At 42.2% G+C, this 72,089-nt stretch overlaps 1 protein-coding gene across 5 annotated transcripts; it reads left to right on the top strand.

Moving 5' to 3' along the window:
• Positions 1-41,175: 41,175 nt before the first annotated feature.
• On the top strand, positions 41,176-51,681 carry LOC124702901. 5 transcript variants are annotated; one of them, XM_047235082.1, is made up of 18 exons: positions 41,176-41,496; positions 43,396-43,441; positions 43,519-43,649; positions 43,945-44,162; positions 44,241-44,408; positions 44,800-45,055; positions 45,109-45,279; positions 45,599-45,751; positions 45,815-45,925; positions 46,015-46,236; positions 46,317-47,213; positions 47,295-47,413; positions 47,486-47,723; positions 48,520-48,952; positions 49,033-49,160; positions 50,737-50,801; positions 50,937-51,014; positions 51,375-51,681. In XM_047235082.1, exons 2-17 carry the CDS (start codon positions 43,411-43,413, stop codon positions 51,004-51,006), a joined length of 3,411 nt encoding a protein of 1,136 aa, XP_047091038.1. In that variant the 5' UTR covers positions 41,176-41,496; positions 43,396-43,410; the 3' UTR covers positions 51,007-51,014; positions 51,375-51,681. The 5 variants fall into 5 exon arrangements, with proteins under 5 accessions (XP_047091038.1, XP_047091036.1, XP_047091037.1 ...); XM_047235080.1 differs by lacking the exon at positions 51,375-51,681 and adding an exon at positions 42,406-42,440 and having other exon boundaries at positions 50,937-51,219; XM_047235081.1 differs by lacking the exon at positions 51,375-51,681 and having other exon boundaries at positions 41,176-41,492; positions 50,937-51,219.
• The last annotated feature ends 20,408 nt before the right edge of the window (positions 51,682-72,089 follow it).

The following is a 72,089-nucleotide window of genomic DNA, read 5'->3' as shown; positions in this document are numbered from 1 at the left end:
ATGCAATGGACACACCCCAATTAAGCGTAGCATAAGATCACGTCATTGAGTTATTTGCTATAAACTTTGATACACCAGATTCACCTAGTCCTTATGACCATGAGATCATGTAAATCACTTATCTGCAGAAAGAATCATGATTACAAAAGCCATAAATAAATGGGTAGATTATAAGGTGGGATTAAGTATGTCAGGAAAGTATGATTAGAGCACTGTATGGATCATGATGGGATTTGCTGTCCATCAGATGTGAGATAGATATACTCACAGGCCCTGGAATTGGAATGTCGTCTAATGTCTTGCAAGCATATGAATGAGTTCATAAGAGACCACATCCACCACGATGCAGTAAAGAGTACTTGTCGGGAAATGAGGTTGAACAAGGTATGAGGTGATAGATAGTCAGCCCTGGTTCAAGTAAAATAGCGTGACAAAGGGAATTGGTATGCAGATAGTTTCATTCAGTCTAAAGTCATGCGTTGGTGCTCAGGGCTTCACTGGATCTCGGATCCACTATTGATTTATTGGTGGGTGAGTACTCAACTAACTATATCCCAACATTGAACCGTAGGGTGACACATAAGACTGGATGTTGAAATGAGTAGAGACTTGAATATGGAATGGGGTTAAATCTTGTTCAAAGTCCGGGATGAGATCCAGTTTGCTCGAGGGAGTTTAAGATGATGAGAGAATAAGATTCATATATAGGAAATGCATTTATGAGATTTAAATGATCGGAAGGTTCTATGGAAGGTTCTGAGGACCAGAAAGTGGAAGAAACCACCAGGCTGAGTCCGAGAAGGGCCCTCACACTATAATGGCAGTAACCCTAGAGGGGAGGAGTCCCAAGTGGACTCCCCTGTCAAGCCGACCACCCACACATGGAAGGGGAGATCCACCATGGGATTCCACCTTGGGTAAGTTCCCTATCCATGTATGGAAGGTTTGGGTTCAGGTCTTATTCGGAGACTTGTAGTCCCAACACTTGGGAGCTTCTATATAATGAGGCCAAGGAGGCGAGGCCACCAAGAACCACCAGGTGGCACTGTCGTCGGCGCCCCCTCCCTCCCAAGCCCTGCGAGCCCTCTCCTCACCCATCCCGCCGCTTACGAAAGCTCATGGATTCTCTCCACCACCACCAGCCTGCCGTCCGTCTTGTCCGGATTCAAAGAAGGAGCTACTACCACCCATTTCTTGGAGCAGGGAGGTGAATAAGATATTATCAACAACCCGGCGTGTGACCGGAAATGCGGAAGTGCTGCCGGATTATTAGTAGCAAGTGATCAAAATTCAAAAACTTTCGGCGGCAAGTATGAGGCGATCTACCGCGCTCAATGAAACTACTATCTTGGCTTTGGAATCTCTTCAGTCGAGACTCGATAATCCCCTCGTAAATCTGCTTCGGTGCATCTTGGCTTGGATTGCGTGTTAAATGGTAGGAAATTTTTTGTTTTCTATACAACGTTGTCCTAATTTGAATATGCCCAAGTGTGAGTTTATAAAGTAAAAATCTTATTAAAAATGGATGTCAGAAGGGAAGGAAAATGATATTTCAAAAACTTTGAACAGCCAAGTATTCAGCGTGTTAACCACCGTCGATGGGAACCCCAAGAGGAAGGTGTGATGCGTGCTGGCGGCAAGTTTTCCCCTCGGTAAAAAACCCGGGTTTATCGAGACCAGTGGGAGCCAAGAAGCACGTTGAAAGGTTGATGGCGGCGAAGTGTGGTGGCACGCGCAACACCGAGGATTCGGCGCCAGCGTGGAACTTGCACAACACAACCAAATTACTTTAGCCCCAACGTGACGGTGGGGTTGTCAATCTCTGCCGGCTTGCTGTAACAAAGGATTAGATGTATAGTGTGGATGATGATATTTGCGAAAAGCAGTGAAGCGAGTATTGCGATGGGTGTATTCGATGTAAAAGAATGGACCATGGTCCATAGTTCACTAGTGGTGTCTCTCCCATAGAAATAGCATGTTGGGTGAACAGAATTACAGTTGGGCAATTGACAAATAATGAGGGCATGACCATGCACATACATGTTATGATGAGTAGTGTGAGATTTAATTGGGCATTATGACAAAGTACATAGACATCATCGGCATGCATCTATGCACGAAGTCACCTTCGGGTTTATCATCAGAACCCTCAGGTATTAAGGTTTGCAAACAACGGACCAATTGCATTAAGTATGAGTGCATGTCTAATCAACAAATACATCCTTAGACATAACATTGATGTTTTATCCCTAGTGGCAACTGACACATCCACGACCTTAGAACTTTATGTCCTTGTCTGGATTTAATGGAGGCATGAACCCACTATCAAGCTATAAATACTCCCTGGCTTGGAGTTACAAGTAACGACTTGGCGAGCCTCTGCTAGTAACGGAGAGCATGCAAGATCATAGACAACACATAGATGATAGATAGATAAATTCAACATAACATATCATTCATTATCCATGGATCCCAACAAACGCAACATGTAGCATTACAAATAGATGATCTTGATCATGTTAGGCAGCTCACAGAGTCGAACAATGATAGCACAATTAGGAGAGAAGACGACCATCTAGCTATTGCTATGGACCCACTAGTCCGGGGGTGAACTACTCACACTCACTCCGGAGGCTTGACCATGGCGGTGAAGAGTCCTCAGGAGATGATTCCCCTCTCCCAGGCAGGAGTGCTTGGGGAAGCGATCTCACGAATCCCCAGAGATGGGATTGGCTGGCGGCGGCGTCTGCGGAAGGTTTTCCGTGTCGTGGCTCTCGGTCCTGGGGTATTCGCGACGAAGACTTTAAGTAGGCGGAAGGGCGGAGTTGGAGGGTCGACGAGGGCCCACTGCGCCTAGGGCCGCGGGCCCGCTGGCGCGCGTCGACCTAGTGTGGCGGCGCCTCGTCGCCCCCTTCGTTTCCCATGTCATCGGTCGTTACGGAAGCTTCGTGGAAAAATAAGCCCCTGGGCGTTGATTTACGTCCAATTAGAGAATATTTCCTTTACTAGGATTTACTGAAACCAAAAACAGCTGAAAACGACAGCTGGCTCTTCGGCATCTCGTTAATAGGTTAGTGTCGGAAAATGCATAATATATGACATAAAGTATGTATAAAACATGTAGAGTATCATCATAAAATGTAGCATGGAACATAAGAAATTATCGATACGTTTGGAGACGTATCAGGCATCCCCAAGCTTAGTTCCTACTCGCCTCAGGTAGGTAAGCGATAACAAAGATAATTTGAAGTGACATGCCATCATAATCTTGATCATACTATTGCTTAAGCATATGTAATGAATACGAGCGATCAAAACAATGGTAAAGACATTGAGTAAACAACTGAATCATATAGCAAAGACTTTTCCATGAATAGTACTTTCAAGACAAGCATCAATAAGTCTTGCATAAGAGTTAACTCATAAAGCAATAAATTCAAAGTAAAGGTATTGAAGCAACACAAAGGAAGATTAAGTTTCAGCGGTTGCTTTCAACTTGTAACATGTATATCTCATGGATAATTGTCAACATAAAGTAATATAACAAGTGCAATATGCAAGTATGTAAGAATCAATGCACAGTTCACACAAGTGTTTGCTTCTTGAGGTGGAGAAAAGATAGGTGAAGCTGACTCAACATAAAAGTAAAAGAATGGCCCTTCGAAGAGGAAGCATTGATTGCTATATTTGTGCTAGAGCTTTTGTTTTGAAAACAAGAAACAATTTTGTCAACGGTAGTAATAAAGCATATGTATTATGTAAATTATATCTTACAAGTTGCAAGCCTCATGCATAGTATACTAATAGTGCTCGCACCTTGTCCTAATTAGCTTGGATTACATGGATTATCATCTGCAATACATATGTTTTAACCAAGTGTCACAAAGGGGTACCTCTATGCCGCTTTGTACAAAGGTCTAAGGAGAAAGCTCGCATTGGATTTCTCGCTTTTGATTATTCTCAACTTAGACATCCATGCGGGACAACATAGACAACGAGATAATGGACTCCTCTTTAATGCATAAGCATGTCAGCAACAATTAATATTCTCATATGAGATTGAGGATTGTTGTCCAAAGCTGAAACTTCCACCATGGATTCATGGCTTTAGTTAGCGGCCCAATGTTCTTCTCTAACAATATGCATGCTCAAACCATTCAATCAGTGGTAAATCTCCCTTACTTCGAGACAAGACGGACATGCATAGCAACTCACATGATATTCAACAAAGAGTAGTTGATGGCGTCCCCGGGGAACATGGTTATCGCACAACAAGCAACTTAATAAGAGATAAGATACATAAGTACATATTCAATACCAAAATAGTTTTAGGCTATTTGTCCCACATGAAACATATATTGCAAAGACAAAGAATGGAAATTTAAAAGGTAGCACAGATGTCTCTACGCCCTCATTTTCTCGTAGGCGAGTGTTGGGCCTCCAAGAGCAGAGAGGTTTGTAGAACGGTGACAAGTTTTCCCTTAAGTGGATCACCCAAGGTTTATCGAACTCGGGGAGGAAGAGGTCAAGATATCCCTCTCATGCAACCCTGCAACCACAAAGCAAGAAGTCTCTTGTGTCCCCAACACACCTAATAGGTGCACTAGTTCGAGCGAAGAGATAGTGAAATACGAATTGGTATGAATAAGTAGTAGCATTGCTACCAGAAAAGTGCTTTGCCCGAGGACAGTAAACAAGCAGTAGTAACTGCAGCGGTAGTAACGCAGGTAAAACAGTAAACAAGCAGCGATAGCGAGTATTTAGGAACAAGGCCTAGGGATTACGACTTTCACTAGTGGACACTCTCAACATTGATCACATAACAGAATAGATAAATGCATACTCTACACTCTTGTTGGATGATGAACACATTGCGTAGGATTACACGAACCCTCAATGCCGGAGTTAACAAGCTCCACAATTCAATGTTCATATTTAAATAACCTTGTAGTGTATGAAAGATCAATTCGACTAAACCAAGTACTAACATAGCATACACTTTGTCACCTTCATGCATATGTAGGAGGAATAATACACATCAATACTATCATAGCAATAGATTAACTTCACAATCTACAGAGATCATACAATCATAGCACTAAAGCCAAGTACTAACACGGATGCACACCTTGTCACCATTACACACGTGCAGGGAGGAATAAAACTACTTTAATAACATTGCTAGAGTAGCACATAGATAAATTGTGATACAAAACACATTGCAATCATAAAAGAGATATAAATAAGCACTTCACTATGCACATTCATGCAGATGAATAAGTATTACGTGAAATATAGCCTAAGAGACCCACACGGTGCACACATCGGTCACCTTTACACACGTGGGACAAGGAGTCTCGCAGGAGATCACATGAGTAAAATTCACTTGACTAGCATAATGACATCTGATTACAAGCATCGTCTTATGAATCTCAATCATGTAAGGCAGCTCATGAGATTGTTGTGTTGAGCTTCATAGGGAGAGATGGAGCCACATAGCTACCCGGGAGTGGCCCGAGCCTTGATGGAGAACTACTTCCTCCTCATGGGAGCAACAGCAGAGTGAGGCAGAGATGGCGGTGGAGATGGCAGACGGTGTCGATGGAGAAGCCTGCAGGGGCACTTCCCCGCCGTTCAGGCGCGTGCGGGCGGGAACAGACTCCTGTCCCCGGATCTTGGCTTCGCGATGGCGGTCGGCTGCGGAAGGTTTCCATTGGGTTTAAACTGGCCGCAATGGGGTTTTCACGACGGAGGCTTTAAGCATGGCGGAAGGAGCCATGTCCTCGGAAGGGCACAGGCCACCACACCCGCAGGGCGGCGCGGCCCCCTCTGGCCGCGCCAGGGTGTTGTGTGGGGCCCCGAGGCTTCCCTGCCGGCGGCTCTGCGGGTGTCTCCGGATGCTTCCGGGCAAAAGTAGGAACTCCGGGCGTTGATTTCGTCCGATTTCGAGAATATTTCGTTACTGGATTTCAAACAAAAAATAACGAGAAAACAGAGGCCGCACTTCGGCATCTTGTTAATAGGTTAGTTCGAAAATGCACGAATATGACATAAAGTGTGCATAAAACATGTAGATAACATCAATAATGTGGCATGGAACATAAGAAATTATCGATACGTCGGAGAGCGTTGTCAGTCATCTAAGCTTGTATTAGCTCGTCCAGGCCGAGCAGTAAGCGATAACAAAGATAATTTCTGGAGTGACATGCCATCATAACCTTGATCATACTATTTGTAAACATATGTAGTGAATGCAGCGTATCAAAACAATGTATATGACATGAGTAAACAAGTGAATCATATAGCAAAGACTTTTCATGAATAGCACTTCAAGACAAGCATCAATGAAGTCTTGTATAGGAGTTAACTCATAAAGCAATAATTCAAAGTAGAGGCATTGAAAGCAACTTCAAAGGAAGATTAAGTTTCAGCGGTTGCTTCCAAACTTGTAACATGTATATCTCATGGATGTAAATGAAATGTCATGACAGTAATATAATAAGTGCAATATGCAAGTATGTAGGAATCAATGCATGAGTTCACACAAGTGTTTGCTTCTTGGAGGTGGAGAGAAATAGGTGAACCTGACTCAACAATGAAAGTAAAAGAATGGTCCTCCATAGAGGAAAAGCATCGATTGCTATGTTTGTGCTAGAGCTTTAATTTTGAAAACTATGAAACAATTTTTGTCAACGTGGTAATAAAGCATATGTATCATGTTAAATTATATCTTGCAAGTTGCCAAGCCTCATGCATAGTATACTAATAGTGCCCGCACCTTGTCCTAATTAGACTTGGACTATAGGATCATCGCAATACACATGTTTTAACCAAGTGTCACAATGGGGTACCTCCATGCCACTTTGCACAAGGTCTAAAGGAGAAAGCTCGCATTTTGGATTTCTACTTTTGATTATTCTCAACTTTAGACATCCATACCCGGACAACATGGACAGTGAGATAATGGACTCCTCTTTAATGCATAAGCATGTGGCAACAATTATTATTCTCATATGAGATTGAGGATATATGTTCAATGCTCGAAACTTCCATGCATGGATCATGGCTTTAGTTAGCGGCCCAATGTTCTTCTCAGCAATATGCATGCTTAACCATAAGGTGGTAGATCTCTCTTGCTCAGTACAGATAGAACAATGATAGCACAATTAGGAAGGCGACCATCTAGCTGCTGCTATGGACCCATAGATCCGGGGAGTGAACTACTCACACATCACTCCGGAGGCGACCATGGCGGTGAAGAGTCCCTCCGGGGAGATGATTCCCTCTCTGCCACGGCAGTGGGGCGATCTCCTGAATCCCCCGAGATGGGATTGGCCGGCGACGGCGTCTGTCCAGAAGATTTTCCGTGTCGTGGCTCTCGGATGGCGGGTATTCGCCGGCGAGACTTTAAGTAGGCGGAAGGGCTGAGGCTGGAGAACGGCCGAGGGGCCCACACGCTAGGGCCGCGCCGCCCTAGTGTGCGGCGCCTCGTCGCCCCCACTTCGTTTCCTACGGTGTTCCGGAAGCTTCAGTGGAAAAATAAGCCCTGGGCGTTGATTTCATCCAATTCGAGAATATTATCCTTACTGTAAGTTTCTGAAACCAAAACTAGCAGAAAACAACGATCCGGCTCTTCGACATCTCGTGTCAATAGGTTAGTGCCGAGAAAATGCATAAATATGACATAAAGTATGTATAAAACATGTAGGTATTGTCATAAAACAAGCATGGAACATAAGAAATTATCGATACGATTGGAGACGTATCCAGCATCCCCAAGCTTAGTTCCTACTCGTCCCGAGTAGGTAAACGATAACAAAGATAATTTCTGAAGTGACATGCCATCATAATCTTGATCAATACTATTGTAAGCACATGTAATGAATGCAGAGATTCGAAGCAATGGTAAAGACATTGAGTAAACTATCGAATCTTATAGCAAAGACTTTTCATGAATAGTACATTCAAGACAAGCATCGATAAGTCTTGCATAAGAGTTAACTTATAAAGCAATAAATTCAAAGTAAAGGCATTGAAGCAACACAAGGAAGATTAAGTTTCAGCGGTTGCTTTCAACTTGTAACATGTATATCTCATGGATATTGTCAACATAAAGTAATATAATAAGTGCAATATGCAAGTATGTAAGAATCAATGCACAGTTAACACAAGTGTTTGCTTCTAAGATGGAAGGAAATAGGTAAGCCGACTCAACATGAAAGTAGAAGAAAGGCCCTTCGCAGAGGAAGCATTGATTGCTATATTTGTGCTAGAGCTTTTGTTTTGAAAACAAGAAACAATTTTGTCAACGGTAGTAATAAAGCATATGTATTATGTAAATTATATCCTACAAGTTGCAAGCCTCATGCATAGTATACCAATAGTGCCCGCACCTTGTCCTAATTAGCTCGGATTTACATGGATTATCATCGCAATACATATGTTTTAACCAAGTATCACAAAGGGTACCTCTATGCACTTTAGTACAAAGGTCTAAGGAGAAAGCTCGCATTGGATTTCTCGCTTTTGATTATTCTCAACTTAGACATCCATACAGGGACAACATAGACAACAGTATAATGGACTCCTCTTTAATGCATAAAGCATTCAACAACAAATAATATTCTCATAAGAGATTGAGGATTGTTGTCCAAAATTGAAACTTCCACCATGGATCATGGCTTTGAGTTAGCGGCCCAATGTTCTTCATCTAACAATATGCATACTCAAACTACATTCAACTCATGATCAATCACCTCACTTCGCAGAACATCTGAGACATGCATAGCCCAACTCACAGATATTCAACAAAGGGTAGTTGATGGCGTCCCCAGGAATATGGTTATCGCTCAACAAGCAACTTAATAAGAAATAAGATACATTGGTACATAATTCAATACCAAATAGTTTTAGGCTATTTGTCCCATGAGCTATATATTGCAAAGACAAAGAATGGAGATTTAAAGGTAGCACTCAAGCAATTTACTTTGGAATGTGGAGAAATACCATGTGGCCAGAGGTAGGTATATGGTGGACCATGAGTTGGCATAGTTTTTGGCTCAGGATTTGGATCGCGGAGAAGTAAACCCTCTCAATACAAGGCTGAAGGCTAGCAAGGTTGTTTGGAAGCAAGCGCACAATGATATAGACTAGTTACATGAACTCACATAAGAACATATTACAAGCAATTATAAGACTCTGCATCTGCTCATCATAATACGTTCAACACCCTCACTCAGAAAAATGTCTAGACTTAGAGGAGTAATCATTACTAATCTAGATTTGTATAAGCTCTGTCATGTTTCTTCTTTAATAGTGCAAGTCTGTGATGCAAAAACAAACATGTTCTATGAGCACAACAAATTTGCCAGTATCAGCTTCTTCAAGACATTCCTACCCGATTACCATGTAGCATTTCAGTTTAACAATATAACAATTAGCAGAAGCGCGATTCAGCTCTTATGCATGAACAGTATGGGTAAGCCTAGGACATGTTGTCCATAGCTATTACAGCACAATGGACGATATTCTCTCTCCACACACACAATGAATGTAGGATCAACTTTGTTAGACAAAACAAAATAAGAAACAGGCAACTCCAAGCAAAGCACATAGATGTGATGGAATAAAAAATATAGTTTCACTAGAGGAACCACGATAATGTTGTTGACTGAAAGGGGATGTAGACATCTCAAGCTTAGATGCTTGAGTCTTCTTGAAGCTACGTAGGGATGAACCTTTTGGGGCATCCCCAAGCTTAAATCTCTCCTTGATCATATTGTATCTCCTCATATCTTGATCACGAAAACTTCTCCACCAAACTCAAACTAACTAATTAGAGTTTAGTGCATAATCAAAATTCACATGTTCAGAGGTGACATAATCATTCTTACACTTCTGGACATTGCACAAAGCTACTGAAAGTTAATGGAATAAAGGAAATCCATCAAGCATAACACAAACATTGCTCATCAAGAAATAAAAGCAGAAATCCTGTGAGAACAATCAGTAAGGCCAATTTTTAGAGGTGCACCAGGCTTATCAAAACAGAAAATGCTCAAATTGAATGAAAGTTGCGTACATATAGAGGATCACGCACGTAAATTGGCAGATTTTCACAGGACTACCTCACAGGCTAATGCTTAAGTGTGATGACAAGAAAATCTGTTTCTGCATAGTCAATCAAATATCTAATGTGAGCACTTACTATCAAAGACTTTACTTACACGGCACAACAATGCAAAAAAAAAAGCTAAAGATGAGAGGGGTTAGCTCTGATGGTAACAACTTTCAGACTCATCATGCCAAAAAGTGCTATGACTAAAATCATGGGTTGTCTCCCATAGTAGCTTTTCTTTAACTTCTTCAGTTAATGCGAAGGTAATATCATTATATCAAGAGATGATGCATCAACAGCGAAAAAGGGGTTTGAGTTTCTCCTTCCATGCATTATCTTATCTATATAAGTTTCTGAAACCCTTTTAGTTGTCTTTTTTTTGAAACATCTTGTGTTGCTTCAGCTTCCACCTTTTATTATAAACTTTTTTTTTTCGTTAGTCTGACTTCCACTATTCTCATCAATAAATTTTCAGGACAATAAGTATAGTTATTTTAGTGCCTCGCACATTCCTAAGAGCTTTTTTATTGATGTTTTAATATCCCCCTCTTAATTAACTTGATTAGTGTACTTTTATCTATCTTTTTCCATCTTTTAAAGGTGTTACTAGCAAAGTTGGTATAAGAGCCAAGCATATTCTATTATAGCAAAGACTTTTCTAGCTTCTCTTACACCACCAAATTCTTTAAGAAGAGTTTCTAACTACAAAATCTTTCTTTCTCCTTCTTCCATATCCTCGAGTCTAAGGAACATATGTTGGAATCACGGGATTGAGATTAACAAATCTAGCTTCCTAGCATGCGTGTACTAAAGAAAGCAACAACAATTTCATAAGTAGGAGCAAGTTCTACCGGCGTCTATCTTCAAAATCACTGGCAACCGTACCGATATGAGTGAAAAAATCTTCTATATTATCTTTCCCAAGGATAGACCTCTGGCCTACTTAGGTACATCTTTGGTGAATAAACTTAGGAGGAAACATGTTGATGAAATAAGTAAAGTAAACGCAAGTAACTAATTTCAAAGCATTTTAATATGGACAGACAAGGCTAGCAAATACAAGTAATAGCTGTAACTAATTTTTTTTGTGTTTTGTTTTGGTGCGTGCAAAAAGAAACGTAAAATAAAATAAAGCAAGACAAAAACACAAAGTAAAGAGATTGGAGGTGGGGGCTTCCCTACACAGCAAGTGTCTTGGATCTCCGCAAGACCTTAGCGACTGGAAAGGAAGTAGCGATGCGCATTAAGACTAGCGCCGTTCGGGAACCCCGGGCGAGGAAGGTGTGATGCGCACAGTTTTGACAAGTTTTTCCCTCGAGTAAGAAACCAAGGCTTGCTCAAGACCGTGGGAGCACAAGAAGCACTGGTCTGAAGGACTGATGTGCCGAGCTGAAGTGCGATGCGTAACCACACGAGGATTCGGCTGCCAATCGTGGAACCTCGTACCTGACACAACCAAATTACTTTTGCCGGCTAACGGCGATGCTGAGGTTTGTCAATCTCCCAGAAACTATTGCTTTAACAAAGGATTAGATGTATAGTGTGGATGATGATGTTTGCAGAAACAACAGATGGCTTGATTATAGTCATTCGATGTAAAAGAATGGACCGGGGTCCAGGTTCACCAGTGGTGTCTCTCCCATAAGAAAATAGCATGCTGAGTGAACAAATTGAGCTTAGGCAATTGACAAATAAAGAGGGCATGACCATGCACATACATGTTATGATGAGTAGTGTGAGATTTAATTGGCATTAGCAACAAAGTACATAGATCTCATGCATGACATGCATCTATGCCTAAAGTCCACCTTCGTGTTATCATCCGAACCCTCTAGATTAAGTTGCAAACAACGAGATAATTGCATTAAGTATGACAAGTAATGTAATCAACAAATACATCCTTAGACATAGCATTGATGTTTTATCCCCAAGTGTAACAAGACATCACACAACTTTACAGGCACCACATTCCTGTCGATTTAATGGAGGCATGAACCCACTATCGAGCATAAATACTCCCTCTTGGAGTTACAAGCAACGACTTGGCCAGAGCCCTCACTAATAACGGAGAGCATGCAAGATCATAAAATCAACACATAGATGATAGATTGATAATCAACATAACATAGCATTCATTATTCATCTGATCCCAACAAATGCAACATGTAATTACAAATAGATGATCTTTGATCATGTTAGGCAGCTCAGCAAGGTCGAGTAATGGTTGCACAATTAGGAGAAGGCGATCATCTAGGCCATCGTTATGGGCCCAGTCCCAGGGTGAACTACTCACACATCGCTCCGGAGGCGACCATGGTGGTGAAGAGTTCTCCTGGGAGATGATCTCTCTCCGGCGGTGTTGGGGCGATCTCCCGAATCCCCTGAGATGGGATTGGTGTGTGTGCGTTTCCTGGAAGGTTTTACGTATCAGCAGTGGCTCTGATGTTGGGTATTCATGACGAGGAGCTTTGTCAGCGGAAGAGCGAGTTGGAGAGGCAGCCAGGGAGCCCCTACGCTTCTGCATTCCGCTGGGCCATGACCGCGCCGCCCTAGTGTGACGCTTTCCTCGTCTTACCATTCACTTACGATCATGCAGGCTCGTGGAAAAATAAGCCTAAGGCGTTGATTTAGATCAATTCAAGAATATTTCCTTACTAGGATTTAAAGAGCAAAACATGAAAACGGCAGCGGCTCTTCGGCATCTGGTGTAGGTTAGTCTTAGGAAAATGCCTCCATCTCGACACTTTTTATCAGATATGTATAAAACATGTAGGTAATCATCAAAACGTATGGAACACTAAGAAATTATCAAATCATTGGAGGCGTATCATTCACCCCAATGGAATTTCAACCCTTTAACCACATTACCCTTAAGTGGGATAGGACTTAACTGATTTGTTAGCCTTAACACAGATCTCTGAACTATATAAAGTTACCGTCACCCGAATCAGTTATCGTTGGTTTGTATAATCGTATATGAGCATATTCCAGAAGGCCCTGTCAGTGACACCATGGGTCTCCAGCCTTAGAAATACGACAGTCACCTCTAATGAGGTGGAATCCCATGGTTCCAGGGGAGGAAGATACACTCCATGAACGGTCCTATGCTAGGAAAACTGTGGCAAGGATTATGTCTGTTGTTGACGTGGAATATGTTACTATGCAGAGGATGATGCACCCACCTCGATGAGTATTTAGATCTTGTGAGAAAGTGCTTAACCTCTGCCAGAGGTAAAATCTATTAGATATGCGATCGCAGTCATTGACGGTTGATTCAACGCCAGTCTGCACTTAACACAATGGGTTTTGAGCTTTAAAATGGTTTACCAAAAAAGCAGGAAATCATTTTTAGAAATTTTGAAAGATGCAGAAAGGTTTTAAGGTCATATGGAGATGACCGAGAAGGTTACCCCATCCTAGTGGTTTTAAGTCTGAACTTCTTTTGAAGTATCTTCTTCAACAAAGATATAGAGATGCTATATCCATAAGAGAAACCGTCTCTTTCACACATGCTATATCCAGAAGAGAAACTGTCTCTTTCGCACATTCTATATCCACGAGAGAAACTATCTCTCACTTTCTTGCCTTAGAATAGCGCCTATTACCTTGCTACTGCCAAATATACATCCCCTTAATCTCTCGTGATGGTTTGCGAGTACAATTTCAAATATACTCACGGCTTTGTCCCTGGCTATTTACTTGGCCAGATTTGGAGGAATTTGACAAATGAAGAAGGATTTGACGACGTCTATGCGAGCTAGAAATGTTTTTCCGATCAATTGCATGTAGGGTTATGACGGATGACTTGGACTCGCTGCCGTTGGTGTTAAGTTAGGCCCTTCGAGGCTACTATGTCAACAACCGATGTGATCTTTTTGTAATATTCTTATTCCATTTTGTAATGGATGATGTAACTTTGATATCAGTTCGGTTATGTGTTCACGGCGCACTCATCATGGGATCGTGAACTGATTATTATTTCGGACAGCTAGTCCGGGATCCCCACATGGGGCGGGGCACTGGGCGGCATGGCCCACCAGTTAACGGGATGCCTGCGTGGTGGGCCGTGCCAGGCACATGAACCTGGGCCAGTGCCTACCATACGCCATTATCTCTCCCACTCCCTACATGACCCCACCAGAATTACCAAATGTCTATGGAAGGCGAAAGAAAATAGATGCATAATCCGCACCCAGCATTGGGTGCGTCCGTTTCCACTTCTTTCCCCGCTTTCTATTTCCGCACATCCTCCTTGCCACCTCCGGCCCTCTCTCTGTTAGGCCTCGTTCGATGCCAATGTTTTTAGAGGTGTTTGGGCCGGTTTTGGAGTGTTTTTTTGGGCTCGATGAAAACACCCGAAAACACCTCAAAAGCTCCTGGGCCGTTCAGTAGGCCGGTATTGGCCCGTTTAGGCCCGCCGGAACCCCCCGAAACCCGTCGGGCCGGGGTGGAAGTAAAACGCGTCTACCCCTCGCGTTTTCTCGTGGAAGGAAAACGTCACTGGAGGGCGAGGGCGACGAGGGAGGCCGCCGCCGCTCCGAGCTGAAGCCACCGCGCCGCCGTTCCGAGCCACCGCCGCTCCCTCTAACGCTGTCCCGCCGCAAGAACAAGGCCGCCGCCGCCGTTCCGATGCTCCCGCCGCAAGAACAAGGCCGCCGCCGTTCCGACGCTCCTACCGCAAGAACAAGGCCGCCGCCGACCTGGAGCTCCTGCTGCTGCCCCTCCTCTCCGTCGAAGCTGGAGTCAATCGTGAGTACCATCCACCCCACCGCATCCTCTCCCTGTACTTCTAGATGCTCTGGTTGAATTCTAGGGTTCCTGTGTCTAGGGTTCTTCAAGATCTGTGGTTTTGCATAGTTTCACTTGGTCATTTCCAGATGATTGCCATGAATGAAGAGTGCAGTTGCCAGTAATAAACATGTGCTCCATTCTAAATCATAAAAGATATATCACATTATTTCTTGATACTTGCAAGTAATAAACAGAGCAACTCAAAAGGCCTGCATATCTAGATAGAGATGTTGCATTCCTTACATTGCCTTGCTCAAGGGATTCAATGACATCCTGCATTTCGTTTCGTTTGGCCCTGGCTATTGCCTTCATTTCGTTTGGCTCTGGCTATCAGAAAAGAACTAAGGATATGTTTCTTTGTTATGGAGGTGACCAAGAGCTCGTTGTAAACGGCTACACCGATGCAAGTTGGAACACTGATCCTGATGACTCTAAGTCACCGTCTGGGTACATGTTTATATTGAATGGTGCTGCAGTAAGCTGGGCAAGCTCGAAGCAGTGCACGGTGGCGAAGCCTTCAACAGAATCAGAGTACATAGCGGCTTCAGAAGCTTCATCAGAAGCGGTATGGATGAAGAGGTTCATTGTAGAGCTCGGTGTGGTTCCTAGTGCATTGGACCCATTAATCATCTACTGTGATAACATGGGTGCCATCGCCAATGCACAAGAACCAAGGTCACACAAGAGGCTGAAGCATATCAAGCTGCGTTACCACTCGATTCGCGAGTACATCGAAGATGGAGAAGTAAAGATTTGCAAAGTACACACCGATCCGAATGTAGCGGATCCGTTGACTAAAGCTCTCCCTAGGGCAAAGCATGACCAACACCAGAATGCCATGGGTGTTAGGTATATTACAATGTAATCTAGATTATTGACTCTAGTGCAAGTGGGAGATCGAAGGAGATATGCCCTAGAGGCAATAATAAAGTGGTTATTATTATATATCTTTATGTTTATGATAAATGTTTATATACCATGCTATAATTGTATTAACCGAAACATTAGTACATGTGTGATATGTAAACAACAAAGAGTCCCTAGTATGCCTCTTAACTAGCTTGTTGATTAATGGATGATTAGTTTCATAATCATGAACATTGGATGTTATTAATAACAAGGTTATGTCATTATATGAATGATGTAATGGACACACCCAATTAAGCGTAGCATAAGATCACGTCATTAAGTTATTTGCTATAAGCTTTCGATACATAGTTACCTAGTCCTTATGACCATGAGATCATGTAAATCACTTATACCGAAAAGGTACTTTGATTACACCAAACGCCACTGCGTAAATGGGTAGTTATAAAGGTGGGATTAAGTATCCGGAAAGTATGAGTTGAGGCATATGGATCAACAAGTGGGATTTGTCCATCCCGATGACGAGATAGATATACTCCGGGCCCTCTCGGTGGAATGTCGTCTAATGTCTTGCAAGCATATGAATGAGTTCATAAGAGACCACATACCACGGTACGAGTAAAGAGTACTTGTCGGGAGACGAGGTTGAACAAGGTATAGAGTGATACCGATGATCAAACCTCGGACAAGTAAAATATCGCGTGACAAAGGGAATTGGTATCGTATGTGAATGGTTCATTCGATCACTAAAGTCATCGTTGAATATGTGGGAGCCATTATGGATCTCCGGATCCCGCTATTGGTTATTGGTCGGAGTGAGTACTCAACCATGTCCGCATAGTTCGCGAACCGTAGGGTGACACACTTAAAGTTGGATGTTGAAATGGTAGAACTTGAATATGGAATGGAGTTCGAATATTTGTTCGGAGTCCCGGATGAGATCCCGGACATCACGAGGAGTTCCGGAATGGTCCGGAGAATAAGATTCATATATAGGAAGTCATTTTATGAGATTTAAAATGATCCGGAAGGTTCTATGGAAGGTTCTAGAAGGTTCTAGAAAAGTCCGGAAGAAACCACCAAGGAAGGCGGAGTCCCGAAGGGACTCCACCTCCATGGCCGGCCAACCCTAGAGGGGGAGGAGTCCCAAGTGGACTCCCCCTATGGGGGCCGGCCACCCCCCCCCACACATGGAAGGGGGGAATCCCACCCCACGTGGGATTCCCACCTTGGGTAGGTTTCCCTATCACATGGAAGGTTTTGGGTTCAGGTCTTATTCGGAGACTTGTAGTCCAACACTTGGGGCTTCCACCTATATAATGAGGGGCCAAGGGGAGGGGGCCGGCCACCCCAAGAACCACCAAGGTGGCCGCACCCCTAGTGGTCGGCGCCCCCCTCTCCCAAACCCTAGCGACCCTCTCTCCTCCACCACATCCCGCACGCTTAGCGAAGCTCCGCCGGATTTCTCCACCACCACCGACACCACGCCGTCGTGCTGTCGGATTCAAGAGGAGCTACTACTTCCGCTGCTCGCTGGAACGGGGAGGTGGACGTCGTCTTCATCAACAACCGAACGTGTGACCGAGTACGGAGGTGCTGCCCGTTCGTGGCGCCGTGATCAAGATCTTCTACGCGCTTTTTCAAGCGGCAAGTGAACGTCTACCGCAGCAACAAGAGCCTCATCTTGTAGGCTTTGGAATCTCTTCAAGTGTGAGACTCGATAATCCCCTCATTGCTACCGTCTTCTAGATTGCATCTTGGCTTGGATTGCGTGTTCGTGGTAGGAAATTTTTTGTTTTCTATGCAACGTTGTCCTACAATTTTGGTCTTGCCCAAGTGTGAGTTTATGAAAGTAAAAAATCTTCGTAAAAATGGATGTTCAAGGAAAGGGAAGGAAAATGATGTTTCAAAAACTTTGGTGCTTAAGTATTCACTGATACGCGTACAACACGCGTCCGATGGGAACCCCAAGAGGAAGGTGTGATGCGTATAGCGGCAAGTTTTCCCTCAGTAAGAAACCAAGGTTTATCGAACCAGTAGGAGCCAAGAAGCACGTTGAAGGTTGATGGCGGCGAAGTGTAGTGCTGCGCAACACCAGGGATTCCGGCGCCAACGTGGAACTTGCACAACACAACCAAATTACTTTGCCCCAACGTGACAGTGAGGTTGTCAATCTCACCGGCTTGCTGTAACAAAGGATTAGATGTATAGTGTGGATGATGATATTTGCAGAAAACAGTAGAGCGAGTATTGCAGTAGATTGTATTCGATGTAAAGAATGGACCATGGTCCATAGTTCACTAGTGGTGTCTCTCCCATAAGAAATAGCATGTTGGGTGAACAAATTACAGTTGGGCAATTGACAAATAAAGAGGGCATGACCATGCACATACATGTTATGATGAGTAGTGTGAGATTTAATTGGGCATTATGACAAAGTACATAGACCGCTATGCAGCATGCATCTATGCCTAAAAAGTCCACCTTCAGGTTATCATCCGAACCCCTCCGATATTAAGTTGCAAACAACGAGACAATTGCATTAAGTATGGTGCGTAATGTAATCAACAAATACATCCTTAGACATAACATTGATGTTTTATCCCTAGTGGCAACAGCACATCCACAACCTTAGAACTTTCTGTCACTGTCCCAGATTTAATGGAGGCATGAACCCACTATCGAGCATAAATACTCCCTGTTGGAGTTACAAGTAACGACTTGGCCAGAGCCTCTACTAATAACGGAGAGCATGCAAGATCATAGACAACACATAGATGATAGATTGATAATCAACATAACATATCATTCATTATTCGTCGGATCCCAACAAACGCAACATGTAGCATTACAAATAGATGATCTTGATCATGTTAGGCAGCTCACAAGATCGAACAATGATAGCACAATTAGGAGAAGACGACCATCTAGCTACTGCTATGGACCCATAGTCCAGGGGTGAACTACTCACACATCACTCCGGAGGCGACCATGGCGGTGAAGAGTCCTCCGGGAGATGATTCCCCTCTCCGGCAGGGTGCCGGAGGCGATCTCCTGAATCCCCCGAGATGGGATTGGCGGCGACGGCGTCTCTGGAAGGTTTTCCGTATCGTGGCTCTCGGTCCTGGGGTATTCGCGATGAGACTTTAAGTAGGCGGAAGGGCGGAGTTGGAGGGCTGACGAGGGGCCCACACGCTAGGGCCGCGCGGGCCCCCTTGGGCCGCGCCGCCCTAGTGTGGCGGCGCTCGTCGCCCCACTTCGTTTCCCTTTCGGTGTTCTGGAAGCTTCGTGGAAAAATAAGCCCCTGGGCGTTGATTTCGTCCAATTCCGAGAATATTTCCTTACTAGGATTTCTGAAACCAAAAACAGCAGAAAACAGCAACTGGCTCTTCGGCATCTCGTTAATATGTTAGTGCCGGAAAATGCATAAATATGACATAAAGTATGTATAAAACATGTAGGTATTGTCATAAAACAAGCATGGAACATAAGAAATTATCGATACATTGGAGACGTATCAGCATCCCCAAGCTTAGTTCCTACTCGTCCCGAGTAGGTAAACGATAACAAAGATAATTTTTGAAGTGACATGCCATCATAATCTTGATCAATACTATTGTAAGCACATGTAATGAATGCAGAGATTCGAAGCAATGGTAAAGACATTGAGTAAACTACTGAATCATATAGCAAAGACTTTTCATGAATAGTACATTCAAGACAAGCATCGATAAGTCTTGCATAAGAGTTAACTTATAAAGCAATAAATTCAAAGTAAAGGCATTGAAGCAACACAAAGGAAGATTAAGTTTCAGCGGTTGCTTTCAACTTGTAACATGTATATCTCATGGATATTGTCAACATAAAGTAATATAATAAGTGCAATATGCAAGTATGTAAGAATCAATGCACAGTTAACACAAGTGTTTGCTTCTAAGATGGAAGGAAATAGGTAAACTGACTCAACATGAAAGTAGAAGAAAGGCCCTTCGCAGAGGGAAGCATTGATTGCTATATTTGTGCTAGAGCTTTTGTTTTGAAAACAAGAAACAATTTTGTCAACGGTAGTAATAAAGCATATGTATTATGTAAATTATATCCTACAAGTTGCAAGCCTCATGCATAGTATACCAATAGTGCCCGCACCTTGTCCTAATTAGCTCGGATTTACATGGATTATCATCGCAATACATATGTTTTAACCAAGTATCACAAAGGGGTACCTCTATGCCGCCTGTACAAAGGTCTAAGGAGAAAGCTCGCATTGGATTTCTCGCTTTTGATTATTCTCAACTTAGACATCCATACCGGGACAACATAGACAACGAGATAATGGACTCCTCTTTAATGCATAAGCATTCAACAACAAATAATATTCTCATAAGAGATTGAGGATTGTTGTCCAAAATTGAAACTTCCACCATGGATCATGGCTTTAGTTAGCGGCCCAATGTTCTTCTCTAACAATATGCATACTCAAACCATTCAACTCATGATAAATCACCCTTACTTCAGACAAGACGAACATGCATAGCAACTCACATGATATTCAACAAAGGGTAGTTGATGGCGTCCCCAGGAACATGGTTATCGCTCAACAAGCAACTTAATAAGAAATAAGATACATAAGTACATATTCAATACCAAAATAGTTTTTAGGCTATTTGTCCCATGAGCTATATATTGCAAAGACAAAGAATGGAAATTTAAAGGTAGCACTGATGTCTACGCCCCCTCATTTTCCTGTAGACAGTGTTGGGCCTCCAAGAGCAGAGGTTTGTAGAACAGCAGCAAGTTTTCCCTTAAGTGGATCACCCAAGGTTTATCGAACTCAGGGAGGAAGAGGTCAAAGATATCCCTCTCATGCAACCCTGCAACCACAAAGCAAGAAGTCTCTTGTGTCCCCAACACACCTAATAGGTGTACTAGTTCGGCGAAGAGATAGTGAAATACAGGTGGTATGAATAAGTAGCAACGGCACCAGAAAAGTGCTTTGCCCAGGACGAGTAAACAAGCGAGTAGTAACGCAGCGAGTAGTAACGCAGATAAAACAAGTAAACAAGCAACGATAGCAGTATTTAGGAACAAGGCCTAGGGATCGGACTTTCACTAGTGGACACTCTCAACATTGATCACATAACGGAATAGATAAATGCATACTCTACACTCTTGTTGGATGATGAACACATTGCGTAGGATTACACGAACCCTCAATGCCGGAGTTAACAAGCTCCACAATTCAATGTTCATATTTAAATAACCTTAGAGTGCATGAAAGATCAATTCGACTAAACCAAGTACTAACATAGCATGCACACTGTCACCTTCATGCTATGTAGGAGGAATAATACACATCAATACTATCATAGCAATAGTTAACTTCATAATCTACAAGAGATCATAATCATAGCATAAACCAAGTACTAACACGGATGCACACACTTGTCACCATTACACCGTGCGGGAGGAATAAAACTACTTTAATAACATTGCTAGAGTAGCACATAGATAAATTGTGATACAAAACACATTGCAATCATAAAGAGATATAAATAAGCACTTCACTATGCCATTCATAACGGTGAATAAGTATTACGTGAAATATAGCCTAAGAGACCCACACGGTGCACACACTTGTCACCTTTACACACGTGGGACAAGGAGTCTCCGGAGATCACATGAGTAAAATTCACTTGACTAGCATAATGACATCTAGATTACAAGCATCATCATATGAATCTCAATCATGTAAGGCAGCTCATGAGATTATTGTATTGAAGCACATAGGAGAGAGATGAACCACATAGCTACCGGTACAGCCCCGAGCCTTGATGGAGAACTACTTCCTCCTCATGGGAGCAGCAGCGGTGATGAAGATGGCGGTGGAGATGGCAGCAGTGTCGATGGAGAAGCCTTCCGGGGGCACTTCCCCGTTCCGGCGGCGTGCCGGAACAGAGACTCCTGTCCCCCAGATCTTGGCTTCGCGATGGCGGCGGCTCCGGAAGGTTTACGTGGGTTTCGTCGACCGTAATAGGGTTTTCGCGACGGAGGCTTTAAATAGGCGGAAGGGCAGCCTCGGAGGGGCACGGGGCCACCACACCATAGGGCGGCGCGGCCCCCTCCGGCCGCGCCGGGGTGTAGTGTGGGGCCCCCGGGGCTTCCCTCCGGCGGCTCTCGGGTGTTCCGGATGCTTCCGGGCAAAATAGGAACACGGGCGTTGATTTCGTCCGATTTCGAGAATATTTCGTTACTAGGATTTACGAAACCAAAAATAGCGAGAAAACGAGAACCGGCACTTCGGCATCTTGTTAATAGGTTAGTTCCGGAAAATGCACGAATATGACATAAAGTGTGCATAAAACATGTAGATAACATCAATAATGTGGCATGGAACATAAGAAATTATCGATACGTCGGAGACGTATCAGCATCCCTAAGCTTAGTTACGCTCGTCCCGAGCAGGTAAAACGATAACAAAGATAATTTACGGAGTGACATGCCATCATAACCTTGATCATACTATTTGTAAACATATGTAGTGAATGCAGCGATCAAAACAATGTATATGACATGAGTAAACAAGTGAATCATATAGCAAAGACTTTTCATGAATAGCACTTCAAGACAAGCATCAATAAGTCTTGCATAAGAGTTAACTCATAAAGCAATAATTCAAAGTAGAGGCATTGAAGCAACACAAAGGAAGATTAAGTTTCAGCGGTTGCTTCCAACTTATAACATGTATATCTCATGGATATTGTCAACATAGAGTAATATAATAAGTGCAATATGCAAGTATGTAGGAATCAATGCACAGTTCACACAAGTGTTTGCTTCTTGAGGTGGAGAGAAATAGGTGAGCCGACTCAACAATGAAAGTAAAAGAATGGTCCTCCATAGAGGAAAAGCATCGATTGCTATATTTGTGCTAGAGCTTTAATTTTGAAAACATGAAACAATTTTGTCAACGGTAGTAATAAAGCATATGTATCATGTAAATTATATCTTACAAGTTGCAAGCCTCATGCATAGTATACTAATAGTGCCCGCACCTTGTCCTAATTAGCTTGGACTACCGGATCATCGCAATACACATGTTTTAACCAAGTGTCACAATGGGGTACCTCCATGCCGCCTGTACAAAGGTCTAAGGAGAAAGCTCGCATTTTGGATTTCTCGCTTTTGATTATTCTCAACTTAGACATCCATACCGGGACAACATGGACAACAGATAATGGACTCCTCTTTAATGCATAAGCATGTGGCAACAATTATTATTCTCATATGAGATTGAGGATATATGTTCAATACTGAAACTTCCACCATGGATCATGGCTTTAGTTAGCGGCCCAATGTTCTTCTCTAACAATATGCATGCTTAACCATAAGGTGGTAGATCTCTCTTACTTCAGACAAGATCGAACAATGATAGCACAATTAGGAGAAGACGACCATCTAGCTACTGCTATGGACCCATAGTCCAGGGGTGAACTACTCACACATCACTCCGGAGGCGACCATGGCGGTGAAGAGTCCTCCGGGAGATGATTCCCCTCTCCGGCAGGGTGCCGGAGGCGATCTCCTGAATCCCCCGAGATGGGATTGGCGGCGACGGCGTCTCTGGAAGATTTTCCGTATCGTGGCTCTCGGTACTGGGGTATTCGCGACGAGACTTTAAGTAGGCGGAAGGGCGGAGTTGGAGGGCTGACGAGGGGCCCACACGCTAGGGCCGCGCCGCCCTAGTGTGGCGGCGCCTCGTCGCCCCACTTCGTTTCCCTTTCGGTGTTCTGGAAGCTTCGTGGAAAAATAAGCCCCTGGGCGTTGATTTCGTCCAATTCCGAGAATATTTCCTTACTAGGATTTATGAAACCAAAAACAGCAGAAAACAGCATCTGGCTCTTCGGCATCTCGTTAATAGGTTAGTGCCGGAAAATGCATAAATATGACATAAAGTATGTATAAAACATGTAGGTATTGTCATAAAACAAGCATGGAACATAAGAAATTATCGATACATTGGAGACGTATCAGCATCCCCAAGCTTAGTTCCTACTCGTCCCGAGTAGGTAAACGATAACAAAGATAATTTCGAAGTGACATGCCATCATAATCTTGATCAATACTATTGTAAGCACATGTAATGAATGCGAGCGATTCGAAGCAATGGTAAAGACATTGAGTAAACTACTGAATCATATAGCAAAGACTTTTCATGAATAGTACATTCAAGACAAGCATCGATAAGTCTTGCATAAGAGTTAACTTATAAAGCAATAAATTCAAAGTAAAGGCATTGAAGCAACACAAAGGAAGATTAAGTTTCAGCGGTTGCTTTCAACTTGTAACATGTATATCTCATGGATATTGTCAACATAAAGTAATATAATAAGTGCAATATGCAAGTATGTAAGAATCAATGCACAGTTAACACAAGTGTTTGCTTCTAAGATGGAAGGAAATAGGTAAACTGACTCAACATGAAAGTAGAAGAAAGGCCCTTCGCAGAGGGAAGCATTGATTGGTATATTTGTGCTAGAGCTTTTGTTTAGAAAACAAGAAACAATTTTGTCAACGGTAGTAATAAAGCATATGTATTATGTAAATTATATCCTACAAGTTGCAAGCCTCATGCATAGTATACCAATAGTGCCCGCACCTTGTCCTAATTAGCTCGGATTTACATGGATTATCATCGCAATACATATGTTTTAACCAAGTATCACAAAGGGGTACCTCTATGCCGCTTGTACAAAGGTCTAAGGAGAAAGCTCGCATTGGATTTCTCGCTTTTGATTATTCTCAACTTAGACATCCATACCGGGACAACATAGACAACAGATAATGGACTCCTCTTTAATGCATAAGCATTCAACAACAAATAATATTCTCATAAGAGATTGAGGATTGTTGTCCAAAATTGAAACTTCCACCATGGATCATGGCTTTAGTTAGCGGCCCAATGTTCTTCTCTAACAATATGCATACTCAAACCATTCAACTCATGATAAATCACCCTTACTTCAGACAAGACGAACATGCATAGCAACTCACATGATATTCAACAAAGGGTAGTTGATGGCGTCCCCAGGAACATGGTTATCGCTCAACAAGCAACTTAATAAGAAATAAGATACATAAGTACATATTCAATACCAAAATAGTTTTTAGGCTATTTGTCCCATGAGCTATATATTCCAAAGACAAAGAATGGAAATTTAAAGGTAGCACTCAAGCAATTTACTTTGGAATGGCGGAGAAATACCATGTAGTAGGTAGGTATGGTGGACACAAGTGGCATAGTTTTTGGCTCAAGGATTTGGATGCAGGAGAAGTATTCCCTCTCAATACAAGGCTTAGGATAGCAAGGTTGTTTGAAGCAAACACAAGTATGAACTAGTACAAAAATCACATAAAAACATATTGCAAGCATTATAAGACTCTACACTGTCTTCCTTGTTGTTCAAACCCTTACTAGAAAAATATCTAGACCTTAGAGAGACCAATCATGCAAACCAAATTTTAGCAAGCTCTATGTATTTCTTCACTAATAGGCGCAAAGTATATGATGCAAGAGCTTAAACATGATCCTTATGAGCACAACAATTGCCAAGTATCAAACTATTCAAGACATTCTACCAATTACCACATGTAGCATTTCCCGTTTCCAACAATATAACAATTAACGAAGCAGATTCAATCTTCGCCATGAACATTATGAGTAAAGCCTAAGGACATATTTGTCCATATGCAACAGCGGAGCGTGTCTCTCTCCCACACAATGAATGCTAGGATCCAACTTTATTCAAACAAAACAAAATAAAAACATACAGACGCTCCAAGCAAAGCACATAAGATGTGATGGAATAAAAATATAGTTTCACTAGAGGAACCTGATAATGTTGTTGATGAAGAAGGGGATGCCTTGGGCATCTCCAAGCTTAGATGCTTGAGTCTTCTTGAAATATGTAGGGATGAACCACCGGGGCATCCCCAAGCTTAGAGCTTTCACTCTCCTTGATCATATTGTATCATCCTCCTCTCTTGATCCTTGAAAACTTCCTCCACACCAAACTCAAAACAACTCATTAGAGGGTTAGTGCATAATCAAAATTCACATGTTCAGAGGTGACATAATCATTCTTAACACTTCTGGACATTGCACAAAGCTACTGAAAGTTAATGGAATAAAGAAATCCATCAAGCATAGCAAAACATGCAATGCGAAATAAAAGGCAGAATCTGTCAAAACAGAACAATCCGTAAAGACGAATTTTTTAGGTGCACCAGACTTGCTCAAATGAAAATGCTCAAATTGAATGAAAGTTGCGTACATATCTGAGGATCACGCACGTAAATTGGCAGATTTTTCTGAGTTACCTACAGAGACTAATGCTTAAATTCGTGACAGCAAGAAAATCTGTTTCTGCGCAGTAATCCAAATCTAGTATGAACCTTACTATCAAAGACTTTACTTGGCACAACAATGCAAAAAAAAAAATAAAGATAAGGAGAGGTTGCTACAGTAGTAACAACTTTCAAGACTCAAATATAAAACAAAAGTGCTGTAGTAAAATCATGGGTTGTCTCCCATAAGCGCTTTTCTTTAACGCCTTTCAGTTAGGCGCAGAAAGTGTGTATCAAGTATTATCAAGAGATGATGCATCAACAACGGGGTTTGGAGTTTTCTCAACTATGCATTGTATCTTATCTATGTAAGTTTCAGAGGCTCCCTTTTCGTTAGTCTTTTTTTTTGAAACCTTATACTGTAGGGCAAAAGCCCCACAGCTCCCCACCTTTTATTATAAACTTTTTTTTTTCGTTAGTCTTAGGCTTGCTATTCTCATCAAACAAATTTTCAGGGACAAGCCAAGCATAGTTATTTTCTAGTGCCTCGCACATTCCTAAGAGCTTGCAAGGTATTGATGTTTTAATATCCCCCTCATAATTAACTTGATTAGTGTACTTTTATCTATCTTTTTCCATCTTTTAAAGGGTACTAGCAAAGTTGGTATAAGAGCCAAGCATATTATATTTAGCAAAGACTTTTCTAGCTTCTCTTGCTACACCACCAAATTCTTTAAGAAGAGTTTCTAATACAAAATCTTTCTTTTCTCCTTCTTCCATATCACTGAGTGTAAGGAACATATGTTGAATCACGGGATTGAGATTAACAAATCTAGCTTCTAACGCGTGTACTAAAGAAGCAACAACAATTTCATAAGTAGGAGCAAGTTCTACCAAGTGTCTATCTTCAAAATCTTCAACCGTACTGATATGAGTGAAAAAATCTTCTATATTATCTTTCCCAAGGATAGACCCTCGGCCTACCGGTACATCTTTAAGAATAAACTTAGGAGGAAACATGATGAAATAAGTAAAGTAAATGCAAGTAACTAATTTTTTTGTGTTTTTAATATGGCAAACAAGATAGCAAATAAAGTAAAGCTAGCAACTAATTTTTTTTGTGTTTTGTTTTAGTGCAGCAAAAAAAGTAGTAAATAAAATAAAGCAAGACAAAAAACAAAGTAAAGAGATTGGAGGTGGAGACTCCCCTTGCAGCGTGTCTTGATCTCCCCGGCAACGGCGCCAGAAGAAGTGCTTGATACGCGTACAACACGCGTCCGTTGGGAACCCCAAGAGGAAGGTGTGATGCGTACAGCGGCAAGTTTTCCCTCAGTAAGAAACCAAGGTTTATCGAACCAGTAGGAGCCAAGAAGCACGTTGAAGGTTGATGGCGGCGAAGTGTAGTGCGGCGCAACACCAGGGATTCCGGCGCCAACGTGGAACCTGCACAACACAACCAAATTACTTTGCCCCAACGTGACAGTGAGGTTGTCAATCTCACCGGCTTGCTTTAACAAAGGATTAGATGTATAGTGTGGATGATGATATTTGCAGAAAACAGTAGAGCGAGTATAGCAGTAGATTGTATTCGATGTAAAGAATGGACCGGGGTCCACAGTTCACTAGTGGTGTCTCTCCCATAAGAAATAGCATGTTGGGTGAACAAATTACAGTTGGGCAATTGACAAATAAAGAGGGCATGACCATGCACATACATGTTATGATGAGTAGTGTGAGATTTAATTGGGCATTACAACAAAGTACATAGACCGCTATGCAGCATGCATCTATGCCTAAAAAGTCCACCTTCAGGTTATCATCCGAACCCCCTCCAGTATTAAGTTGCAAACAACAGACAATTGCATTAAGTATGGTGCGTAATGTAATCAACAAATACATCCTTAGACATAGCATTGATGTTTTATCCCTAGTGGCAACGAGCACATCCACAACCTTAGAACTTTACATTACTTGTCCCAGATTTAATGGAGGCATGAACCCACTATCGAGCATAAATACTCCCTCTTGGAGTTACAAGTAACGACTTGGCCAGAGCCTCTACTAATAACGGAGAGCATGCAAGATCATAAACAACACATAGATGATAGATTGATAATCAACATAACATAGCATTCATTATTCATCGGATCCCAACAAATGCAACATGTAGCATTACAAATAGATGATCTTGATCATGTTAGGCAGCTCACAAGATCGAACAATGATAGCACAATTAGGAGAAGACGACCATCTAGCTACTGCTATGGACCCATAGTCCAGGGGTGAACTACTCACACATCACTCCGGAGGCGACCATGGTGGTGAAGAGTCCTCCGGGAGATGATTCCCCTCTCCGGCAGGGTGCCGGAGGCGATCTCCTGAATCCCCCGAGATGGGATTGGCGGTGGCGGCGTCTCTGGAAGGTTTTCTGTATCGTGGCTCTCGGTACTGGGGTATTCGCGACGAAGACTTTAAGTAGGCGGAAGGGCGGAGTTGGAGGGCTGACGAGGGGCCCACACGCTAGGGCCGCGCGGGCCCCCCTTGGGCCGCGCCGCCCTAGTGTGGCGGCGCCTCGTCGCCCCACTTCGTTTCCCTTTTGGTGTTCTGGAAGCTTCGTGGAAAAATAAGCCCCTAGGCGTTGATTTCGTCCAATTCCGAGAATATTTCCTTACTAGGATTTCTGAAACCAAAAACAGCAGAAAACGGCAACTGGCTCTTCGGCATCTCGTTAATAGGTTAGTGCCGGAAAATGCATAAATATGACATAAAGTATGTATAAAACATGTAGGTATTGTCATAAAACAAGCATGGAACATAAGAAATTATCGATACGTTGGAGACGTATCATTCACCCAAACCAATTTAACCGCACAACCACATTACCCTTAAGTGGGATAGGACTTAACTCGGAGTTTGTTCGCCTTAGTATAGGATGCCTCACAACTATATAAGGGTGCCGTCACCCCGGAATCCGGATTGTCGTTGGTTTGTATAATCGTATAACGGTATGCCTTCGAGGCTACCTGTCCGGATGACACCATGGGTCTCCCGCCGTAGAAATGGAGTCACACTCAATGAGGTGAGATACCATGGTTCTCCGGGGAGGTACACACTCCATGGGGAACGGTCCTATGCTAGGGAAAATAGGCAAAGAGTTATGTCCTGGTATTTGACGTGGAATATGTTGTTATGCGGGGATGATGCCCACACGATAGGTATTTGAATCTTGTGGGGAAAGTGCTTAACCTCTGCAGAGTGTAAATCTATTCGAATAGCCACGTCCGCGGTCATTGACGGTTGGAATGGCCAATGCTTGGCCTGATGGGTTTTGTTTTAGAAATGGTTTACCAAAGAAACGAGGAAATCATTTTTAGAGTACCTGAAGGGTACGAGAAAGGTTTTAGAGGTCATATGGAGATGACCGAGAAGGTTACCCCATCCTAGTGGTTTTAAGTCTGAACTTCTTTTGAAGTATCTTCTTCAACAAAGATATAGAGATGCTATATCCATAAGAGAAACTGTCTCTTTCACACATGCTATATCCAGAAAAGAAACTGTCTCTTTCGCACATTCTATATCCACGAGAGAAACTATCTCTCACTTTCTTGCCTTAGAATAGCGCCTATTACCTTGCTACTGCCAAATATACATCCCCTTAATCTCTCGTGATGGTTTGCGAGTACAATTTCAAATATACTCACGGCTTTGTCCCTGGCTATTTACTTGGCCAGATTTGGAGGAATTTGACAAATGAAGAAGGATTTGACGACGTCTATGCGAGCTAGAAACGTTTTTCCAGTCAATTGCATGTAGGGTTATGACAGATGACTTGGACTCTGCGCTGTTGGTGTTAAGTTAGGCCCTTCGAGGCTACTATGTCAGCACTGATGTGATCTTTTTGTAATATTCTTATTCCATTTTGTAATGGATGATGTAACTTTGATATCAGTTCGGTTATGTGTTCACGGCGCACTCATCATGGGATCGTGAACTGATTATTATTTCGGACAGCTAGTCCGGGATCCCCACACGGGGCGGGGCACTGGGCGGCATGGCCCACCAGTTAACGGGATGCCTGCGTGGTGGGCCGTGCCAGGCACATGAACCTGGGCCAGTGCCTGCCATACGCCATTATCTCTCCCACTCCATACATGACCCCACCAGAATTACCAAATGTCTATGGAAGGCGAAAGAAAATAGATGCATAATCCGCACCCAGCATTGGGTGCGTCCGTTTCCACTTCTTTCCCCGCTTTCTATTTCCGCACATCCTCCTTGCCACCTCCGGCCCTCTCTCTGTTAGGCCTCGTTCGGTGCCAATGTTTTTAGAGGTGTTTGGGCCGGTTTTGGAGTGTTTTTTTGGGCTCGATGAAAACACCCGAAAACACCTCAAAAGCTCCTGGGCCGTTCAGTAGGCCGGTATTGGCCCGTTTAGGCCCGCCGGAACCCCCCGAAACCCATCGGGCCGGGGTGGAAGTAAAACGCGTCTACCCCTCGCGTTTTCTCGTGGAAGGAAAACGTCACTGGAGGGCGAGGGCGACGAGGGAGGCCGCCGCCGCTTCGAGCTGAAGCCACCGCGCCGCCGTTCCGAGCCGCCGCCGCTCCCTCTAACGCCGTCCCGCCGCAAGAACAAGGCCGCCGCCGCCGTTCCGATGCTCCCGCCGCAAGAACAAGGCCGCCGCCGCCGTTCCGACGCTCCTACCGCAAGAACAAGGCCGCCGCCGACCTAGAGCTCCTGCTGCCGCCCCTCCTCTCCGTCGAAGCTGGAGTCAATCGTGAGTACCATCCACCCCACCGCATCCTCTCCCTGTACTTCTAGATGCTCTGGTTGAATTCTAGGGTTCCTGTGTCTAGGGTTCTTCAAGATCTGTGGTTTTGCATAGTTTCACTTGGTCATTTCCAGATGATTGCCATGAATGAAGAGTGCAGTTGCCAGTAATAAACATGTGCTCCATTCTAAATCATAAAAGATATATCACATTATTTCTTGATACTTGCAAGTAATAAACGAGCAACTCAAAAGGCCTGCATATCTAGATAGAGATGTTGCATTCCTTACATTGCCTTGCTCAAGGGATTCAATGACATCCTGCATTTCGTTTCGTTTGGCCCTGGCTATTGCCTTCATTTCGTTTGGCTCTGGCTATCAGAAAAGAAGCCAGAGAAGTCGGATATAACAGCAAACGTTACACCCTTGTTCAGGGAATACTGAGCATATAATATCTGGCGCTTTAGGATTTCCTGTCCTTTAGTTGATTGTTTCATCACGACAGATACTATACACTGCATTACTTATATTAGTCCGAGAAAACATTTTAATCTGATCTGCATTAATAAAACAAAGTCTGGTTTCATTTTCGTATTCAAAATGAGTTGAGGGTGTTCGGTCCCTTGGAAATCCAAAAGGCAAAATTCATCATTGGTGAGTCACTTGGAGTGCAGATCATCTCTATGATAGCCATATAGTGCTCTGAGAAGTACTTTATAAAATACCAAATCTGAGGCTGACTCAAAGACAGGACCCTAATTGCTCACCTTCTCTTCTTGGCTCCTCAAAGGCGCCGTGAGCTTTCTAATCTAACCGTACTGCGTGCTGCTCTCTTGCTGGGTTGGGCGTTTCCGCCCGTGGGTACAGGCTTTCTTTCCTCAGTCCGTGCGCTTATCATGTGTGCAGGGCTTGGTGTTAGCGCCTGACCCAACCCCTTCTAAGAGCATCTCCAACATGCGCGGTATAATCTGACGCTCTAAATCCGCGATTCGGCGCGCTGTATAACGCTAGCGCGTGTTAGCGAATTTGCCCGCAGCAGAGGCTCTATTTTGCAGCACGCGTTGCTGTGCGGCAGAGGCTCTATTTTGCAGCGCGCACGGCACAAACTGCTAATCCGACCTTTTTTTGAAAATTTAAATCAAACAAACTATGAAAATTTGATCGAAAATACGAACATATTTAAAAGTTCAACGATACAATGCGGCACAAACTACTCGTCCGACTCCCAATCGAAGTCCGAGCTGCTCGGAGTCGTCTCCGACACCGGCGTCGTCGTCCACTCGAAGGAGGAGGAGGAGGCCGTTCTTCTTTTCCTCCTCCTTCCTCGCCGCGGACTCGGCGCGGCGAGCCTTTTTCTTCGCCTTCGCCGCCGCCTTCTCCTCCTCCTTCTGCTCCTTCTCTGCGTAGAAGGCCGCCGTGGCGGCGACGTCCTCCGGGAAGCGGCGCGCCCATTCAAGGCGAAGCGCCTCGCCGCGCTCGGCGATGAGAAGGCGTTGCTCCAGCTCCCGCTGCCGGCGCTGCTGCTCCCACGTGATCATCGGCGGCGGTGGCGCGAGCATCTTCGCCTGCCCCCGCGTGAACACGTCGTAGGCCCACGCCGCCTCGTGCGCTGTGTCGAAGGTGCCGAGGCGGATCCGCTCCTCGCCCGAACGGATTTCCGCGTCGAATCGGCCGCTCGACCGCGCCCGAACGTCGTGGTAGCTGGAGGGGGGGGCGGCGGCGTGGAGGCATCTTCGCGCGGGGCGGAGGGGACTACGGCGCGTGTGATGTCTACGTTCCCCCTCCTTTCCTGTAGACAGTGTTGGGCCTCCAAGAGCAGAGGTTTGTAGAACAGCAGCAAGTTTCCCTTAAGTGGATACCCAAGGTTTATCGAACTCAGGGAGGAAGAGGTCAAAGATATCCCTCTCATGCAACCCCGCAACCACAAAGCAAGAAGTCTCTTGTGTCCCCAACACACCAAATAGGTGCACTAGTTCGGCGAAGAGATAGTGAAATACGGGTGGTATGAATATATATGAGCAGTAGCAACGGTGCCGGAAAAGTGCTTGGCGCGTAGTTGATGGTGGTGGTATTGCAGCAGTAGTAACACGATAAAACAAGTAAACAAGCGGTAGTAACTCAGCAGTATTTAGGAACAAGGCCTAGGGATTACACTTTCACTAGTGGATACTCTCAACATTGATCACATAACGGAATAGATAAATGCATACTCTACACTTTTGTTGGATGATGAACACATTGCGTAGGATTACACGAACCCTCAATGCCGGAGTTAACAAGCTCCACAATAATGCTCATATTTAAGTAACCTTTAGTGTAAGATAGATCAACGAGACTAAACCAAGTACTAGCATAGCATGCACACTTGTCACCTTCATGCATATGTAGGAGGAATAGATCACATCAATATTATCATAGCAATAGTTAACTCCATAATCTACAAGAGATCATGATCATAGCATAAACCAAGTACTAACACGGTGCACACACTGTCACCTTTACACTCGTGTAGGAGGAATAGAACTACTTTAATAACATTGCTAGAGTAGCACATAGATAGTAGTGATATAAACACATTGCAATCATAAAGAGATATAAATAAGCACCTCACTATGCCATTCAACAGTGAATAAGTATTCTGTGAAATCTAGCCTAAGAGACCCACACGGTGCACACACTGTCACCTTTACACACGTGGGACGAGGAGTCTCCGGAGATCACATAAGTAAAACTCACTTGACTAGCATAATGACATCTAGATTACAAGCATCATCATATGAATCTCAATCATGTAAGGCAGCTCATGAGATTATTGTATTGAAGCACATAGGAGAGAGATGAACCACATAGCTACCGGTACAGCCCCGAGCCTCGATGGAGAACTACTCCCTCCTCATGGGAGCAGCAGCGGTGATGAAGATGGCGGTGGAGATGGCAGCGGTGTCAATGGAGAAGCCTTCCGGGGGCACTTCCCCGCTCCGGCAGGGTGCCGGAACAGAGATCCTGTCCCCCAGATCTTGGCTTCGCGATGGCGGCGGCTCTGGAAGGTTTTCGTGGGTTTCGTCAATCGTGATAGGGTTTTCTGATCCAGGGGCTTTATATAGGCGAAGAGGCGGCGCCAGAGGGTCGAAGGGCTGGCCAAACCATAGGGGGGCGCGGGCCCCCCCTAGGCCGCGCCAGGGTATGGTGTGGTGGGCCTGTGCCCCCCCTCTGGTCCCTCTCGTGTGTTCTGGATGCTTCCGGGGATTCTAAGATCTTTGGCGTTGATTTCGTCCGATTCCGAGAATATTTCGTTACTAGGATTTACGAAACCAAAAACAGAGAAAACGAGAACCGGCACTTCGGCATCTTGTTAATAGGTTAGTTCCGGAAAATGCACGAATATGATATAAAGTGTGCATAAAACATGTAGATAACATCAATAATGTGGCATGGAACATAAGAAATTATCGATACGTCGGAGACGTATCGGCATCCCCAAGCTTAGTTCTCGCTCGTCCCGAGCGGGTAAAACGATAACAAGGATAATTTCCGGAGTGACATGCCATCATAATCTTGATCATACTATTTGTAAAGCATATGTAGTGAATGCAGCGATCAAAACAATGTATATGACATGAGTAAACAAGCTGAATCATATAGCAAAGACTTTTCATGAATAGCACTTCAAGACAAGCATCAATAAGTCTTGCATAAGAGTTAACTCATAAAGCAATAATTCAAAGTAAAGGCATTGAAACAACACAATGGAAGATTAAGTTTCAGCGGTTGCTTTCAACTTGTAACATGTATATCTCATGGATAATTGTCAATGCAAAGCAATATAACAAATGCAGTATGCAAATATGTAAGAATCAATGCACAGCACAGTTCACACAAATGTTTGCTTCTTGGGGTGGAGAGAGATATGTGAACTGACTCAACATTGAAAGTAAAAGAATGGTCCTCATAGAGGAAAGGCATCGATTGCTATATTTATGCTAGAGCTTTGATTTTGAAAACATGAAACAATTTTGTCAACGGTAGTAATAAAGCATATGCATCATGTAAATTATATCTTATAAGTTGCAAGCCTCATGCATAGTGTACTAATAGTGCCCGCACCTTGTCCTAATTAGCTTGGACTACCTGGATTATCACCGCAATACATATGCTTTAACCAAGTTTCACAAAGGGGTACCTCTATGCCGCCTGTACAAAGGTCTAAGGAGAAAGCTCGCATTTGGATTTCTCGCTTTTGATTATTCTCAACTTAGACATCCATACCGGGACAACATAGACAACAGATAATGGACTCCTCTTTTAATGCTTAAGGCATTCAACAACAATTAATTCTTTTCTCATTAGAGACTTGAGGATATTTGTCCAAAACTGAAACTTCCACCATGAATCATGGCTTTAGTTAGCGGCCCAATGTTCTTCTCTCGCAATATGCATGCTCAAACCATTCAACTCAGTGTAGATCGCCCTTACTTCAGACAAGACGAACATGCATAGCAACTCACATGAAATTCAACAACGAATAGTTGATGGCGTTCCCCAGTAAACATGGTTATCGCACCAACTTAATAAGAGATAAAGTACATAATTACATATTCAATACCACAATAGTTTTTAAGCTATTTGTCCCATGAGCTATATATTGCAAAGGTGAATGATGGAATTTTAAAGGTAGCACTCAAGCAATTTACTTTGGAATGGCGGGAAAATACCATGTAGTAGGTAGGTATGGTGGACACAAATGGCATAGTGGTTGGCTCAAGTATTTTGGATGCATGAGAAGTATTCCCTCTCGATACAAGGCTTAGGCTAGCAAGGTTATTTGAAACAAACACAAGGATGAACCGGTGCAGCAAAACTCACATAAAAGACATATTGAAAACATTATAAGACTCTACACCGTCTTCCTTGTTGTTCAAACTCAATACTAGAAATTATCTAGACCTTAGAGAGACCAATTATGCAAACCAAATTTTAGCATGCTCTATGTATTTCTTCATTAATGGGTGCAAAGCATATGATGCAAGAGCTTAAACATGAGCACAACAATTGCCAAGTATCACATTACCCAAGACATTATAGCAATTACTACATGTATCATTTTCCAATTTCAACCATATAACAATTTAACGAAGAGGAAACTTCGCCATGAATATTATGAGCTAAGAACACATGTGTTCATACGAACCAGCGGAGCGTGTCTCTCTCCCACACAAGCATGATGTAATCCAATTTATTCAAACACAAACAAAAACAAAAGCACACAGACGCTCCAAGCAAAGCACATAAGATGTGACCGAATAAAAATATAGTTTCAGGGGAGGAACCTGATAATGTTGTCGATGAAGAAGGGGATGCCTTGGGCATCCCCAAGCTTAGACGCTTGAGTCTTCTTGATATATGCAGGGATGAAACACCGGGGCATCCCCAAGCTTAGAGCTTTCACTCTCCTTGATCATAGTATATCATCCTCCTCTCTTGACCCTTGAAAACTTCCTCCACACCAAACTCGAAACAACTCATTAGAGGGTTAGTGGACAATAAAAAATTAACATGTTCAGAGGTGACACAATCATTCTTAACACTTCTGGACATTGCATAAAGCTACTGGACATTAATGGATCAAAGAAATTCATCCAACATAGCAAAAGAGGCAATGCGAAATAAAAGGCAGAATCTGTCAAAACAGAACAGTCCGTAAAGATGAATTTTATTAGGCCACCAGACTTGCTCAAACGAAAATGCTCAAATTGAATGAAAGTTGCGTACATATCTGAGGATCACTCACGTAAATTGGCATAATTTTCTGAGTTACCTACAGAGAATTAGACCCAGATTCGTGACAGCAAAGAAATCTGTTTCTGCGCGAGTAATCCAAATCTAGTACTTACTTTACTATCAAAGACTTTACTTGGCACAACAAAACACAAAACTAAGATAAGGAGAGGTTGCTACAGTAGTAAACAACTTCCAAGATACAAATATAAAACAAAGTACTGTAGCAAAATAACACATGGGTTATCTCCCAAGAAGTTCTTTTCTTTATAGCCATTAAGATGGGCTCAGCAGTTTTAATGATGCACTCGCAAGAAATAGTACTTGAAGCAAAAGAGAACATCAAGAGGCAAATTCAAAACACATTTAAGTCTAACATGCTTCCTATGCATAGGAATCTTGTAAATAAACAAGTTCATGAAGAGCAAAGTGACAAGCATAGGAAGATAAAACAAGTGTAGCTTCAAAAATTTCAGCACATAGAGAGGTGTTTTAGTAACATGAAAATTTCTACAACCATATTTTCCTCTCTCATAATAACTTTCAGTAGCATCACGAGCAAACTCAACAATATAACTATCACATAAAGCATTCTTATCATGAGTCTCATGCATAAAATTATTACTCTCCACATAAGCATAATCATATTTATTAGTAATAGCGGGAGCAAATTCAACAAAGTAGCTATCATTATTATTCTCATCAAGTGTAGGAGGCATAGTATAATCACAACAAAATTTACTCTCCATAGTAGGTGGCACCAAAAGACCACTATCATTATCATCATAAATAGGAGGCAAAGTATCATCAAAGAAAATTTTCTCCTCAATGCTTGGGGGACTAAAAATATCATGAAAACCAGCTTCCCCAAGCTTAGAACTTTCTATATTATTATCAACAATGGTGTTCAAAGCGTTCATACTAATATTACTACCAGCATGCAAATAAGATTTAATAGGTTTTTTAATTTTCGCATCAAACAATCCATGTTTTAAATCAGGAAATAGAATAAGAAGCTCATTGTTGTCCATTATGCCAAACTAGTGTAAACAAGAAACAAAAAGATGCAATTGCAGGATCTAAAGGAAATAGCTTCGAGCACACACACGACGGCGCCGGAAAAATACTTTACCCGGGACCGTAGTATGAGTGCCTTTTACCTTTCCTCCCGGCAACGGCGCCGAGAAAAGTGCTTGATGTCTATGTTCCCCCTCCTTTCCTGTAGACGGTGTTGGGCCTCCAAGAGCGAGAGGTTTGTAGAACAGCAGCAAGTTTCCCTTAAGTGGATACCCAAGGTTTATCGAACTCAGGGAGGAAGAGGTCAAAGATATCCCTCTCATGCAACCCTGCAACCACAAAGCAAGAAGTCTCTTGTGTCCCCAACACACCAAATAGGTGCACTAGTTCGGCGAAGAGATAGTGAAATACGGGTGGTATGAATATATATGAGCAGTAGCAACGGTGCCGAGAAAAGTGCTTGGCGCGTAATTGATGGTGGTGGTATTGCGAGCAGTAGTAACACGAGTAAAACGAGTAAACAAGCGGTAGTAACTCAGCAGTATTTAGGAACAAGGCCTAGGGATTACACTTTCACTAGTGGACACTCTCAACATTGATCACATAACAGAATAGATAAATGCATACTCTACACTTTTGTTGGATGATGAACACATTGCGTAGGATTACACGAACCCTCAATGCCGGAGTTAACAAGCTCCACAATAATGCTCATATTTAAGTAACCTTTAGTGTAAGATAGATCAACAGACTAAACCAAGTACTAGCATAGCATGCACACTGTCACCTTCATGCATATGTAGGAGGAATAGATCACATCAATATTATCATAGCAATAGTTAACTCCATAATCTACAAGAGATCATGATCATAGCATAAACCAAGTACTAACACGGTGCACACACTGTCACCTTTACACACGTGCAGGAGGAATAGAACTACTTTAATAACATTGCTAGAGTAGCACATAGATAGTAGTGATACAAACACATTGCAATCATAAAGAGATATAAATAAGCACCTCACTATGCCATTCAACAGTGAATAAGTATTCTGTGAAATCTAGCCTAAGAGACCCACACGGTGCACACACTGTCACCTTTACACACGTGGGACGAGGAGTCTCCGGAGATCACATAAGTAAAACTCACTTGACTAGCATAATGACATCTAGATTACAAGCATCATCATATGAATCTCAATCATGTAAGGCAGCTCATGAGATTATTGTATTGAAGCACATAGGAGAGAGATGAACCACATAGCTACGCAGTACGGCCCCGAGCCTCGATGGAGAACTACTCCCTCCTCATGGGAGCGAGCAGCGGTGATGAAGATGGCGGTGGAGATGGCAGCGGTGTCAATGGAGAAGCCTTCCGGGGCACTTCCCCGCTCCGGCAGGTGCCGGAACAGAGATCCTGTCCCCCGGATCTTGGCTTCGCGATGGCGGCGGCTCCGGAAGGTTTTCGTGGGTTTCGTCAATCGTGATAGGGTTTTCCGATCCAGGGGCTTTATATAGGCGAAGAGGCGGCGCCGGAGGGTCGAAGGGCTGGCCAAACCATAGGGGGCGCGGGCCCCCTAGGCCGCGCCAGGGTATGGTGTGGTGGGCTCGTGCCCCCTCCGGTCCCTCTCGTGTGTTCCGGATGCTTCCGGGGATTCTAAGATCTTTGGCGTTGATTTCGTCCGATTCCGAGAATATTTCGTTACTAGGATTTACGAAACCAAAAACAGCAGAAAACGAGAACCGGCACTTCGGCATCTTGTTAATAGGTTAGTTCCAGAAAATGCACGAATATGATATAAAGTGTGCATAAAACATGTAGATAACATCAATAATGTGGCATGGAACATAAGAAATTATCGATACGTCGGAGACGTATCAGCGTGGAGGCGGAACGGCCGGAGTCGGAGCGGCGCGGGAGGGAGAAAGGCGGGGAGAGAGACGGACGCGTGGAAGAAATGGCAGTTGGCCGCTTCGCGCGTGTCGTGTTTATAGCGCGCGCGGCAGATTTCCCGCGCGGGATAGCACGAAAGCGCGCGGGCGGCAAATTTTTTACCGCGCGCACCGTTTTCCCGCCTTCGCTGGAGCAGCGCGGCAGCGCCCGCGCGCGGCAAACCGGCGGTTTTTTTGCCGCGCGGGGCTTTTAGCGCGCCTGTTGGAGATGCTCTAAGGGATCGTTTGGTTGCAGGCTTTCCTGAGGGTTCCCCGTGTTTTCCCGGCCCAGGAAGCCCCGGGCCGAATTGGCCCGGGTCAAATTACCGCGCCGTTTGGCAGACTACGAGGAGAGGAAGCTTGGCCCTTCCGCGTCTTTTCCTGGGCGTCCATTCCGCGAGTCGGGAGGCGTGGATCACATTCCTCGTCTAGCTCTCGTGACAGGGAGGCGGCGCTCCTTCCTCCGGCGACGCTCCTTCCTCCGGCGGCGATCGGACGAGATCTCGGATCGGACGAGATCCTCTACCTCTCTCGCATCTCCCCTCTCCCCTCTCCAAGATCTTCTCCGGCGGCAACTGGAGAGAGCTCAGATCGGGTCGTTTTCCTCGTCCAAGATCTAATCGCCTTCCTCGTCGCCGGCTCAATCTCCTGCTGAAGGTTTGCCCTCTCCTGCTTCTCCTCCTTCCCCTTGTTTTTCTCCCCAGCTCCGACGACGACGGGCCGGCGTGCTAATTAGTTACTTCTCCCGATCTTGTAGTTGTGGTGGGGAAGAAAGGACGAGACGGCGGAAGAAAGGACGGGGTGGCGGAAGAAAGGACGGGTCGGAGGGTGACGACCAAGTACAGTGGCGATTTCATCTTAGGCTGCTGCTCCCTGTTCGTCCACCGCTAGGTACTGGGAGGTATAAATTATCTTCGTTCTTTTCCTATGTCTTTCAAGTGCATCTAGTACAAGCTAGCTAGTGTGTTTTCTGATAGATGTAGCAAGCTAGAGGTACTGCTCCTTGATGGATCGATTGAGCTCACAAATTGTGGCTATCTAGTGGATTTTAGGACACCAAACATCCAGTTGGTTGCAGAGAATTTCATAAATAACTTAAACAAATGACTTAGCTGTTCTAGGTCTATGAATATATTCGTAGCTAGATGCTACACACCTCACCGCACCGACGGGATATGTGTTCCATCGATTGCCCCAATGCAATTCTACATATTAAAAAACAGAAAACGTGGTATTTTATTAAAAAATAGTTGTGGACAAGTCTAAAAAAGATTGATGAAGTAGATATATGTATAGGTTTGTAGCGACCGATTGTACCGACGCTATAACCGATTGTAGCGTCGGGCGTTGTGAGGTCGGACGCTTAGAGAATATAAGATTTTCTGGTGTTTATTTTGGTACGCTTAAGCGCCTTCCTAAGCGTTCAGGCTTGTTTGGTTGCAACCCATCCCGGAGGGTTCCCCTCCCTTTCCCCGGCCTCCCATTCCCATGGTCCAATTTCCTCGGTTAAGCCCACATGTCCATTTGGACGACCGCGAGCCAGAGTTTCCAGGTCGATTCCACGTCCATCCCCGGGAGACGGTTCCACTAGTCGAGAGGTGGGGAAAGGATTCCTCGTCTCGCTCTCGCGACTCAGAGGCGGTGACACTCGGAGCGACAGCTCCGGTCCCGACGCCTCCCCACCTCCGGCGACCGCAGTGGATCTCTCCCTGAGCGCATCGTCCAAGACCCTCCCCGATAGCATCGTTTCTCTCCTCTGCCATCTATCCCCTCTCTGGCGGTTGTCTTTCTCCTCCCAAGATCTGCTCAGGCGTACATCTTCAGTTCACTCCGGCGAAGACGACGGCCGGTGGTCGTGGTTCTCTTTGTCCTCCGTCAACGTAGGTTTGTCCCCTACGCCTCCCCTCGTTTTGATTTTTCTAGGTCATGTCTCAGTCCTTGCACTGATGAGTAGCTGCTCCAGATCTAGGAACATGAGCACTGCCTCCTTGTTAGATTTCTTTCTGTTTTTTAGCTTAGTTCTGTATATACTCGTTGTGCTTCTCCAGATCTAGAGATCTTTGTGCTGCTCCACATCTTAACATTACCTGGATTGTATCTCAGTTCAGCGCTACACTTCATGTATTCGTGGCTAGTATGCATACTGTTATGTCAATGAGCCATGATCGTTCATGTCTGCTTGATGGATTATATATTCTGGAGTTTCAATCAATTACCACAGTAGAATACTGCTAGTTTATTACCAATCTTGGGAGTGAATCTCCAGAGAATTTAGCATCATGTGCAGTAGGAAGTAATATGCAAATTTACTCTGAAAATATTCTGCAGCAGAACAGCTACCTTATAATATGCTGCTAATTATAACAGTGCATTCTTGTTCAGAGTGAACTTTCTTGCAACAAATGGTTATTTGAAATGGTTATTGCACTCTAGCTATCTGCTAATTAAAACAGTGCATTCTTGTTAATATTTTGGAAAACTAATACAGTACTAGTAGGATTTTGTACTCGTTTCTTGCACTCTGGAAGATGATCGATGATTCACAATTGTGTGGCATCTTCTTGCATTGTTCCTTTCTCCAGGGAACATACATGATCAAATTAACACACTACTGCTACCTGCTAGTATGGATATATGATCAAATTTTGGTTGCTAGGACATTCATTTTCCTAATTCTGGTTGGTAGGCAATTTCACCGCAGCAATATGTTTGGCCAACAATAACCTGTGACCTATTTTTCTTTTCTTGTCAGCCTGATGGTACCTTACTAATATATTCTTCTTTTCTTGTCAGCCTTGTGTGAACTTGCTTCAGATTTAAGCTCTGTGGTTGGTCTCCTTTTTCTGGATTAATTGTTTCGGAGTCGACAGTATACTTTCTGTAATTACTTGTAGATTAGATTTTTGTATCGCTAGTGCTTACTGTATCTTGTCTGTTCATAGAGAAGGAATAGTAGTTTAGCTAGAAAATGGTGATGCTAGTAGACTGTACTAGTAGTCATATGACATGCTCTGCCTTTGCTGATTGGTTGTACTAGTAGTCATATGACATGCTAGTAGACTGAATACTCCTATCTGTTTTCAATATATTTTGAAGACGGATGATCCACCGGGGGAGGAGTAGAAGAAGGCCATGCAAAAAAGCTCTCAAAGTAGTCATATGACATGCTAGTAGACTGAATACTCCTATCTGTTTTCAATATATTTTGAAGACGGATGATCCACCGGGGGAGGAGTAAAATTTTGAATATAGTGCATATATGTTCCTTATACTCCTATCTAAAGTTGAGTGAAAATTCTCAATTGTACGTTGTACTTTGGTGTAGCTTTATACCCGCAGATGCTGCTCTGTGTTGGTGCCAACCTGGGTAGCTCTAACCAGTATATTATGAACGTGTTTCTTCTAAAATTATCTATGGATTTAGTTTTCAGGTTTTCACGGACGTTTTATACCACTTGAAAATCAGTTCTGTCATGAGTTATTTTAGGTTCTTCATAATTCAGTGCAAAAAACACATAACCAATTATTTTGTATGCAGACAAACTAAAAATGTATTGAGTAAGATAGTAGTAGTATTCCATGATTATCTGTAGGAGCGGATCTAAGGGAGGGGTTAGCTTTTCATGATTCAGTTTGGCTGGTTAGGAAAGGTTTGATTTGTGGTAGACTTTTTCAATGTGGACGTGCAATAATTGTTGTGCCGCCAGCCATATGGTTGCGTGCATTACATTATATTTCCAAACTTTTTTTACTTCCACTGATTCTTTGTATCTAATATTTCAGTTGTAGCCTGCTGCAATGACAGTCCAGCTGGCAGAGGGGCATATAGGTATTAGAAGCAACAGCTGTTTTAATTGCTAGAATGCATATGTCCAACTCTTAATTATTCTATTTCTGTCTCTGCAGTTCATTTCACATCAGAACAGTGCCGTCTGTTAAGAATTGTAACAAACAACCCGCAGGATTACTGTTCGTGGCGTGCACTAGTTGATACTGTTGCAGATGAAGTTAGTGATGCTGATGGAAAGGGGAAGAGGGTACCCTATCTACATTTTGATACCTTGTTTCAGATGCATTTATGATATATATTTATATTTGTTTGCGATTCTGTCTTTAATTATTTAAATTGGATAAGGACATACTAGGTCTGTGCTCTGCTTTGGTACCCTATCTACATTTTGATACCTTGTTTCAGATGCATTTATGATATATATTTATATTTGTTTGCGATTCTGTCTTTAATTATTTAAATTGGATAAGGACATACTAGGTCTGTGCTCTGCTTTGTATGGGTTTCTCTTACCAGTATTACTTCCTTTTATTCTTATGCAGCAAATGAAATTATATGTGGTTTTCTATCTGCTCCGCATGGAGTTCCCCTGTAACTACACCGATTTTGATGAATTTGCAAAGCTCAATAGCGAGTTCGTGGTAGGAGATGATATGCTGGAAAAGTATCACAACGATGCTGTTGATACTTTACACTCATTAGAGCGTTGGGAAAGATTCTGCGATCTTGCCTTATTAAGAGAACATGAGTCAACCAGCGGGTAACCATTGGTGCTTCATTTTTTTACTTTATTTCCTAATGTGTTTTTCAAGTTATATACCCTTTTCCTTTATTGCAGGTTCTTTGAAGAAGCAATCCGGCATGTCGGATCATATTATCAGTCAGATAACCTTTGGCGCTCATATATAGAGTATGAAACAAGAAACGAGAATTTGATTACCGTTGGTCAATTATACACATCTCTGCTTTCTTGTCCTGTTCGTGGGATTGAAACTTTTTTCGCCCAGTAAGTACACCTGAACATGGTTTGTACTTTCTCACTGCTCCATTCGCTGCTATAGCTGAGATTGTATTGAATCCTCTATGTGTGTTATTAAAAATCTGCAAGGGTATGTGATAGGATACATTTGACATTAGTTTCAAGGTCAGATTGTGCCCAAAGGTATAATAATGGATTAGTATGTTAGGACATGCAGGACTTGAACTCTTTATTCCATCTTATAAGGAAAGAGGGACCCAGGGTTTCATGAATTGGATACCAGTCTAAGCCTTTTGTGACAAGTCTAGATCTTGTGTCGATAGAGAATATTACAGAGCTTTATTTAAGATTGTTTTTGCTCATTTCTGTGATTATTGTTTTGTTTTTGGCTTATACTGTTATGTGGTGATTTTTCCAGATTCAAGATATTCGTTGAGAAACATTCGCTTATGGAGATTCTTTCTTCTAGCGAGTTCTCAAAGTTCAATGAAAAATCAGAATATATTGAATCAAGGGAGGCACTATTCCGCAGTTCAGAACAACAGTTACTCGAAACTAAAATATTTGAAGACCTTATTGTACCTGATTCAGAAGCAGAGACTTTGGATGAACAAATAACTTCCAACTGGTTTTCATATTTAAATTTCCTGAAAGAAAAAGGCAATCGTCCCAAGGTATGTTGTATTTACTAGATATGTTTTTTTTTTCCTTCTTTATTTTATTTCAGATTCTCCCTGTTTTGCAATATTCCCAGGTGATTGCTCTATATAACAGAGCTTCATGTCAATTGCATAGTTATCCAGATTTTTGGATAAGCTATGTGGAATATTTGATGAGCTTAGGAGAGAAGAAAATGGCTACAGAGCAACTAGATTTTGCCATTAAGTATCCTCTTAAGGTAATATATTATATAGTGCCACTGCATAGAATATCACCGATAGTTATTTTATTCTTGCCCCATAGCATAGGCGAGTAAGGATGTGCTACATGCTAATAGACGTTACATTTCTCCGAATTGTTGAGCCTTCTCCTCACCCATGTTAACAAGAATCATACAAGACTTGTGATAATACACATATATTCTTACCAGATTATATTGCAACAAACTTTATTGTAAGAAAATCTGTTACATTTTCCATCAGTATTATGCATTCTTAAATTCAAATCTGATACACATATAGAATTTGAATGATATTTATTTATTTATTTTCTTGTAGAGAAATGTCTCTTTGCAACTGTATAGTGCTAAATTTGGGATTGCTAATAATGATCTGGACAGAGCACGCAATGCTTATGTGCTGACTCATTCGATTCTCTCTCCGAACCACCCTGGAGCTATTGAAGGCCATGCCTTGATAGAACTACGCAGGGTAATAATCCAAATAACTGACCAATATTATGTAAGTTCAGTTTTAATTTCTCTACTTTTGCAGAAATGTGATGGCAGCCAGATTTTCAAGAACGCAATTGAATCTGAGAAGAAGAAAGGCAACACTGAACTTTTGCCAAATCTTTTAATTAGATATGGGTATTTTGCACTTTCGGTAGGCTCCATGGTCAACCTAGTTTATTGACGTTGTTATTACTCTATATGCATTTCCTTATTTTTTTAATATATATTGAATTTTTGTAGGCTGGTATTCGTGTTAGCTTTGATGAAGTTATCGGAGAACTCTCTGTTCTGGATAATTTATCATCAGCAACCATTCTATCGGCAATTTCTCTGTGTTCCTTTAATGGGTTCAAAGCTGCAGATCAAATTTCAAAACTAGATGGAATGGTGGACACTTTTATTCATAATAGGCCTTTGACCAATCAGGAGAAAAAAAAAGCATTGTCCTCTTCTTACTTAGAGGTATTAATGTATCTTTTCTCGTTGTTTACTTTTCTGCAATAAGTTTACTGTGCACCATACTTACAAATTGTCTATGTCAGTTTCTCCACACTAATGGGCACACCTCTTTCCTCGAGAAGGCCACTTCAAGGCACGAACTTATCGTTTCACAAAATGGAGGTTCTGAAAAAGATTCTCTAAAGATAAGAAAGATGTGTCACCAAGATGCTGGGTTGATCGATGATGATCTTACTGTTCTTGATCTTAATCAGTTTTTGAACACTTTTGTCCTTGTCAAAGATTCTGATTATTCGACTCAATTGGGGCAGTTTAAAATAACAAAGGTGTTACCCATTGGTACACGCTTGCTTGCTGCAATTGTCAAGGCAAAGCTGAAAAGGCACAGGCGCTTACGCAGCTGGGGGGGACAGCTGGACGCGAAGGACATATTTATCATGTATGATGGATCTGAATTATCTGCCATACTCTGCAGCATTAGAAAAGATTGTTCCTCTGATCTCTCACATGCTAACTTTCTGCTGGACTGGATTGCTGTGAAGAAGTGTCTTACTCCTGCTTTTACTTCAAAGCAGACTGGTTTCCTGCCACGCTACTTTGTAGACTTCTTTGAGAGGTTGATAGAAAGAGTTCCTGCAAATCTGTTATCCCATATTGAGTCCAGAGAGCTGTATTTTTTCCAGATAAGTTGTAGTATGTTCCTTTCAACACCAGGTGCCAGGTCGAAGTTTGTTTGTGATCTCTACAAGTGCTTCCGCGATGTATTTTACAAAAGTGAGGCGCAGTTTAATTCCATATTTGATACTGCTAAAATGTCAAATCTGGGTCCAGCTAGTGTCTCTCATCATCCAGTATTACAGAGAGTGGTAAATCATGGTCAGAGGGTTGATTTTGAACCTCGCAATATAGAGGTATCTACTCCGTCGAAACTGGTTTCAGAGAACCGGCATCTTGATGCTCACGGATCAGAAGCGGCCAAGGTTTGTGTGTTCCTTGTCCTTAATGATTGTTGGTTGTTTCTACCAGTTATAAACATCCTCATGATCTTGCTTAATAATCAGTCTATAGGAAAACCAATTAAAAGGTTAGAAGAACTTGTGGATATCTTCGATCAGAGTAGCGGCACCGACTTCTGTGGTATAGTTTGGGACCTTTGTCGAAACATACATCGTGATGAGATGTAAGTCTTAATTTTTAAGGCGCAGTTTTATTTTTTATTCCCTGTATATTAATTTAGTGCCTTTCTTCACAGGCTAGAAGAGGCATGTGTTGCATTTTCAAGCAATGTTGTAGAGCCGCCAAGATCAAATCCATTTCTGCCACATTTACAACCCAAGCCGAGACCTGGCATCACTGAGAGTGGCTGCTTGGTGACGGCAGAGCTGTGCCACCAGAGAAACAAGAATGTCAGTTGTGTGCTGTGGTTTGGAAATGTTGATTTCTCGGGGAATGAAGTCAACATATTTCACGAGCTCTCTTCATTTGGCAAGGTAGGCTTAGATATGCCCCGCGTGGCACGCCTGATCCATTTTCTTGCGATAATTACCCGTGTCTAGCTCCCTGATTTGGGGATGCATTAGTTTTGATTGAATTGAATGATTTCTATTCTAGTTGGGTTAATTCAGGCGTGTTAGTATTGCTATCTATTTGATACTTCCTCGCTTGTAGGCCAACACGAGTTGTTCATATTGTCTGTCTTTCGAGTCATGGGGGTTCTTGAGCTTAGGGTTGTTGATAGGCCAGCATGGCCTGAAATGGCTTATAAGCTTATAACTACGAGTTATAGTCATTACCTGATTCCTCATATTAAACTCACGATGAGTTATTGTCCTTTGCATCTTATTCGATGTTGTAAGATAATGTCTTGTGTTAGCATCCTTGCTCAAGTGAATGACTGGTGTGATTGATTTGACCAAGTGAAAGCAATAATTATTTGTTGAAATTTGTCACTGCAGTTATGCCAACATTAATCTTCTAGACCTATTTTCTTCACCATTGAGAATTGCCTTGTTGTAAGGTATATTATGTGATTTAATTAGCTTAGAAATGCAGAATTTTGAGAATTGCTAGGGATACCATTGAGAACTATTGGATGCTTTTTGGCATTTCGCTACATTTTCAGTTAATTGTTTCAGTGCAGCAGGATACATTTTATGCGAATTAATACAGCAACAATTTGTCATTCGTCAGTTACACATCTGTTACCAGGGGGCCACTAATACAGCAATCTTTTGTCATTCGTCAGGGGTACACAACCATTTTTTTTTGTTTGCTTGTTGATTGCAGGTAAAAACTCTAAGGTTGAGAAGAAACGTTCTTACTGGTCTTCCTGAGGGTGATGGTTTCGTTGAATTCAACTCACACAAAGAAGCTCAAAATGTTTTGCGGAACTGGAATCAAAGGAAGGATACCAAGCCTTGGGTAATGGAATGGGCTACATTTAGCTGCAGCAGGGGTTGCTTTGAGTCTAAGCAGGGGAAGTGTATACTAGTGCATAATCTTAGAACAGAAGTCAATGATTATATTCTGCAAGAGAAATTCCGTCAGTATCCATCTTTCGCTGGGGCGGTGGTGGCTAGGGATTTGAAGACCGGCTTGTCTCAGGGTTACGGATTTGTGAAGTTCTCCAATGAAGCTGATCACATAAGTGCACTAGGGGCAGAGAATAATAAAGAGTGCTTAGGAATGCCCATGATAGTAGTCGATCATAAGCCAAGAGGTAGTGATTGTAATTGACTATGATGGTGTATACCTTCAGTATGGAATCACTAATAAAGTTTTTTTTTTTAAATAATACAGTTGGTTTTGTATCGACGTGCGCAATTGTTGACAAACGGCCAGATCTCAATCATTGGGTTGGTTCCTATCAACATGCGCATGTCCAGTCATATGGTTGTGATGGTGGTCATGATAATTTTCTCAAGAAGGTATGCATTTTCATCCATTCTGTCACCTATGCGAAGCATTTCGGCATTTTATAATAAGTTGCGAGAAATGAACATTCAAAGTTTGCTTATTTTCTGAATATATCCTACTTATATTGAATGAGAGCAACACTTCAAAATTGAGAAAGATATGCATTAGAATATTTCATCTCTAGGTAAGTCAAGAAACTAGCTGACTCAGTTATTTACTCTTTATGTCAATGATAGCGAAAGATAAATATTTGCCCTGATAAAATAAAATAAAATTTTTGAAGAATGAAAGTATTGAGGACTATATCCACATTTATCTGTGTTTCCCAGTCAGCTTTATGCTTCCAGCCGTGTGAGCTGGCAGCATCTTGGCAACCTCCAGGAAGCTCTCTTTTCTCTTAGGTTTGGTAGTACAAAAAGCAACACGGTGAAGGACCTTTTAAATTCATTTAACTAGCAAATTCAAACCATCCCTAACAATTAGGTTCAAATTATGCGCAAGTGCACAACGCATATGCAAAAGCTTTGCTAGTTATTATTATCATAAACAGAGATGCGTCCTCCCGCGGCCCTATCATCACTCTTGCTTGGTGCCAGCAGCGTCTGTGCAGTTTGTGCATCCTCTTCCCCATGGTTTCTAAGGCGTCGCCTTAGGGACGCTTAGGCGGTAGAGCGACCTGGCTGAGACTTATTATTTTGCCCACTTAGGCGGTAAGGCGGGGGTTGAATTCCTTAGGATGCCTTAATAACCTTGCTCTTCCCGTATGGTGCCTCATCCGGAGATCAGACCCCTACTAGCTGGGGTCACCCTGGCTTGATCTGGCATTCCATCCAGCCATTGCGCTACCATTGAATAAGTGAAGCTGGATCAGGGTGAGGGAGGCGAGATCCTGCCAGGGCCAAGCTGTGTACTTGATGTCCTTGTCTCCCAGGTGGGCACAGCCCCCTCTATGAGGTTCGGTGCCGGCAGCGGCAGTTCTGCTCGTGTTCCTGTCACGGTACATTTGTCATTCCCAAACTAGATTCATAGGAACAGAAGAACAGGACCTACGAAGGGAATCACGAATTTGCCCAGAACTGGCTAGGGTTTATCGATATAATGTATTTTGAAATGAATGTGTAGTGTTTTAGTTTGTCTTCAGATGAATGACATATAGCAAGATAAGATTACAATTGGACAAGCTGCTGCTTTTGTAGCAGGCCAGCTAATGACAGACTTAACGTTAACAGGTAAACGGTAGATGTAATAATGGTGGAGAAGCCCCCATATCATGGCTGGTAGAGAGTGTCGAGAGTGCTAATGCTTCTATTCTCGCCCGTAATTCAAATCTTGGTGGCTTTAAGGAACAAATAACCTAGCCCACATATGTGTGGTAATAAACTAGGAGCCCATTGATTCTTGAGGGCACAGTTTGCTGAATTCTTGAGGGCACAGTTTGCTGGCAACATATATTTTAAAGGAATTATTCTTTTCTTTTCCACAAGCAGAGCTCATATTTGTAAATCTCTGATCAAATTACAGTAAAATGCATGACTTTTAAGTTTTTTTTTTTAACTCGGTAAATTTAAAAATCTTATACTCTTCCAGATTGATGGTCTTGACAGTCATGTTCATGTCATGGAGGGATCTTATGAGCAAACAAGTGTGGAGAAGTAAGTAATTAGACTCATGTTCATTGGTTTTTTTATACAGTACTTTCTAATCTGTATTCAAGTAATTAGACTCATGTTTATTGGTTATTTTATATAGTACCTTCTAATCTGTGTCCTCTTTCTCTTTTAATATAGGATGAATCAGGCTTATGTTACTGGCCCCGGTAGAGCTGTACTAGGATGGGAGATGAAGCTCAAATCCTAGTAAACTAGGTTAACTTTCCGCTCATAATGTCACTTTTGGTTTGTACTTGCTAGTGACGCAAATTGCTGTGTTTGTTTTGATGAGGCGCAGTTGAGTAATCATAAAACCATGCTCTAACCTGACTGTAATCGAAGTACAGTACATCAGATGAGATTTTTCGTTTCTGATGAACCCGATATTTTTTCTGTGGAACAAATGCGAAGTTAAAGTTTAGTTTGGTGTGTTGTCAGCTCTGTTCTAGGAAGTTTCAACTTATCTAACAACATGCAGTGGTGTTGTTTCATTGAGGGGTTAACAAAGTTGTAATGTTAATTGAAATGTTTTATATAGTACTTTCTAATCTGTGTTCTCTTTCTCTTTTAATATAGGATGAACCAGTCTTATGTTACTGGCCCTGGTAGAGCTGTACTAGGATGGGAGATGAAGCTCAAATCCTAGTAAACTAGGTTAACTTTCCGCTCATAATGTCACTTTTGGTTTGCTCTTCTCACTTGCTAGTAAGATGCAAATCGCTGTGTTTGTTTTGATGTGGCGCAGTTGAGTCGCTTAATCATAAAACCATGCTCTAACCTGACTGTAATTGACGTACAGCATCAGATGAGATTTGTCGTTTCTAACGAACCTGATATTTTTTCTGTGGAAGAAATGAGAAGTTAAAGTTTAGTTTGGTGTGTTGTCAGCTCTGTTCTAGGAAGTTTCAACTTATCTAACAACATGCAGTGGCGTTGTTTCATTGAGGGGTTAACAAAGTTGCAATGTTAATTGAAAGGGTTGCAGATCTGAAAGATTGGTTGGTATGACTGATACAAATTTGCTCAATATGACCCGAGTTCTTCAAAAAGGGACCAGGAATTATTATATGGGTTATGCTCCAGGGTTTGGGATTTTAACTTAAAAAATGTTGAGCAATGCATGTTCTTGACCATTGGGCGTGTCTAGGGGAAGCACACTGGTTCTGTTTAGCTCTTGTAAAATGTTTGGATGTCACACGTTGAACAATTGCAGGATTATCGTAACTGCTTACCTGTCAACAGAAAATGGGTGCAACCCACCTTGTTTAATTTTACCTCCGTTCAAAAATAAGTGTCTCGTTTTTCTTTTAGATTTGGATGTATCTAGACATGTTTTAGTTATAGATACATCAGTATGTAGAAAAATTAAGATACTTATTTTTAGATGGAGGGAGTTTTGCTTTCATTCTAAATTAATTGACTTAGCTTTGTTTAGATCTGCATGTATGTGCAGACTAAAACGTATCTAGATACACACTTATCTAGACAAAGTTGATTTTTCTGCATGTATGTCCTAACGCTCGCTAGGTTGGTTTTCCTGCTAGGCCCAAATCCCACTATCCTGAGATTTCCTCTAGCGTCGACGCAAAGTGAAACGCTGGCGTTAAGCCTTTCTTTCTTTCCCTCAACAGCCTGTTTTGACTAGCGGGAAAAATAAGCGCCAGCGTTGGAAGGCTCGGGGCGCTAGGAACCGATTTTTTTGTCATTATTTTTTTCTTACTTAACTGTTTAGCTAAGACTAATCACAATGCATAGTACCATATAAAAGTATCATGCATATGATACTACTATATGTTACTATCTCCACAATGCATGGTATTTATATTAATTGATCTGTAGAATGTCAATGCAAATATATGCAAAAGTTTTATTTGATATTAAATTTTCTAGTACTATGTGCTATGATACGAACTCCGCCTATGTTGTCCTAACATAGCCGGTCCCAAGCCCGGGTAAAGGAGGAGGGTTGTGATAGGCTTGGTGAGCCAACCTAAAAAACCTAGCCACTCTTATGGAGATGAAACCCAAAAGATTTTCGTTGGGGCGTAGTAACCCTCTTAGCGACGCGCCATATCGAAACCTGGGTGTGGTGTCAAATGGGCAAGGGCCTCTGGATGCGGTGGCAAGTGAGCAAGGATCGGGCAGTTGCATCCTTAGTGGCGCTGCATCGGCGCTCGGGTGTAGTGAAAAATGAAGGGTCTTCGCATTTGACTCGACGATTGCGATGGGTAAGGAAGCTAGCTGAGCCTAGGAGGTTTCGCTTAGGTAGCTGGAACGTAGGATCCCTGATAGGTAAGCTTCGGGAGCTAGTTGATAGAGCGGTGAGGAGAGGTGTTGATATCCTTTGCGTCCAGGAGACCAAGTGGAGGGGACAAAAGGCGAAGTAAGTAGAGGATACCGGTTTCAAGCTGTGGTATATGGGAACGGCTCCAAACAGAAATGGAGTAGGCATCTTGATCAACAAGAGCCTCAAATCTAGAGTGGTAGACGTCACTTAGTTCTCAATGTTATTAGCGCTTATGCTCCACAAATAGGCCACAATGAGAACACCAAGAGGGAGTTCCTGGAACGCCTAGAGGACTTGGTTAGGGGTGTACCCAGTGGTAAAAAACTTCATAGGAGGAGACCTTAATGGCCATGTGGGTACATCTAACATAGGTTTTGAAGGGGTGCATGTGGGCTTTGGCTATGGCATCATGAATCAAGAAGGGGAAGATGTCGTAAGCTTTACTTTAGCGTACGACATGATCGTAGCTAACATCCTCTTTGAAAAGAGAGAATCACATCTAGTGACTTTTAATAGTGGCCACCATAGTAGCCGAATTGACTTCATCCTCTCAAGTAGAGAAGAAATGAGTGCATGCCTAGATTGTAAGGTGATACCTGGAGAGAGTGTTGTCCATCAGCATAATCTTGTGGTGGCTGACTTCCGCTTTCGACTTCGTATCGAGCGGGATAAGCGTGCGAAAGTCGCTAGAACGAAGTGGTGGAAGCTCAAGGGAGAAGTAGCTCAGACGTTCAAGGAGAGGGTCATTAAGGAGGACCCTTGAGAGGAAGGAGGTGATGCAGACAACATGTGGATGAAGATGGCGACCTGTATTCGTAAGGTGGCCTCAGAGGAGTTTGGAGTGTCCAGGGGAAGTATAAACGAAGTTAGGGATACCTGGTGGTGGAACACTGATGTCCAGAAGGCTATTAAGGAGAAGAAAGATTGTTTCAGACGTATGTACCTGGATAGGAGTGCAAACAACATGGAGAAGTACAAGATGGCAAAGAAAGTCGCAAAGCGAGTTATGAGTGAAGCAAGGGGTCAGGCGTATGAGGACCTCTACCAGCGGTTAGGCCCGAAGGAAGGCGAAAAGGACATCTATAGGATGGCCAAGATCCGAGAGAGGAAGACGAGGGATGTTGACCAAGTCAAATGCATCAAGGATGGAGCAGACCAGCTCCTGGTGAAGGACGAGATTAAGCATAGATGGCGGGAGTACTTCGACAGGTTGTTCAGTGGGGAGACTGAGAGCTCTACCATTGAATCGACAACTCCTTTGATGATACCAGTAGGCATTTTGTGCGGAGAATCCAGGAGTCTGAGGTCAAGGAGGCGCTGAGAAGGATGAAGGGAGGCAAGACAATGGGCCCTGATTGTATCCCTTGAGGTGTGGAGAGGCCTCACAGACATAGCGATAGTATGGCTAACTAAGCTCTTCAACTCCATTTTTCGGACAAACAAGATGCCAGAAGAATGGAGACGTAGTATATTAGTACCAATCTTCAAGAACAAAGGGGATGTTCAGAGTTGTACTAACTACCGTGGAATTAAGCTTATGAGCCATACAATGAAGATATGTGAGGTCGACCATGGAAGCCATGTTCTTGGTACGATAACTCATGGAGAGATACAAGGAGCAAAAGAAGGACCTGCATATGGTGTTCATAGACTTGGAGAAGGCCTACGATAAGATATCGCGACACGTCATGTGGTGGGCCTTGGAGAAACACAAAGTCCCAGCAAAGTACATTACCCTCATCAAGGACATGTACGATAATGTTGTGACAAGTGTTCGAACAAGATATGGTGACACCGATGACTTCCCGATTAAAATAGGACTACACCAAGGGTCAGCTTTGAGCCCTTATCTATTTGATTTGGTGATGGATGAGGTCACACGAGATATACAAGGAGATATCTCATGGTGTATGGTCTTTGCGGATGATGTGGTCCTAATCGATGATAGTCGAACGAGGGTCAATAGGAAGTTAGAACTATGGAGACAAACATTGGAATCAAAAGGTTTTAGACTTAGTAGAACTAAAACTGAGTACATGATGTGCGGTTTTAGTACTACTAGGCATGAGGAGGAGGAGGTTAGCCTGTACGGGCAGGTGGTGCCTCAGAAGGACACCTTTCGATACTTGGGGTCAATCTTGCATAAGGATGGGGATATTGATGAAGATGTGAACCACCGGATCAAAGCCGGATGGATGAAGTGGCGCCAACTTCTGGCATTCTTTGTGATAAGAGAGTGCCAAAAAAGCTAAAAGGCAAGTTCTATAAGACGGCGGTTCGACTCGCAACGTTGTATGGCGCTGAGTGTTGGCCGCCTAAAAGGTGGCATGTTCAACAGTTGGGTGTGATAGAGATGCGCATGTTGAGATGGATATGTGGCCACACCAGGAAGGACCGAGTCCGGAATGATGATATACGGGATAGAGTTGGGGTAGCACCGATTGCAGAGAAACTTGTCCAACATCGTCTAAGATGGTTTGTGCATATTCATCGCAGGCCTCCAGAAGCTCCGGTGCATAGTGGACGGCTAAAGCGTGCTGATAATGTCAAGAGAGGACGGGGTAGACCAAACTTGACATGGGAGGATTCCGTAAAGAGAGATTTGAAGGACTCGTATCACCAAAGAACTAGCCATGGAAAGAGTCGCGTGGAAGCTTGCTATCCATGTGCCAGAACCATGAGTTGGTTACGAGATCTTAGGGTTTCACCTCTAGCCTACCCCAACTTGTTTGGGAATAAAGGCTTTGTTGTTGTTACGTGCTATGATACGGTGTCTACCTATGATACTACTATCCTCTCTCTTATCTTCAATTGCACTGCCACATCAGCTTTTTGCATGCATGAGATGCATGATACTACCTATAATACTCTCATTATGTTTAGTCTAAACGGCTAGGGTTGTACATGCCCTTACAATAGAGAATATTATGTCGGGGCGCTAGGAATTTCTTCCCGGCCGTTCGGCAGTTTCGTTGTCTATCCTGGCCGACGGGCAAAATCATGCGCCAAGCACATGTGATGAGTTATTGGAATAGTAAGCGTCTGAAACTGAAGGCCACTTGTGCAAAGAGAAACTGAAGGCCATGCGTTGGAGCCATGGACTCCTCCGTCCGTCGCAAGGAGTAATATCCTTTTCTTTCTTAATCTTAAGCGGTTGAGCAAGCGCTCAGCGTTCAACATGAACATGTACCAACATTTATTCTTCGGGGCATCTGAAACATAGAAGGTGATAGTGGGGTGTTGCATGCATAATATTTGTCATATAATTAATTCTAATAACATGGAATTCATCTTTAATTCAGTTATGTGTAGGTGTGTGATCTAAATATAGTTATGCATACTAAAAAGAGAATTTGCATAACATCTATTGTTCTGTCTGCCCATTTTACCGGTGCCAACTTGAAACTACATGCAATTAATGTATATCCTTTCAAATAGTCCAGAACAAAGCATTAACACTTCATGAACACACAATATCCTCAAACTATCGTATATTCCCATTGTTTTTTCTAACAGTCACTTTAGGGTTCGCAAGTACATTTGTAGATAAATACCAAACTCATATATATGTGATGAGCCAAAAAAAATCAGTACTGAAATCATATCACGCGGGCCCTAGCAACAAGCATTAAACATAGCAAAGGTGTACCAACACTCATACAAGAATATCCTCAAGACAAACACCTCAAATCTAGATACATACATATGATTACATGATCAATCTCATCCAATCCCCTTCCACCTCACAAGCCTACATAGGACTACTGATGAGGGACAAAAGAGAAAATAAAATATAATAGAACCAACTAAAATCTAGTACTAGCTTCTACACACTTCTATTATATTCTAGGTAGTTTGATCCTATAGTCATATGTGTTGTAGTGGTTGAAAGAACATCTCTCACATTATGTTTTGAAGTGTTTGATGTCAATATATGTGATACACTAATGTTTGATGTAGTGGTTATATATATATATATATATATATATATATATATATAGGACATATTCATACTACACCCGGGTGTAGTTACACCCACGCGTGTTTCTCATAATCTAGAGAGTATCTATCATACCGAATGGTATGTACATGTAGTATGAAGTATATAAAACTATTTTGGAAGTATATATACTACTTTGTAGGCAGTATGTACATTTTTTTACGTAGACTCATTTTTTACGTATACATATGCATGTATTTCGGATATATAGTGCAAACTATGGGTTCACTTGCATTTTTTTCACCAAACTTGGTTTGGAGTATCTTAGATATAGTATACGAACATACCCAAACCGATAAAGTATCGTATATACTTCCGTACGTAAGTATATAGATATGGGTGTAACTACACCCAGGGGTAGGAAGTATTTATCCTATATATATATATATATATATATATATATATATATATATATATATATATATATATATATATACCAGCACTATTCTGCAACCAGTTGCAGAATAATATTCTGAGCACCGATTCGTACTTCTCTGGACACGAGCTTGTACTGCCTCAGAACTTTTTTGCAGTGTGCGTTCGTACTTCTCTGTGTTCTTCATGAAATCGATGTTTCTGTCCCGAAATCGATCTGTTTGTAGTTTTCTAGTGTCGTAATGATGTTTTCTAGCTAGTATACACCAATCCGCACGCACACATTACAACTTTTGCAAGATTTAACAAGTTTTTGAATCGGATTGATCCGCCGGCATGTCCGTGGCGTACTTATTTCGCGAATCCAAATTGGCGTGTAGATCGTCGTTTTTAACATGGAATCGAGTTCCATTCGCACCAGTATGCATATATTAGTGAATCAAATGTTTAATCTGGTTGCAATTTTGCTAGAATCGCTGATTCGGTAGTTGCCCGTGGAGAGCAGTTCCGCCGTTGTCAGTTCATCGATTTCGCTTTTTTGTTTGTGTTTCTGTTAACGGATGAAGCCTGGTGACCGGGTGTATACGTGAGCACGCGGTCTCTATCCAACACGTGTCCAACGCCGTGTCTTCTGCCGTTTATCCGTGATGAGATCGGAACAAGACGTGTGGTCCTAATTAAAGTGGCTCCCCTTCTTATTCCCTTTTATCCTCCACCAGACGCACAACAGCACAAGAGCCTGGCCATGGTCGCCTGCCGATTCCGCCCGCAAGCCTCTTCCCCCCGAGCGCTGCCCTGCCCTCCCCTCCCTTGGACCGGGGCGGCGCCAGGGTCCAAGGTAGCCGCGGTTGGGGAGAAGGCGCGCGCGAGGAGCCGCTCTGGCGGACGGCGGCAGCTTCCGGTGGTGGCGCCCATGAGGAGCTGTGGAGGGCGGCGCCCACGAGGAGCTGTCGAGGGCGGCGCCGGAGAAGTGACGGGTCTTGGTCTAAAGGAAAGGGGAGGAGTGGCCGAGCTCCTATGGTCCACCTGCCCGCCGGCCGCTCCAAGACGACGACGCTGTGCAACCTGGGCGGCCAGGACGAACGCGGCGAGGACGGAGGAGCCAGGCATCGATTGAATTTGTGTCTGGATGAAAAGTCAAGGAGGAGGGTACTTTGTGCTCCTGCTACTCCGTGAAATTGAAAGTGAAAGTGAAATTATCCAATTAATCTGAGCTGACACAAGTTCGGGACCATGTCACGCACAAAAATCATGCTCGAAGATCCAAAGGAGTGGCCCAACATCGAAGCAAACATTCAGTCAAATAATCTTCCAAGAACAGATGGTGAACAAATCACTACAAATTCTGCACAATCCATCAAAAATATTCGGCCTAAGATACAAAGCATTGGGTAAATCGTATCTAAACAGCGATTTAGGCTCTGTTTGGGAAAGTGCAGCTCCAAAGACCAAATCGAAAAACCACGGCGAGCAGATTGAACCCGAAGCCCAGATCGAGGAAGCCACGCAGCTCGACGGTAACGCGGTTCCCCCACGCGCGGACGGCTCGAACCCGAAGACCAGATCGAGGCAGCCACACAGCTCGTCGAGGTCATCGTCGGTGACACTCTGCGCGCGGCTGAGCGAGGACGACGAGGGCGCCCGGCGCATCAGGCCGCGGCGGCACCGCTCTCAGGCCTCGCCCCGCTCGATGTCGGGTGACCACGAGTTCTGCTTCTGTAGGCTCATCAGCCCCGCCGCGCCCTCATCTTCTCGCATCCCAGCAGGTGGTGCTGGTGCTGGAAGCCCTTCTCCATGGCGCCGCCGCCGGCCTCCTCCCTGTGATGCGGCGAAGGTGTTGGGACTGGTTGGGAGAGAGAGTGGGCAGAGGCGGCCCAATTCTAGTCAACATGTCGGCTCGCGGTGGGATTAGAAAAAGTATGTTTCACGCCGTTTGGCCTCAGTTTGTGAGGCTAGCATCTTAAAGCGAATCCAACGGTGATGACCTCGTGCTCACGTATACACCCGGTCACCAAATCCACTCTCTTTCTGTTAAATTGATTTGTTTTTAGCCGTCAAATTCATACTAGAATACTCATTGAATTACTAAAAGTCGAACTGGAATTCGCAATCGAATCCGTTGGCAGGTTTGCGTTCCGTGCACCGTCGGATCATGCATGTCATGGGAAGCATCTTTACTAACTGTCACTTTAGGGTTCGCAAGTACATTTGCATGATCCGTTGGCAGGTTTTTCTCTTTACAAACGTTCCGAGAAGAAACGTGACAGGGATTGGTGAATACCTTAAAGTAGTTTGATTAGTTTTCCTTATGAATTTATCCAAAATGTATTCCTTTAGTTTTATATAGTTTTATAATGTAATCCGGTATCCGAGTTTATCCTTAATAAATTTCATTTTATTTTTTGTGAACAAACGTGTACTTTTTTTTATTTTCGTTACAGTATATCATGTTTATTGTATTGTGGCAACCGGCAAGAGCCTTATGGTTGTCTTTATATTTCATGTAGCAGTATTATTTCAAAGTAGTTGTAATAGTTGCTACATGTGGTGAACAACCATGAAGACGGCGCCATGGACCTTGACGCTACGCCGAGGATGATGGAGATCATGCCCATTGATGATGGAGATCATGTCCGTGCTTTGGAGATGCAGATCAAAGGCGCAAAGACTAAAGGGCCATATCATATCACATATGAATTGCATGTGATGTTAATCCTTTATGCATCTTATCTTGCTTAGATCGCAACGATAGCATTATAAGATGACCCCTCACATTAATATAAAGATAATAAAGTGTTCTCCCCTCGTATGCACCGTTGCTACAATTCGTCGTTTTGAAGCATCTCGTGATGATCGGATGTGATAGATTCTACGTTCACATACAACGGGTGTAAGCCATGTTGCACACGCGGAAATACTTGGGTTTGCTTGATAAGCCTAGCATGTACAGACATGGCCTCTGAACACAGGAAACCGAAAGGTTGAACACGAGTCATATGGATGATATGATCAACATGTTGATGTTCACCATTGAAGCTACATCATCTCACGTGATGATCGGTTTTGGTGTAGTGGATATGGATCATGTACCACTAAACAACTATGACGGATATTGTATTAAGTGGGAGTTCATTAGTAATTAGATTAAAACATGAACTTATTATCATGAACATAGTCTGAATAGTATTTTGAATTAAATTTGTAGAATCGGCATCCGTTTTCTACCATGCGCTAGTCTTGTAATTGAGATAGAAATATTGTTAAGTCTGACAAGAAAATTTACGGACTGGTACCGTATTGTTAAAGAATCAAGAAATGATTAAGTCTTATTGCAAACTTTTAGTAAACCTCACATTGATGATTCAAAGAACAATGGTTTCAATTAGTACCTAAAATCATCTTGTCTCCGTGAAACTTGAAGTTCAAATCTGTTTGAAAAGTAAGGAGCTGAAAATTTTGTTTTCAGAAATAAGCGAGGTATGATATATATGTGATATCTAAGACCTATTGCAAGGTGATAGAATATAATTTGGTGAGACTACATGAACTCATAAGTTTTATGGGAACGTACGAAGGTTGAAGACGCCAGACATCCCAATCCTCCAACTAGTTGGGCACTAACGATATTCGCATATCCATGAAATGATCGTCCTTAGTATGCACCGTTGCTAAGACTCGTCGTTTCGAAGCATCACGTGATGATCGGGTGTTATAGATTCTACGTGTGCATACAACGGGTGCAAGCCAGATTTGCACATGCGAATACTGAGATTAAACTTTACGAGCCTAGCATGTACATACATGGTCTCGGAAAGTTGTCATGATATGATGGATAAAATTATGAGTGAAATTGTTCATCATATTACAAAGTTACTAATTAATAGTGAAATCTGGAACACTTGTCATATAATGATCAACTTCAAAGTAAGAACCTCAAGGTTATTGGTATTTGACCAATGGACCTATAAGTTATTGAAGGTGAAGTATTTTTCTGAGAATGAGGAAAGCGAAAAGAGAAACTACAAAAGATATTTTGGAAGAAAGAAAGAAAAGACTAGAAAGTCTAGCTCAGGTGTATATAGATGATATACATGTTATGGATGTAGTCCTTGTTTGGTCACATAATGAAATTCTTGGGTATTTGTACCAGATTGGTTGGTATGAGATGTCATACAATACAATGCAATACAAGAATATGATGGCCTAAGTGACTGATAAGGAATATGGTAATAATGCACGTCTGGAACATAATAAAGTGTTATTATGTTTGTCATTGGCATTCTACCTAGCCCTTAGAATTTATAATAAAGAACTTAATAATTGTTATTTTGCTCTGGTCAAATGAAAAAAATGAGTTATTCAAATTATGACATTACTCCATGTACGATGGATAATTTATTATAAATCTTAATGGTGAAACACACATACATAACACTGACGCTAAAATGTCATAAGGCAAATGATTTGAATTCCACTTATTTGTGGAACCGCCATTTAGGTCATGTTAGAAAGGAACGCATGAAGGAACTCCATGCAAATGGATTTTTGGAGTCATTTGATTTTTGAATCGTTTGGCGCTTTCAAATCTCTTCTAAAGAGAATGACTGAAATACCGTTCATAGGCCAAGAGTTAAACGGGCAACTAACTTAGTGGAAACATACATGATGATGTATGTGGTTCACTAGGCATAGTTGTGTGCGGGAGATACTTCTACTTCATGAAAACTTCCAACAACGAATTGAGTATATATATGTGGATATATTCGATAAGGAAGAAGTTTGAAACATTTAAATGGATTCAAATAATTTTCAGCATGAAGTTGAAATCATCGTAATAGAAAATTCAAATATCTATGATTGGATCATGGTGGAAATATTTGAATTACGAGTTTTAGCGAACATCTAAGAGAGTTATGAAATTGTTCTACAACTCACGTTTCTTGGAGTATCATAGTGATGATGTAATATCCGAGAGACGTATCCAAACCTTGTTGGATTAATGATGAGATAAAATAATATGACGCCATTATATTTTTGTGGATTATGCTTTAGAGATTACCGCTTTTACACTGAATAGAGCATCATGATGATCCGTTGAAATGACACCATACGAGTTATGGCATGGGTATAAACCCTAATAGTTCTTTCTTAAATTTTGGTATAAGTAAATGAGTTTACAACCAAAACCGGATGAATGTCTTTGTTATTGTCCCAGAAATGGGAATTCTTTCCACTATGAAGTAAAAGACAAAAGGGTTTGTTAATGTTACTTGTTTATTTCCAAGAAATTGTTTTTTTAGCGAAGTATTTGAGTGGGAGGAAAATGGAACTCGATAAGGTTTATGAACTTGAGCATAATGATCAGAGTAGCGCAACATCGGAAATGGTTCCGGAAGCGGCCACGATGATCATGACTCCCATGACTACAAAGTGTTTTAGCCATGGAGATCAAAGTACCTATTGAACCTTGTAGGTATGGTTTACTTTGTGATCAAATAAATGATTTGTGGACAAAGGATTGATTTTGAACAATGATAAACCAACTGCAAACAAAGAAGTTATGATGGGCCCTGACTCCGTTAAAATGGCTATGCGCCATGAAATACAAGATAGGTGAATACTTTTTGAAAGTAAATGGATCTATAAAATTGATGGACTTGGATGAAATATCCTTGAAGAAGCTCGACTTGTCGAAAAGTTATTTACAAAAAAGTTCAAAGAGTTGACTACGATAAGATTAGATCTTCCGTAGCAATGCTTAGAGTCTATGTGGATTATTCTAGTAATCGCTACATATTTCTTTTATGAGATATGCTAGTAGGATGGCAAAATACATTACTTAACAAAAATGTGTATTAAAGTTGTATACAAGATACAACCAAGAGTTTTGCTAGTCCGTGGAATACTAGATAGGTATACGAACTTCAATTGGATGAAGTGAGTATCGCGGAGTTGGAATCTTCACCGGATGAAATAATCAAAGAGTTTTTGATTTCATCAGAAATGATGAAGATGCTTGCATTTGCAAGAAATTAAGTGGGAGCGTTAAGACATATTTATAATACTTTATGTAGATGACATATAGTTGGTTATAAATGATGTAATTATATACTTGATTAAAAAGGTTTCATTGAGAATTAACTTCAATGAAAGGATATGAACTGAAACATATTTAGTGTCAATATCTATGAAGATAGATTGAAACACATAATAAGTTTAAGTTAAAAGTACATAAAATGAATATTGAAGTAGTTCAATATAAAAATATAAAAAAGATGTTCTTTTCCATGTGATTTTTGACACTCAATGAGTGTTTGACAAGAAGTAGTTTAACAAGAACTGAGTGTTTTTGACACTCAATGAGTAAAAACACATGAGTGATTTTAGATCACGGATAATATGTACATAATCAGATGTCATGTGCTCTAAAGAGTTAGGAGCATATACCAGAATGATTCATGTAATGATCATTGGACGACAGTAAGAATATCCTTGTGTACTTTAGAAGAACCAAGGATATATATAGTTTTGTATGGGGTAATGACAAACAAATCGATGTAAGGTGTTGCACCGATATTAGTTTGGTCACATATAAAAATGAATTTCAAATCTCAATTAGGCTAAGTGTTGATTAAAAGGTAGCACAATGAGCTAGAAGATGTCTATGCTAGATTTAGATGAGTTCTAAATATTGTGACGGATTCTACAAAAGAAGGCAGAGTATGTGATTGTTTTGACAATGATTGAGGATGTTAAGTCAAGAAGTTCTTTGAGAACTTGGTGTAGTTCCGATAGTGTCAGAATTTTGAAGCTATATTGTGTGTGACAATATTAGTGACATATTTCAGACTGTGGAATTAAGGTTCCACCAGAAGACTGAACATATATGATTAATGCCAACTCATTTGAAAAATGAGTGATGCGTTGAGACGCAAATGAATTGCAAAATACATACGTTTCTGAGCATGTCAGATCCGTTGACTGAAACCTCTCCTGTGAGCAAAACATGATAAGCACCAGAAGGCCAAGGCGTTATATTTTTACTAATGTAAACTAGATTATTGATGTCACATCCCGAAATTTTCTAAATTTCAGAATATAAAATAAAAATAAATTTAATTCTTGATTGTTTGAAGTTGAATAAAAATTCACTAAGAATTAAAACTTTTTAGAGTTATTTAAAAGTACTTTCTAAAATGTAGGTTTCCAAATAATTCGTTTCAAAGTATTTTCAAATCCAAACATATCTCATTTTTTAAGGTTTTCAAATCCTTAATGGATTTCTTTTTGTGAAAAATAAAACTGGGAGAACTCTGTTTGCAAGATATTGCCCAAGTAGCCATATAGACCAAAGTACAAAAACTATTTATTATTTATTTAGTTGGACAATAAATTATTATTTGATGTCCTAAAAGTTTATTTTTGAGCTTTACAAATTTCTTAGATTGTGTTGAATCAAATTAAAGCCCTAAAACAAAAGTTATGAAAAGAATCAGGAAAAATAAACTATATAAAAAAAAGAGCCGACCCAAGTGGCCAGAACACTCGAACCAGCCACCGTGTCTCCCTTCAATATTGTTTCCATCCCTTTATTTATTTTTAGGCCTTATTTATTTTCTAAGGCTCATGAAAGGACCGGGTCGTCCTCTTCCTCCGCACGTACACGGTTACATGAGCTCGGATAGTACAGCGCCCTCAAACCTTCTCTCGCCCTCTATCTTAATTTCTAGCCATCGTTTACATTAAAATCCAACATGAAATTTACTCCAAATCCAATGAAATTTCCGTTCAGGAAATTCATTTCCCATTTAGTGCTCTAAATACCGCCCCTTGACATTCCTTTCCTGATGTCTCTCGGTAGGTCATATTAAAACAGTCAGATCGCGTCACTTCGTCCCTCTAGTCATCCTCCCTCATTCTTGTTCTGAAACTTTCTCCAAAATAATTCTCTAATGGCCGTAAGGAGAAGATCTTGATCAGCCCAAGATCTGAATTCAGCGAACTGGACATGCATGTTGCTGAATCGTTTCGCTCTCTGGAGTTGACGCCCGCCGCGACGCCGTCACCGATTCCGGCTGTTCCAAGAGGTCCCAGGCCCCATCTTTCATTCCTATCTAGTATTTCTTTTCTCTCGCGTTTCCTCTAAGACCCTCCACCGACTCCTTCTCACAGCACAACGTCGACTTCGAGTCTTCGACGACGGCCAAATCGCCGGAGCCACGCCGCCTCCATCCGCTTGCCAGGGACGCCCGGGGAGGAGCAACTCGATGCCGAGGCTAGGGGCTAGCTCCCTAACAGATGTAGGCTGCCGCACGCCGTCGCCTACCTGAACGTCGACGAGAACCGTCTGAGCGCCGCCCGTCGAGCACCGTCCGAGCTGCAACCGCCTCCGCGCATTCGTGCGACTATTCTGTTTTCCTATGGTAAGCTGTTGATGTTGTGTTCTCCTATTAACCCCAATACTAGGAAGCCGTGGCGCGGCGACACGCCGCGCCTGTAGGAATATATCATCAATTACATAAAAGGGATGATTATAAGATTAGCATTGTTCTCTCCAGTTATCATTGTTGACGCATTTTGATGTATGTTAATTTTTCAGGATTATAAGGTTATTTTGATATCATATTTTAAATTAGAAGACTCATGCATAAACAGTATCAACATATTTCCAAATTTGTGTGGAATTATTTATTTAAGGTAAAATATATTAATCATGGTGGAAATAAACAACATAACTATCTACATAGTTATGACGATAAATATCATGTTTTTTGAGTTACATTTTGCTACGGTGAAAGCATGACCATTCATTTCTTTCTTTCTGTGAGGAGAAGTACATCCATTTGTAATGGTTAATATTCATATGTTTCTGAGATGAATATTTTTTGGTAATACATGGATAAAAAATGATTTCATGTCAGACATAAAATATATTCGGTTCTATTTAGCATAAGTAAAAAAAGTTCCCATGTTTTTTTAAGGCGAAATAAGTTCCCATCTGTTAGAAAATCCTTGATATCTATTATAGAAAGTTTATTTGCCACTTATAAAATAACCTTCTATTTGTTAACAATAATTCAACAGTTAATGAAAAGAATATATTAGTAAAAGTTTATTTTCTGCTAAAGTCGGCTGGTTGACTAATAATTTCGATCTATGTATTGGTTCACTAATAAACAGGAATCAGATACAGTGTCACATGCTACACGCACGTATACAATCCTAATCTGTCTAGCAAAACAGAACCATCTCGTTCTCGTCCTTTTCTCACACACTATGCAGGGCAAGAGTGACACGAATCACCCATGCATGGCAAGTGATGAGTAGATTTACTAAAAAAAATGACGCATGCATCTCAGCGTTTTTTGCACGGATCATCCGATCCCCTTTTGCTATCTCTCCTGTGACGCTACTGCCACCATCTCTGCTCCCCAATTCCGCCTGCCGAAGCCATCAAGGGTGAGGAAGATGCTGAGTAATCTAGGTAAGGAAGATGGTGAGAATACCCTGTACGGGAGACAGAGATGGTGGACGGAGGGACCGTCGTGAGAGCGGCTAGGCGTGAGGTTCCTGGGATGTATGCCCTGTTCTCGTTTCTTTCTCCGCGCCCGGAGCCGTCGTGGGCAGAACACCGGATCCGGACTCTCCGTGTTCGGTCAGCGCTCCATTTTGCGGGTGCTGGCGCCAACCTTTGTCAGTGAGGCTCCTTGCCAGCCAGGAGGCAAGGTTCGGGTCAGAGCAGTTGTGTGCGCCCTCGTGCGTTGTAGAGGAGCTAGCAGGCTAGGAGGCGCTCTGTCGGCGAAGAAGAAGCGTGGATCTGCAACTGCTGGAGGATGAGGAAGAGTGAGCATGGATTGAACCATCAGCGATTGGTATGTCATTTTTTTCATGTACTGCCCTAAGAATTCTTTTTTATGTTTGCTATACTTACTGGGTAGATTCGAATCAAAGTTGCAGAGGGCGGCGGTGTGTTGCGGCACCAGTGGAAGTATGCATCAGGGAAAGAGAAGCGAGGGACTGCGGTCGCTCGAGGTTGAGCAAGAATAAATATTGATCCAGCCGCCAGTCACCAGTATGCCCCCTTTCTCTGTAGCGTCCCAAGAGCTTTGCTTCTGTGTGTTGCAGCGGTTGCCTAGGTTTGAATAAAAGCTATCGTGCTGAACAGATTGAAATAGGAATTCTAGAGGAAAACCCATAATACCTCCACACATGCCGGCAATTTTCTCATTCTGGTAAAAATACTCACGGGTATCGTAATTAGTAACTGAAACCCAAATAGATTGAAGCAGGAAAAATAACCCGAAAGATTTAGATCTGCCAGTAGATTACTTTTAAAACCTGGGTATCTTGCTCTCAGTGTATTTAGAGTACTGCAGCCTGCAGTTTTGTAGCTCACAATCTGTAAGCTTATACATGGCTAGGCAACCGTACGCGCTCCAGGTAATGTAGAGTTTATGATAGTGAAAAGCAATTTTATTTAGTTGAGCCCTATCATGAGTGTGGTGCCATACATACTCTTGCTAACAATGGAAAGTAGCGTTAAAATAGGAAATATAAAAGCTAACTTATTACACATTGGTTCACTGCAGATGCATATGACAGTACACTGCAGTGAGTAGACGTACATAGAAGGTAGTTTTCAGGTCGGTGCCTAGAGTACAGAACAATGAACACTGACAAAGTGCCCCCTACATGTGAACTAAGTACATTAAGCGGCTTCAGTTTTGAAGCTGGCGTGTTTAGCTTGTCAACGTAGAAACTATCCCCATGAGTTGTTGATTATTTGAACCAAAAGCCTGAACATGATGCTGCTCCTGCAATTAGAACCATATGGTCCAAGTTCAGCATGTACATTCTTCCAAAAAAAACAGTTAAGTAAAATGGAATATGAGAACTGACCATATCAATATTTAAACTATAGAGGTCATTAAAATTGATGTGTATTGCCTACAACATGTCCGCCAAACCGTCCAGTGCATCAACAATTTGAAGATTATCTGACATATATTTCAGAAAAAATCTGATGTGTATAGCTTTATCACAATGTGTGAATGAGAAAAAAATCTTAAAAGCCATGAGATGGTATAGAGCAATAACACTGGAAAATAGGTTGGAAGAGAACTATGGAAAGCCATAAGACAGATAGAAAATTAATTAAAAGGAGCTGTGGGTTCGATCCCCTTAAATCTTTGTTTTTCAAGAAGTTCTTCTTTAACTTCGACTTTCTAATCATCCATGTTAACAAAGCGATCCTGCATCCAAGATTTTACCTCACTCTCTGGAGCCTTGCTGTCATGGCTAATTATTTTGCAAATGGAAAAGCACATACCATGGCGTTTCCAAAATAGTTTCATGCGGTATCTATAAAATTCTAACTCGAAACTTTTGAAGAAAATAAAATTTTAAAAGGGTTTAACCATTACATACCTCAATATCTGATAACTATTTAGGAAAGTAGTAATTTAAAAGCGGGTAATCAGTATGTACCGACGTATTGACAGTGTTTAGAGTTCTTCAACAGCAAATCTGGGTGATTAGAGCATATCACTGTTTTGCACACTGCATGCAATAGATTTATGCGTTTAGAATTCGTCAAATGCAGCTGACTGATGAGACGAAATCGTGCCTTGCCTGTTGTGTGAAAAAAAAACTCAATCAGGAAGCACTTAATAAACAGAGAGAAACATTGTGGAGTCACCGAAGACCCAAACTCCACAGTTCCCAATAACTCAATGGTCTCTAAGAACTGCCCAACAAACTCCATTATCTCCAAAACTATTCAACCATGCTATCATGGCAGTGCGAGAAACATCTATTAAGAATTTGATATTGCAAATTACGGCAATTTCTAATGACGGATAAACAATGATATTGGGTTGAAAGATGAGCCAAGAAGTCAACTTAACAAATTTCCATGCAAGTGCAATCATGGATAATTAGTTTGCCTACGGAAAAGCACATACCACGGTGTTTTGAAAACAGTTTCATGGGGTATCTATAAAGTCTGTTGAAGACAATAACAATTTAAAAGGGTTTAGCCATAACACACCAACCTACCCAAAGTGTTCAGAATTCTCCGATAGCATATCTAGGTGATTAAAGCTTATCATTGGCTTGCACACTGTTTGTGGCAGAACTGAACATTTAGAATTTGTGAATTGCAGCTTAAGAGCGATAAGAACATATGTTGCCTTGCATACTGCATGTAACAGAACATATATCGTCAGTAGAATTCTGCAATAGCATCTCTGGGTGATTAGAGCATATAATTGTCTTGCAGAAAGCTTGCAGTAGAATTGAGCATTTACATTTTTTCAATTGCAACTTAGATTGATAAGAACATATGTTTACTTGCATACTGCATGCAACAGAACATATATTCTCAGTCACGAAGCAATGAAAAAACAGAGAGAAACATGAAGCTTACAATAATCTATACACCGAGGGCAGATGCCACCAAATATCATGATGCTGAACTTATCTAGTTATTTGCATTACTCGATACAACAGCATGCTTGCTCATCAGCTTGCCTGTACATCCCTGTAGTTTCTAATGTCCCATCCTGATCTGCGTCTCAAGTTCTCTGTCACAAAAAATAAAAATATATAAGTTTTAGACATGAAGTCATACTAAGTATATTCAAAATCTAGTGAAACTCCCCAACTGGTAATGATGTTTGGATGCATACACAAGATATCGACCAGCGCGTAGAAATTCACAAATCAAGAAGTATGTACAAAATGCGATGGCCCGCATATAAAGAAATCAGCATGATGCCTTGTAAAAGATAAGCTACTTTTGGGCATCAACAGAGCTATAAAATGCATGTGCTTGCTTTCCCATGACATAGGAGCATCTATTTATAAACTTTATCTCCATATGGCTTTATCTGGACAGTCTGATTTCAGTAATTTCCCCATTACCAATCATGGTCGAACATAAAGGTACATAGCAAGTTCTGTTTAGTTGAAGAGTGTTTATGTACCATTTACATGGTGGTGTGATACCAAGGATAAACCCAGATTTGAAAGTCTCTAACTCAGTTGCATATATGTATAACAAAAAGATCAAGGAAGTAATCAACCATATGAAAAACAAAAAGAGACCAAGGAGATCAGTCTCGACATCCTCTTTCCTTGTTGGTTCAGAAGAAGATAGAAGGAATTGAAGTATCTGTTTCGTTCATATATGGTAATAACAAAAACCCAAAAAACTTACCAAAAGAAACATGATATGCTGCTCTTCCAGAAGCAGCAAACAGCAGACATAATTCAGTAGGCCGCGCTCATCCCCTTTCATGAGAAAAATTATATTTCCTTGTATAAAACAGAAGGTGTTAGGCAACTAAAAGAACAGTGAACCAATGAGAGTCTATTAGTTACGGCAAGAAACTAAATAAGAGAAGAAGAATACCTCTATTTTTTCTCTTCTAGTTCTTCCTGTGGCTAGATCAGTTCAGAGAAGAAGTATACCTCTATATTTCTTTTTCTCTTATTGTTCTTCCTGAATTTCTGTGGCTACATCAGGCAAGATGAAACTAAAAGAAAATCTCCAAATGAGAACTCCCCTGCAACCATGGCCCCTCCCCTGTGTTGTTCGATCGAAAGAGATTGAGATACACAGAAAGAGAATGCTCACCATGGGAATGATGATGCATCACGGAGGACTGCACCCGAAAGAGAGCAATAGCCAGGGTCGGCTACTCCCATGTTCCGCCTCATCAGGATGGAGAAGACGGACCCATGACAAAATGGAGGCCGACCGTGAGGAAGGTCTCGCGTCCCATGACGTCGCGGTGGTGGATGATGGCCGAGACGGCCTGCAACCCCACCGTAATGGAGTCCGCGTCCTTCGATTTGTTTTTCTTCCACGGAGGCGTGAACCCAGCTAGGGCACAAGCCGGATGGCGAGACCGTGCGCCGGCTGCTGCAGCAATCCGACCCGGCCATCATCGCAGCCATGGTGGTGGGTACCGTCCCCTCCATCACCATCACCATCCACAGGGCGCTTCGGATCCTCGCACAGTTCTTGGCGCCTACTTCCTCCTCTGCCGCCTTCTTTGATGGCGGCGAGGATTCTTCCGCCAACCGCCGCCGCAAGATGCAGCCTAGCCTCGCCGGCTCCATGGCCCCGCTCAGCACCACCGTGCCGCAGCAATAATTTTGTGAGGAGAAGGATGGGAGCAGATCAATGGAGAAGAGAGGGAAAAAAAGGGGGGTCGGGCCCTTCATAAATCCAAGCGGTGGAGATGGGCCAGGAACACCGCTTTGACCAAGACGTTTAGGAAAAAGCAATAACCGGAAAGGTACCATGGAAATAGGCAAGGAAGAAGGCTTGGAACCGGTAACCGGTTGCCCACAAAGCCAAAATAAAAGGTAAGAAAAAATACCCAACCGAGTGAATTAAGGAAGGAAAAAAAAAGAGTCAACGTGGCACACAACTGATGGAGGAAAGAGAGGATAAATAGGACATCTACAGTGCCCCGATCAACTCAAGGACGTTAAATCGTTCAGCTTTTATATAGTGTATAATTTAGATCCGGTGGCTGAACTTAACTGGAACCATGCCAAACAGCCGATCGATCTGTACACATATAGTGCTAGCTAGCTCACCCATGAAAATTTTTAA

Source organism: Lolium rigidum, chromosome 3 (assembly GCF_022539505.1).
Source record: "Lolium rigidum isolate FL_2022 chromosome 3, APGP_CSIRO_Lrig_0.1, whole genome shotgun sequence".
In the NCBI taxonomy this organism is placed as follows: domain Eukaryota; kingdom Viridiplantae; phylum Streptophyta; class Magnoliopsida; order Poales; family Poaceae; genus Lolium; species Lolium rigidum.
Note: the sequence above shows the minus strand (reverse complement) of the source record. Positions and strands in the feature narration are given on the sequence as shown.

Coding starts and splice junctions, on each gene's coding strand:
- LOC124702901 (XM_047235082.1), top strand. CDS start 43,411: ATGACAGTCCAGCTGGCAGAGGGGCATATAG. Junction 43,650..43,944: donor CTGATGGAAAGGGGAAGAGG/GTACCCTATCTA, acceptor ATTCTTATGCAG/CAAATGAAATTATATGTGGT. Junction 44,163..44,240: donor GAACATGAGTCAACCAGCGG/GTAACCATTGGT, acceptor CCTTTATTGCAG/GTTCTTTGAAGAAGCAATCC.